Genomic DNA, 72,089 nt, shown 5'->3' on the forward strand with positions numbered 1-72,089 from the left:
CCAGAACATTAGGGGCTGTCAAGACCTCGTGACACCCATTCTCCACCTGCACCAGGATCACAATGATGGCAGGTGATGACTCCTGGGTGAGTAACGGCTTGGTAGCTCCTGAAGAGAGGAGAGAGATGATCCTTGCTAATGAGCACTCTAACAGCATGGGTTAATCTTGGAGAAAGCAGCTATGCTTGGGTCTGTCAATATTTGTCTTCCTTGTTTTTAAATTGCCAGAAGTGATTTATGGAGAGTGCCTGAGACTTTCCCTTGGGAGATATTCTAGTCCTTGGTACTCCCTTCTTAGAACTCCACCCCTGGGTAACCACCTCAGTAGGTAGCCAAGGTTACTCCAGGCCTTGTTTCTTAGAATGGCCTTTCATTTTCTTGGTGTGTGTGTGTGTGTGTGTGTGTGTGTGTGTGTGTGTGTGTGTAATCTTGGGTATCAGTTTCCCCCTTCTTCCATGTTTGAGGCAGAATTCTCTTTGTAGTTCACTTCTGAGTACACCAGGCTACTGGCTTATGAGTTAGTTTCTGGTAATCTCCACCAGCGCCCCCCCCCCCCCCCGCCCCCATTTCTCTGTAGCTTACACACGTGCATACACTATACCTGGCTTTTACAGGATTCTAGCGATCTGAAGTCAGGTCCTCAAGCTTGCAAGACAAGCTCAATTATACCCACTGAGCTACGCCTTTAGTTCAGAGCCCACTTTGTTTATAAAAGAAAATATTGCCTGGTTTTTGGTTTATTTCCTTCTCCTTGTTGAACTGATTTTTATTTCAGACAGGTTTGGGAGGTGGATGTGGGGATGGGGGATGGGTGCAGGTGGGGGTGGGGGATAGAATGAAATCACAAAAGCACTCCAGGGCTGACTCCTTAGTGGCCTAGTGACTCTGGCATGTCTCACCGGTTTCCAGGCAGGTTTGTGCAGCATTTTTTCTTTCCTGAGAAGGGCCATCTTCCCTGCTTCCCAGCCGACCCTGGGGCTCCTCTTCAGAGCTCCTGCTTCCCACAGACATCTCCTCCCATAGACTGGATGGCCCAGATGTCTGTGTACTCAGAGCTTGGTCAGCCTCCGTGGGGCCTCCTTTAAAATGTTTGCATCTCATTAAGTTAATCCCTCAGTGGCTGATTTTACCCTAGTTTGGACAAGTGTACCCTAAAAGGTCCTCAGCTAAAAGCCTGGTGACCAGCTTGAGCAGTGGGAGGTGTGGGGGCCTTGTGGCAGGAAGTTAGATCTTTGGAGGCACACCTTCAAAGGGGACACACCTTGACCCCCACACTTCCTCTCTCCTTTTGTTTCTGTCGCTTAGCGAGCAGCTTCCTCTGCTGCACATTCCTGCCGTGATATATGACCTTGCCACAGGCCTGCAACCAACCACAGGCAGCAATCTCCAAAACACAAAGCAAAATCAACCTTGCTTTTCATTTTCTTTTTCTTTCTTTTTTTCAGGAGGAAAGGTTTTTCTCAGGTATCCCAGCTGGTTTCCTACTTTTCCATCCTCTGGTCTCAGCTTCCCTGGGCTGGGATTACAGATAAGCTTTATCACACACTCAGCTTCCTCTTTTTACATCGATTGATTTATCAGGTATTTATTTCAGTAGCACAAAGCTGAGGAAGACACGTAGTAAAAAGGTACCCGTGGGCAGACTAGAGAAACTAGTATAAGCCTTTCAGATGGTCTGGGAATTAATTCTTATGCACATTTATGTGCACATTAACGTATATGTGGTGTGTATATGGACTAGCTTATGTACATGAGTGTGTGACCATCAGTAAGTCACCGAATTTCCCTGAGCCTTACTTTCTAATCATTTGGAAGTGAATCCGACAGATTCCAACTGATATTTGCTTGGCCATCCATTCAGAGTCTAAGCCAAAGGAGTCAAGATCTGGAAAACCTTGATTTTGAATTTGTTTCTCCATAAATGAAGCCCTCCGTGGCTCTGCACTCAACTGAAGTCCTCTGCATGAAAGGCACAAGCTCCTTTGTCAGGGAGACCCCCCTAGACTTCACCCTGGCAAAGGGATACCCCAAGAAGGATGTTCTCAGAAAGGAGGGGAAGGCGCTGATCACAGGGGCTGCTGTTCCTCGGGTGGCCTCCCTTGACACTTCCTTATTTTTAAATGTTGTTCATTAATTTATTTACTGGTACTAGAGACGAATGATTTCTTCTTCTTCTTCTTCTTCTTCTTCTTCTTCTTCTTCTTCTTCTTCTTCTTCTTCTTCTTCTTCTTCTTCTTTTTCTTCTTCTTCTTCTTCTTCTTCCTCTCCTTCTCCTCCTTCTCCTCCTCCTCCTCCTCCTCCTCCTCCTCCTCCTCCTCCTCCTCCTCCCTCTTTCTTCCCAGCACCCTTTTGTGTTGCTCACGGCCACTTGTAATTATAATGGATCTGATGCTGTCTTCTGGCCTCTCAGGGCACTTGCATACATGTGGTGCACAACCACACACACACATACACACAAATAAAAATGAAAGTAAAAATTTAAGAAGATTAATACATAGGAAATGAACCCCTCCTTGGTAACACATATATGTGGCAAATATTTATTATTTATTTGTAGTTTATTAACCATTACTTCATTAATTATTGAGGATTGGTAATATGCCGGGTCTGGTGCTGGACTAGAGTTGGTCGGACATGGTGGCCCACTTCCTGGGCAGCTTCCAGCTGAGGTGGCGTTTAGAACCACAGCTGTTCTTGAGAAAGGTGGATGAGATCCTCTGGTTCAAAGGCTAAATCCTGAGCATTGTGTGGGTGGGGTGGAGGGGATGGCAGGACCTCAGGGTTTGATTCCAGCCCCCCTCCCCCCGGGGGCGGGGGAGAGGGGCTAGAAAAGAGGGGTGAGTAGCAAGCCGAGTCCTTGAATAAGTAGTCTGGTGTGCTTACAGCCTGTGGGGTGGAGCCTGACAGCTGAGTTAGCCTTGGTGAGAGGCCAGCACTCCAGGATGGGGAACCAGAGCAAGCACATCCTAGAGATGCTTGGTGGAGTCAAGGCTGCCCACAGTTCTCTGACTGGAGAGAAGAGCTCGGGGCAGGGAGGTCAGCAGGAAGTGGAGAGGCAGGCAGGGCAGGAAAGGTCTTTTCCATTATACCATGTTTAGATTTTTTTGGTTCTCTACCATGACATAGGGTCTAATAAACTTTCTGAAAGGAGTCAGGTGGGAAACATGAGAGGCTTTGCAGGGGAGGTGTGTCTCATTCACACCTTCCTTAAGAAATTACTTAAAACCTTTCACACATATAAAAATCAAGGGGGGGGGGCGCGGTGGGAGGAGAGGAGGGAGGGAAAACTGTGGTCGGGATGTAAAATAAATAAAAAAATGAAAATAAAAGCTTAGCTTGCAGGTAGGATTTGGCCCGCTGTTTGCTGGTTACTGAAGTTGGTGGGAGGCTCTGAGGTGCTTTTTTTGTTTTTGGTTTTTCGAGACAGGGTTTCTCCGCGTAGTTTTGGTGCCTCTCCTGGATCCCACTCTATAGACTAGGCTGGCCTCAAACTCACAGAGATCCGCCTGGCTTTGCCTCCCGAGTGCTGGGATTGAAGGTGTGCGCCACCGCAGCCAGGCTCTGAGGGGCTTTTAAGCAGGAAATGCCACCGTTTCTTTCCTGGGGAACTGAGGGCTCTGCACATTTAGGCACACAGCACGTGATATGACACCAGTCTTGGGCCCTCATGGTCAGATCGGCGGTTTGGAAAGTTCACTCTGGTGGCATGTGAGTAAGGTGAGATGGGACATCTAGAAAGCTATATCGATAGTCCAGGGAATATGGTAAGGGTGCCAGGCTTGGGTGAGGGCCAAGACATGGCAGCGAGGCTGAACTCCATTGTGTAGAAATGAGAAACCAGTGAGTAAGAGTTTGTCCATGTGGAGGTATGGCCTCTCCCTCCTCCTTCCCATCAACTCCAGGGGACATTCTTTGCGTCTATTTGGGATGGGGCTACCAAGTGGCAGGAGGATGCTACTCTCCAGGGTCTCTGCCAAGTTTTAACTGCACCCTGGTGAAAAACCCAAGTACCCTGAGCAGAACTCATTCACCCCACAGGCTCAGCCTGCCACCTTCTGCCTCCAGCTGTGGCAGCCTTAGGGACAGGCCCAACATTGTGTTTTACTAGTCTTCACTAACATCTGCTACGTCTCCTTGACTTTGGGACCAGTCTAATTTTCCCTTCAGTAGAAGCGTTTCCACGGAACACATGACTGCAACATCCAGACTCAGGTCTGGGGACTTCTAACTTATTCTAAGGTCTAGGCTGCAAACTGCTAGAGTGTAGGGGTTTTGCTCATTTCTTTGGTTGACGAGCACGCAGAGTTTCCTAGGTTAGGGTGGGGGTAGCTTGGTGGCAAAGCGTTTGCCTAGTGTACGTGAGGTCCTGGCTTCCATCTCTAGTGCTACAAAACACAAAAAAGAACAGGAGACGAGAAGTGTCCTGTTTCAGGTCGGGGAGATGGTGGGGGAGGGGGCTGTGGCAGGTTTTAATTCACTTTCTTATCCTCAGCTTGGGGCTGATTACATCCTTCCTTCTGGTGGGAAAATGCTGCTTTCCTGCAGACAGGGAGCCTATCTTCTCTCTGGATGTTTTGTGTCACTTAGGTTTCTTATGCTATTTACCAACCCGGCTCCCTTTTATCCCAGGCCCATCGCCAGTCCCTTATCTGTGAGTTCTGGTCCTCTGTAACGGCCCCTTTCAACTCCTCAGGGTTATCTCTCTCCCCTGGGGATGTGAACACTTTTTTTTTTTCTTCTTCAAGGTTTGCGTGCAGTTCCCAAGCTAGAATCCATGCTGTTTTCTTTCTAAATTGATTTAAAACTTTGGGTTCCCCCAAATACTTTCATATAACTTCTTGAATTAATTTCTTTTTATTTCATTTTTTAAAATTAGCTTGCAGAGTGACAGATTTCCTTAAGCCATTTCCACACAAATTCAGTTTTGATGACCCTCCCGATCCTTGCCTCTTCCCCATCTCCCTGGCCCCCCATTATACCCTTTCATCTCAGATAGCCCCCCTTATATGTATTCTATTACCCTCACCATCCCTCTCCCTTCACCCCACCCCTCAAAGTGGCTCCTTTCAGATTTTCTGTCTAGACACACACTTACTTCTGTGTGAATACACATATGTAACATTTAGAAGCTAGGCTCTGCATGTGAGAGAAAACATGTGGTATTTGTCTTTTGGAATCTGGCTTACCTCAGCATAATATCTTCTAGTTCTATCTAGTTCCCTGCAAATCTCATTTGTCTTTATGGTTGGCTAAAATTCCAGGGTGTGTACATACTCTGTTCTCGTTATCCACTCATCTGCTGATGGACGTGAAGGCTGCTGTGCTCTCTTTGCCACTGTGAATAAAGCAGCAATAAACATGGAGCCCCTTAGGATACACAGCCCGGCACAGGAGAGCTAGAGCTGGGCATAGCGTAATTCTATTTTCTGTTTTCTGAGGAACCTTCACATTGATTTCCAATGTGGCTGCACTAGTTTACAGTCCATCAACAGTGAATAAGTGTTCTTCTTCCTCCACATCCTTGCCAGAATTTGCACACCTATGTGCATGTAAGCAACATGAATTGGGCTCAGGAATGAGTAATAAAGAAAAAAGGAGAGCGTGAAGTTGGGAGAGCTACTCTCCACAGGAGCCGAGTGGCTGCAGGTGACGTCAGACATTCAGAGCATGTGGTTGGAGTATGTAAAAGAAAGGAAGGGAAATAAATAACGTGATTTTACTAGAGTGACTCAAACTCAGTGTTGAACTGAGGTGCTTGAAGTTTCACCCACCATCTTTCTGAGGCTCTTGGGGCTAATAGTAGTTTGGGGTGAAGTAGACGGAGTCTAGCGTCAGAGTGCTTGGGTTTCATCTCCTCACTTCACAGTAGCTGTGGGACCTGGGGAAGCGGGTGGACATCTCTGGGTTTCAGTTTTCCCATTTGGGCAGTAAGGGTATACATTCTGATTATCCTGTTATTTTGGGTACAAAATGAATTAAGTCAACTACATCTTCTAATGTAGAACACGGTATGCAGTGAGAGCTATATTATCGCTGGTCAAGAAAATGGTTTATTTTCAGAGTTTAGATATAGCTATATTTCCCTGGTATTTATCTGTGAGTTCTTTTCTTTCTACAGCTGGTTGGTTAGCCGTCACATTAAAATGCCAGCCCATGCCTGCTCTATCCCTGTGCCTTCTTCAACACTTCTCCCTTGGAGAACTAGGGTCCAGAGCTGCGGATACGGCGTGTGAACCACTACTACACACTTGGCTCGGACAAGAGCAACTAGAATCAGGCTGAAGCCTTCCCAGAGGCCTCTTTGGGAATGTACCATACTTGTCCATGTATATTGACCACTTGCCCAAATCTTTTTCCTTTATAACATTTAAAATTCTCAGTGCCTTTTATATATTAGAATGTTAACATGACACCCATGGTCCATTATCCTGTCCTGACTCTGAGCTGTAGCCACAACATGGGATTTAAGTTGGAGCAAGCATAAGGATCATTGAACGGAGGAAGCTGATCCTGGAGGGTGACATGTAGGAATCTAGAGGGAACAAAGGTTATGGAACCCAAGAGAATGTTTTCTTAGAATAGCCATGAACCACAAGTGCTCAAAACGACCAGCAACCAGGGATGTCTAAGTGCGCTAAAACCATCACAACCCAGTGAGAATCTGCTCTGTGCCCAGTGCTCCCTGCTGCAGCCATCTGGTAAGCCTCAGTGGCTCATGATTCAGGCTTGGGAGCGACTGGGTTGATCATAGGTCAGCCAGTCCTCTGCATGTAGCAGGGGCAGAAGGAAAAGACCATCAGTATCTTAGAGTTTTGTCTTCTAAAATGGAGGCTACACACATGGCTTTGCCAGCTCAAATCAGAGTCACCTCGAGATGGAAAACATCGAAAGCCTGAGGGCTTGTGACCTCAGCATATTGCAGCTTGATTAAATAAGGAGTAGTGGCTTCCCTGTGTTCACTTGGGATGCTCTGTTAGCTGGAGGCTGGGTGTGGACAGAAGGATGCTACCCTGCAATTCTGTGAGATCTCAGCGAAAGCTTTGTGGTTCTTTAAGATGTTTCATAGAGAACACTGAGGTCCCATTTAATATCCAGGGGTCCCTGCCCTTCCCTTCAACTACTCTCCTTCTTAGTTACTCTCCCAGTTCTTCTTTTCCTTTCCCACTTCCTTTTACTCTCTCCTTCCCCCTCTCTTCCCTTCTCTTTTCGGAAAGATAGTCTTTTTTAGCCCAGGTTGGCCTCAACTTTGCCGTGTCACTAAGGATGACCTTGGGCTTCCCTCCTGACACAGGGAAGTCACTACTCCTTGTCTGAACAAGCTGCAATATGCTGAGGCCACAAGCCCTCAGCCTTTGGATATTTTCCATCTTGAGGCGACTCTGACTTCTTGCTTCCATCTCTAAGTGATGGATTTTTGTTTTTGTTCTTTGGCCTAGTCTCTTTGTGTGGCCTAGGATGGCTTTAAACTCTTGACTTAAGTGATCCTCCTGCTTTAGTCTTATAAGTAGCTGAGACTACATGGATGTCCCATTTCATTGGCTAAAATAACTCTTATCAAAACTAACTTTCCAGCGGAAGAAGGATCTTAGAGACTATCAAATCTAGGTCGATTCTGTAGATGGAAACATAGAGCCCAGAAGGATCAAACTGTAGATCCAAGGTCACTCATTTCACAGTTCCCAGTGCAAGACCAGGACAACCCTAGATAGCCTACCTCCTGACTGCCAACCTCTCCCTCAGAGATATTCCGATACTGATGCCTTGGCTGCTCCTGCTTCCCCGATGACGTATTTCTTCCTCAGGCTCCCTTCACTTCTCACCATGAGTCCATTAGGCCTGTTGCTATGTCTGACTTCAGGCAGCCTGCTCATCTTTAGCTGGTGTGTCTTGCACCAGCTGCCCTGAGCAGCCTTTCTGAGTTTATTAGGCAGCTGGAGCACTAGAACCAGTCTTTCCTAAACAGAGTTTTTTAAGATGAGAAAAAAAACAATGAATAAAAGCTGCGTGCTTCAGGTCTGGTCCTTTAGAGACCTGGCACTCTCAGATGCATCTTAGATGCGCTTCCAGAGGTGATCTGTGGAGATAAGGTATTGCCACCGTTTGAATGTGGGATGTTCCCCACAACCTTGTGTTTTGAACACTTGCTCATCATCTGATGGTGCTGCTTTGGGAGGTTGTGTGTCTTTAGGAGGCAGGGTCCAGCTGGAAGTGGATCTCTGGGGGGGGGGGGGGGGACCTTGAGGGTTGTATCTTGGCCACACTGATTTCTGTTGGCCAAAGTGTGAACTAGGTACATGAGTTTCTGCTGTCGTGGATGGAGCTGCTCCAGTTGCCATGATAGACTCTTTCTCCCGAAACTAGAGCCACAATAGAGTGCAGCCATATGCTGCTTCTGTCAGGTGTTTGGTCCAAGCAACGTAGGGATAATTAATACGGATGTCAATTCTCTTCCTTTTAAAAATAAAAATGTATGTGCAGTGCAAGATGGCTTTGAGACTTTCACAGTCTTTACTGCATGCTCTCTGCATGCCACACCATCTCCAGGGCTGCATGAGAAGCTCAAATGCAGGCTGCCAACTTTGCTTTGACGCTTTCCCCATCACCCGCCTCATCTGCAAGGGTTCCCTCTTTCACAAGATTCTAGAAGCCTGGTGCTGACCTCACCTTCTATTCTGCTTTTGGTGAAACAAACAGAAGGTCTAGGGAATGAGGCTGAGGCAATGATTTGTATGGTCACTGACCGGGGATTGTGCCATCCTAAGCATGCAAGATGATGTGATTCAGTTGAAGTGATGGTATAGAATGCATGAAACTCTGGATTCCATCTTCAGCACCCCATTAACTGGGCATGATGATGTATGTTTATAAGGCCTGAACTCAGTAGATGGAGGCAGGAAGATTAGAATCTCAAGGTCACATTCATCCACATGGCAAGTCTGACGCCAGCCTGGGCTACATGAGAACCTTATTTCAAAAAATAAAATATGATTTGAACAACAAGCTGGGTGATGGTGGTACACTCCTTTAATTCTAGCACTTGGGAGGCAGAGGCAGGCAGAGCTCTGTGAGTTTGAGGCCAGCCTGGCCTACAAAGTGAGCTCCAGGACAGCTAGGGCTACACAGAGAAACCCTATCTCAAAAAACCAAACCAAACAAACCAAACAACAACAAAAGATTGGCAGTTATGTAGACTTACCCCCAAGGGTAAGTCTTTTTTGTCTGGCTTTGGTACTCTAAAACATTTGTGTGTTTAATAATTCCTTTAAAAAGATTTATTTTATTTTAAATGTGTGTGCATGCTCGCATGTGCGTGTGTGTAAATGCTAGCACAGAGCAGGAGCATGCAGTCTCCTGGAGCTGGAGTAACAGGCAGCTGTGGGCAGCAGGATAGTGTGTACTGGGAACCAGCTCCAGACCAGAGCGGTGCAGTGCACTCCTAACTGCGGAACCATGTCTCCCATCCCTGCACCACAGCATTTGATGGGGAACCGACCAGAGACTTGAGCGTGTAGGGGTGGCTCCTGGGATGCAGAGGTGTGTGAGAAACCACCTGAAAGCCTCGTGAATGGATTTCAGGTTATTTCCAGGGACACACAGTCAAGACGCCACTTTTTGCTGAAGAATGAGTAAATATAGCATGTGGGAATGAACAAGGCACTCAGTAGTGAGTGTCCCCATTGGCAGAGAGTCTCAAGGCATGTGTGCCCGGAGCCTTTTAGAAACTCAGGAACAAGGGACGCTTTGTTAGGGATGAGGACCACTCAGATGCTCCTCAAACCACCCCACCGCAGCTCCGCAGCTCTCTCCCGAATGCTTTATTTCCAGGACTTAAAAAAAAATTCTCACATTAACTTGATTTTTATATTAGATTTCAGATTCATGGCCAAAGCACACATCCTGGAGGAATAGTTACCTTCTCTTTACTTAAAATACGGACAACAGTATACCGGCAGAATCTTGTATTTATAAAGTGACATTTCCACATCTGCCTCGTGAATTTCCTTCTTAGTCAAGTGGCCATAAAAAAGAGGAAGATAAAAACAAATGAAAAGAAATGGCTGTAATTTAAGTAAAGAATAACTTCCTTTTTATTGGGTCTAACTTGAAACCAGGTATCATATTTATATAAATACTGTGGAAAAATATTTAACCTATTCATGCAGGTTAAGTAACGAAGCGATAAGCTTTGTAGGTTAAAGTGTATTTAAATGCTCCCATTAAAGTGCCCGGCAGTTTTTCCACTTTGCAAATACATACCATCAGGAGTCTGAAAAGGAAGGCTGAGGAACAGAAAGAATTTTCGGCAAACAAACTGTTCATTGAAGGGATTGTGGCTACTTTATGTTACAGGGGCCAGGAGAGTCAAAGAGTCAAAATAACAAGGCTCAGATGAGAGTCTTGTTTTGTTTTGTTTTTTGATACAGGGTTTCTCTGTGTAGTTCTGGCTGTTTTGGAACTTGCTCAGTAGAACAGACTGGCCTGGATGGAACTCAGAGATCTGCCTGCTTCTGCTTCTTAAGAGCTGGGGTTAACGGTGGGCACCACTACCATCTGGCCAGATGGGAGTCTTAATGATGCAGTTTAGTTTTCTCTAAAGCCAAGGCGCATTTGCTCAGCAGCTGGCTGACCAAATCAGAGGGGCATGGTATGTGAGCGGAGGATCTTCATTAAAAATACTCAGGGGCTGGAGAGATGGCTTAGAGGCTAAGAGCCCTTGTTGTTCTTGCAGAGGACCTGGGTTCGATTCCCAGCACCCACATGGCAGCTCAGAACTGTCTATAGCTCCAGTTCCAGGGAATCTGATGCTCTCTTCTGACCTCCTCAGGCACCAGACATGCCCATGGTGGACATACATACATGTGGGCAAAGCACTCATACACATAAAATAAAAATAGGTAAATCTAAAACCCCCCAAAATATGCAAATTAACCAGAGGAGAAGGTTGGGAGATCGGGGGATGTGTAGATCTTTTTGGAAACCTGTTCAAGGAGAGCCGAGGAAAGGATACATTCATGGATTTCCTCTTCAAATAGAATTAATTCAATTTAGTTTTCAAACCCAGACCTATTCCTCCCAAACAAAAACAAACAAAAAACAAACGAAACAGACGATGTTGACCACTGTGTCGTAAAAAGCCGACTGCAGAACTACTATGCGGCACTGAGAGCTTGTCAGGACCTTAGCTTCCAGCCTTTGAAAGTAGCAACTATATTTAGCACAGCTCACTTCAATTCGCCAACAACTATATAGGCCATCATCTTTGTTTTTATTTCTTTGGGAAGGCAGATAGAGTGTATGTGTATATTTTTAAGGCCTTAGGCTTTAGTTTTTGCAGTAAAGAAAAATACTCATAAAATAGATCAGATAATAAAAATACAGAACTGAAAATGAAAACCACACACAACTTCACCCAGAGGCACCCACTATTGCCTTTGGTACCTGCCCATTACAAAGTGTCTGTTCTTTTTGAGGGGTGAGTAAGCAGGGATTGAAACCCAGGGGCTCACACTACACATTTTCTTCTTATTAAACGAATGACCTCCTGCTACAGAGGCTGTTCAATGTTGCGCATTTAGTTTTTTGGCTTTCGGTTTTGGTTTGAGTGTTTTTATTTTTATTTGTTTCTAAATCAGGCTGGCCTCAGACTCACCGTGTAGCCCGAGGATAATTCCAAATTTCTCTCCTTCTTGCCTCTGCCTCCTGAGTGCTAGGACTCCAGGTGAACTGCTCTGAGGAAGGAAGCCGGGGTTCAGGGCACACTAGGCAAGCACTTTATCCACCCAGCTACAGCCAAAGTCCTGATGTTGAATTTATTGTTGATGTGACCAGCATCTTTCCATTTTTCAAATATGCCATTTTTAGTGGCCATATGCATTCCATTAGCTCAAAGAATAGTATAATTAATTTAATCAATTCCCTATTGACTAAATATAAACCACAGTATATTAAATATAGTAAGATATAAACAAAACTATGTTAAATGGTAGGGAAACATTTTATACTCATTTGATTTTTGTAGATTTTTAAATTAAATATATACATTATGCATCATATATGTGAATATTTATTATATTACATATATGTGTGTATATTGATATTTAAATGTGATTTAAAAATTATTTATTCATTTGTTGTGTACGTGTATTCATGTGTTGTCAGACTTGGTGGCAAGAGATTTCACCCACTGAACCACTTCATAAATGTGGATTGTTTTTGTACAGTTACACATTACTTAACAGTGGAGATGTATTCTGAAAGATGCAGCATCAGGCAATTTAGTTGCAGAAGCAGTACAGGGTGTGCAGATAGCAACTAAGGTTGCTAATATCATCTGGTAATAGAGTGCTATAGGGTCATGATTGTGTATACTGTACACATTAAAACTTTGTTAAGTTGTGTGTGTGTGTGTGTGTGTGTGTGTGTGTGTGTGTGTGGCCATTGTTTTATGTTAACATGACTGGGCTAAGGGGTACCACAAAGAGGGGGAAACTTTGTTTCTGGATTTTTCTGTGAAGATAATTCAGGAAAAACTCAGCATTTGAGTCAACAGACTGAGTAAAGATCTTCCTTTGCTAATGTTGTTGAGGGTCCAAATTCTTTGAAGGTCCAGACAGAACAGCAAGGCAGAGGAAGGCCTGAGTTTGAATCCCATGCAAAGCTGGATACAGTAGCCTACATCTGTAATCCTAGCACTCCTACAGCTAGATAAGAGTCTAGATAAGAGAATCCCCAAAGCCCCTACACCAGCTAGCCTGTAGTATGTAGCAAGCATGTTGTGGTATGCGTATGCTTGCACTCATACACAGATGTGCACACACACACACACACACACACACACACACACACACACACTTTAAAAGACAAAGGAAACAAGAATCTCCTTTCTCTCCTGAAGCTGGTATACATCTTTCTTTGCTATTAAAACATCAAAGCCCCAAGCTGGGCAGTGGTGGTGCACACCTTTAATCCCAGCACTTGGGAGGCAGAGCCAGGCGGATCTCTGTGAGTTCAAGGCCAGCCTGGTCTACAGAGCGAGATCCAGGACAGGCACCAAAACAACACTGAGAAACCCTGTCTTGAAAAACCACACACACAAAAATAATCAAAGCCCCAAGTCCTCTGGTCCCCCTGACTCTGGGACCCACACCACTGCTCCCACCTTTCAGCCCTTTTTCAGGCTTTTGGCTCTAGCCTGGGGGTTACACCATTGGCTTCTGGGACCTCAGACCTTGGCATGTGAGTCCCACCACTGGTGATTCTGGCTCTCCAGCTTGCAGATGGCCTATCATGGGTCTTTCAGCCTCCACAGTCATGTGAGCTGATTGCATAATGCATCCTTTCTTTTCAACTTCTGTGGATTGTATTGTTTCCGATTTTCTTGAATGCCCAGGTGAATACAGGTCATGGTCAACTTTCCCATTAGGAAGGTCTAATAAATTTACCCACCTTCACAGACTGGGAATTCTTGTTTCGTCTCATCAGGGCTAAGACTGCAGAAGAAAATTTTCTTGTCAATGGGAGAGATAAAAATGAACGTATGGATTTAGTATCCATTTCTTTGATTAGTAACATCAAGCATGCTTTAAAAATGCATGGTCATTGGTATTTCTTATACTAGTTGCCTGTACCTGCCCTGTAGGTATCTGATCTTTACATGCCTCAAACAGAAAACTCAAGGGCGGAGAGGTGGCTCACTAGATAAGAGTGCTTGCTGTGCAAGCACGAGGACCTGCGTTCAAATCCCCAGCATCCATGTAACAGTGGGAGCATGGCCCGGATTACCTATAACCCCAGCACTGTGCAGAGCAGAGGCAGTAGGACCACTGGGACTTACTGGTCACCAGCCTAGCTCCACAGCCAGGTTTGGTGAGACAACCTTTCTCAAGGGAATAAGATGGAGAGTGAAGGAGTAGGACACTGGACACCTTCCTGTGGCTTCTGTGAGACTGCACAGGCACCTTCCCATTCCCTGTGACAATAGGTACATAGCACACACACACACACACACACACACACACACACACACACACACACACACACGCATGCACTCAATGCATACTCACACATACAAAACAAACAAACAAACCAAGCAAAAAAGCACGCATTGACGCTGGCTGTGTCGCTCACACACAACCCTATCCATGCATCTGCCCTGCCCTACACCTCTAAGATGTCTTTGACTTTTCTGGTCTTCTGCATCCACTCCGTACATCAATCCTTTTCTTCCATTTCCATAGCTGCCGATCAAGTGCAGGCTTCATTTCAGGAGGCTCCTGACTGCTAGCAAAAGCCCACACACATTTTGTAAGGTCTCAGTTGAGTCTCCCCACATCCCTTACCAAGAGTAACTTACTCATTTTTGTGCTCTCAGCTCCTGATTTATCATCAAACACACACTCTAGGTTCTTGATTAACAAAAGGCGAAGTTTGATTTTCCCATGTCTCAACCTTCTCCTCTCCACTGAATCTTATATCCTCACCATAATTACCACACAATTATACACCGTCATAGTTATTATGTTCTTGATTGTTGCTGGAGCTGTTGTTAAAGCATGGGGTTTTCCACCTGTGCATTGTTGGTGTTTGTTTCTGAGAAATTCGTCATGCAGCAGGCTGTTCTTTGCTCTGCAGGTATTCTGTGACTTCCTTGACTCCTACCCACGGACACCAGAACCACTCTGCTCCCCTTCTCTACACCTTGGTGATGCCTATCAAATATGTAAATCTACAGACACCATTACCTTATTCCATGGAGGGCAACTCACTCCAAGCTGAGGAACGCAGACCTACAGAAAAACATAAAAACCAAGTTATGATGTCTTCCACGATCTTGCCCAGGACACCTTTCCAGCTCTATTTGCTATGTTGGAAAAGAACATGGGATCTTGATTTTGAAAAGGGATAGCATGTTGTAATTAAAACAAGAGAAAACAAAACAAAACCTTATGCCTGTCCTTTTGATTTCCTAGGAAACAGAAGTAATAGCAAGAAAGAGAAAAATATCCGCCCTGTGGAAGTTCCAGCCACTTTTTCCTATGTTGGGATTTTGTACTTTGGAAATGAATTGTCCCTGGCTACCCAGTTGCCAAGGTCAACAGGAATCCAACTGGGCTGTCCCTTTGATGTCTCCTGTGCCTATTAACTAGAATGGGTGAGAATGGTAGGCTTTCTGCAGAAAACATCCAGACGACAGGAGCACCCACCATGGCCTGTAACCAGGTCAGACTCACCTCTTTGAGGCTGAGCAGAATCAGGTTCAGAAACATGAACACAACAGGAACATTTCTGGTCATTTTTTTCCCCTCAAATCCACCAGAGGGTTCCTGGGGAATTTTCTGACAAACTTTGCTGATGTACAGCATCTACGAGACAAGAGAACATTTATGTTACATTTTCTTTTTTCCTTCCCACTAGCTACTCTGACAATCCCGGCCCTCACTTTCTCTGCTCCGATTGACATCTGAGAAGGAGACCGCAAGTGCATACCATTTTATAGGCTAGCCTGATTGAAACCAGCTCTCCCTATAGATCCCATCATGCAAGAGACACACGGTTTTTGTCAGAAGACTGGCTACTAGCAAAAAGGGTTTTGATGCTATTGCTAGTGAGAAATTAGTAACTAGATCCTTGGTCCGTTTTACGCCAACTTTATAATTATACTGTTCCAGTGGTAAACCAGACCTTTGAGCCAAGGGTAATTTAGAAACTTTAGATTTGAATCCCCCCTCCCTTTCCTTTAAAGTTCACTCTGCTGCCTCTCCATCTTCACTCAAACATATAATTTTCCTCCATTCCCTCCTCATCCTGGTTCCTTGTTTCTGTGACCTTCTCTCATAGGAAGAATGCGTCCCCTCATCTTGAGACACGGTGGGCAATAATCAAGGTTGTGTATTCACAGACCTAACTCTAGGCCAGGCTGTCACTGCAAGAGTGTCACCAGTGTGGGCTCACGGCTTGGCCTCAAGGCTGGGGAGACGGAACACATGGCCTTCTATTGTGCCCAGGCCACCTGTGGGTGGGGGGAATTAGTCTCTCTCCTTAGAAGAGGAGCACGTGGGAGATTACTTCTTCAGACATTGGAGTTCTGTGATTCTATAGCCATTTTCAAAAGTCTTCTGTATAGAAATATTTATTAAATATTAAAAATGAAAAACAGGGCTTCCCTAATGAGGACATTCTAGTTTCTAGTCAGCAGGCATGCAATCAAAATACTTGGGAGGCTGAGGCATGATCAGCAAAGACTCAAGGACAGCCTGGGCTACATATATAACAAGAGCCAATTCAACCAGGAGAAAATCTCAAAAGCATAAAGGAAGGAAGAAAGAAGGGAAGGAAGGGAGGGAGGGAGGGAGGGAAGGAGAGAGGGAGGGAGAGAAGGAGAGAGGGAGGGCGGGAGAGAGGGAGGGAGGGAGAGAAGGAGAGAGGGAGGGAGGGAGAGAGGGAGGGAGGGAGAGAAGGAGAGAGGGAGGGAGGGAGAGAGGGAGGGAGGGAGAGAGAGAGGGAGGGAGAAAAGTCTAGTTTTACTTTGCTTTTGCATCCATTCTCCCTGCTTTATTGTCTTCCTTCACCCAGCTTTTTTCTTCTTCTGATGGATTGTTTTTCTTCTCTGTAAGTGCTATAGTTGGAATATGTATGTGTGTGTGTGCACATAAGTACGTATGTGCATGTATTCACTTAAAACAATAAGTACACCTTAGCATCCTAAATTTTCTTTCAGTTGCAAGTCTTCCAAACCATCTGCCTTTGAGGAGAACATTCTCCCAATCAGCCTTGCTCCCTCCCACAGTGTCTTCTTTGTGTTTGACCAAGCTTCCTCAGAAAAAGATAGATTCCTCCAAGAATCTCCGTCACCGAATTCCAGAAAGCCTTTCCTGTAGTGTCTAACTGGGGGGCTGCTTCCTTCTCCTAACCTGATGGCGCATCTCCCCCAGAACTGCTTCTCTGTTTTTGCTCTCCGTGTTATTATTATTATTATTTTGAGACAGGATCTCACTATGCAGGTCCAGGCTGGTCTCTAAGTCATAATCCTCCTGTCTCAGCCTCCCTGGTGCTGGGATTACAGTTGTGTGTTTCTTCTTTTTCACGTCCTCCCTCAGCCTCTGTGGGTCCCCCATGAGTCACTCAGATTGGCCCATGTGCTGCTGTCTGTGCTGCTCTGGCTAATTAACACTAGGTCCTCAGCAGAGGAATCAGGCTGGAGAGCGGCTGCCACATGGCCGCCCACCGTGGTGCAGAGGGCAGCCAAAGTTCCCTTTGGAGACAGCTGGTTTCCATTTCAGGAGTCTCAACACTGTGGCTTTGCTGATTGTCTTTTCACCTCTAGGTGGGTCTTACCCATAGCTAAAACACAACCAACCATTTTCACTAAGCCCTTCAGGGCCACTGCTCCAGAACTCTGAGTTGTGTGCCTTGGCTGTGTGTCTTGCCATGCAGACACTATTGGCGTTATCGGAAGCCACACCCTCACCTCTAGACTAAGGGAGAAATGAAGGCAGTTTTGTTAAGGGCCACTGGTTAGCAAAACTGGCTGGCGGAATTATTACTAAATGGCTTTTCAAATTGTCTCATTACTCTGTGAGAAGCAAGCTTGTTCAGCAGCTTGTCAGAGTGCAGTCCCTTGTCCAGAGATAAAGCCAAATCCACAGGAATCCTGTGAATGGTGAGGTTTGGAGGCTGTACCTTCCATACAAACCACAGGCTGTATGTAGCTCGGCAGGGCTGCCCTCGGTGCAGAAAGCAACCCACCCTTGCCTGTTTTAAGTGAAAACATCCCAGGATGGAAAAGGGATTCTGAGAGTGGAATGCTCTGTAGTCACTAGGCTGTGGATGGGGGTGAGGCACGTTAATAAATGAGAGCGTGCTTAGAGGTCCATACTTTCCTACTTCTCAGCACCCTGTCCTTGGGGAGCTCAAGGATGTAAAGATCATTCAGGTTTTCCCTAAAGTAACTGAGCAAAGGAGAAGCCCACTAGCCATAATAGGCTTGCCAGATAAGTTACATACTTATAAACAGTATGTAGCAGCTATCATTAAGCCTCTTAGAGACATACACACATATTTACAGTGTATGCACATGTATATAGCATAACAAGCATGTATCATATGCATATAAGAAATATCCTTATAGAGCTGGTGACGGCTTAGTAGGTCAGAAAGGCCACTTGCCACCTAACATAAAGACCTACATGGTGGAAGACGAGAAGCAATTCCCAAGAGTTGTTTTCTGACCTCCATACAGGTGCAGTGGCATGTTCATGCCCACACACATACAAATAAGTGTTTAAATTTTTTTTAAAAAGCAACACCTCTGTGTCTTTCTATCTGCCTATATGTGTAACCTGGTTCTCCAAATGCCAGTGTCAACCAGGACATGCTGCTCCCTGTGTCCTTGCTTCTGTCTGTCCGTCAACGAATAGAGGAGCTGGACCAGCTTTGTGTTTGGGAGAAGATGTCTCTGCCTTGCTCGGGACTGCTAGCTTTCATTCTTGTCCTCCAGGGCTCTGTTCTCAGGAAGCAGTTGGCCCTCTGTGAAAGGGTGTGCTTGTGTGTGACTAGAGCCCTATAGTTCTGAAGCTTCTGCCCAGTGCTAATGTTTGCACACAACTGGAATAGGAACAGCCCTGTGACATGAGAAAAACGATCAATTAGTAGATACGCGTGCTCATTCTGAGGCATGTGGCCTTGCACACAGCAACTCTGGCATCATATACAAGACCTACTTGGAGGGATGTTATCTCTCTGTTGGAGACCTTGACTGGTCTGCTAGGCTAAAGGCAAGACCCAGGGCTGATCTAGCTTTGCTTTTTAAAGACCTTTGCCTCAGGTTTGGTCAACATACTTCTCCAGAAACCTTAGTCAAGGCCCTTTTGTGTCTTGTTGAGGTCTCTTAGGTCTTGCACACAGCTGTGGGCTACTCTCTTAAAAAAACCAGAAGTGGCTGGCTATAACCTTTTTGATAATTCCAAGGTCCTCAGCTGGCCATCACATTTCTATGGGTCCTTGCCACCTTTCACTTTCAACTTTATTTCTAGGAGTCTCCCACAGGCCCACCCCTCCAGGGAGGATGATTTTCTACCGACTTTTCCCACCCAGGGGTACCCTGCCTGTCCCTGCCTCTATTCTTGTCTCAACCCTGCTGTGTGGCATGCCTGTGGTACCTTCCGATGCATCTCCATCTCGCAGCTCCCAACCCCAACCTACTCTGGCCTTAGATCAAGACTGGCCTCTGCCTTCTAAGCTTGGAAGAGATTCCTCTTTCCTCTGATTCTGGAGTCACTGCCATCTGCACCACTGTGTTTTACCCTGTTTTAGGAGACACGACATGGAGCACACAGGAAGAAGTTGGGAGTATCTGAGGAGCTTGAGAGAGGGTCTGAAGGCTGGCAGCACCCAGCACATCTAGGAAAGTTCAGAAGATGTCTAGATACTGCATTTGAAGGAGAACAAGTAGAAGGTATTTTTGAAGGATTTTAAGCATGCAAGCAGGGATGGAGCTTGCATGCTCACAGATGATGAGACAATAGAAATGGTTTACTGGGGGGAGGGGCTGTAAAAGTCCTCTTCCTGGGCACCATTTCCATGGTTGTTTTGACTTCACTTGGTGAAGATTTAGGACAGACCCTGATCAAAAACAGATACTTGAAGACATGGGGTTGGCTTGGTGGTTAAGAGCACTTACTGCTCTTCCAGTGGACCTAGATTTGGCTTGTGGAACCCACATGGTGTCTAACAACCTTCTGTAACTCTAGTTCTAGACGATCCAATACCCTCTTCTGGCCTCCATGGGTACCAGACACATACACACTGTGGTACACACACATATATACAGGCAAAACCCTAAAAGGTGTAAAATAAAAATTATTGTTTTAAAAGAGAAAAAAAAAGAAAACACTTACCTCCACATGATCCATAATTCAAGGATGTAATGCCTTTAAAGATATTCAGATACATACATACATACAGACACATATACTTCCACATGTATATATGCGCACACACACACACACACACACACACACACACACATACACACACAATGTGTTCATTTGGGTTCTAGCAGAGGCCAGAAGAGGTTGCTGGATCCCTTGGAGTTGGAGTTATAGGATGGTTGTGAGCCACCCAGTGTGGGTGTTATGATCTGAACTCTGGTCTTCACAATTGAGCAGCAAGCACTTTTTTTTCTAATATTAAAAAATATTGTGATTGTAATATAATTACAGCATTTCCCCCTTCCCTCCAAACCTTCCCATGTACTGTCCTCTTGCTCTCTTTCACACTCATTATTTAATTGGTGTGTGTGTGTGTGTGTGTGTGTGTGTGTGTGTGTGTGTGTGTGTGTATTTATGCAAATATATAAATACAACCTGCTCAGTCTGTATAATGTTACTTGTATGTACACGGTCAAGGTTGACCATTTGGTATTGGATAAGCAAATGGTGTCCTCTTCCCTGGGAAAGACTGTTCCTCCTGCACTCAGCATTCCTCAATTGCCTGTAGTTCATTGTTTAGGGCTGAGGCCTCTTGAACTTACCCCTATACATGTCTGTCTACTGGTGTAGTCCTTGTTCAGGTCATGTTTGGGTATCCATGTTGGTGAGATTTCCTGGGTGCACTTCCTCACATTTCTAGAGACACAACGTCACAGCAAACTCCCCATTTCTTTGGTTCTTTTCTTACAATCTTTCTGTCCCCTCTTCCACAATGTTCCCGAGTCTTAGCTGCTGGAGTTGTGTTGAAGATGCATCATTTGGGACTGGGCTTCACTACTCTGTGTTTTGATAAGCTGTGGGTTTCTGTCCGAGTCTTCAAAGGGAAGTTTCCTTGCTAAAGGTGAGAATTACACTTACCTCTGGCTATAAGGATGACCACTTAGAATGTAGTCAGGGGTTACGCTGGTAGTAAAGTGGCAGGTATAGGTTCTTGTCCAAGATCTGTGTCATCACTAGTCCTGGGAAGTTGCCTAGGTTTCCAGTATCAGGCATGACTTCCCTTTTGTTGAACAGATCTTAGGTCCAATTGGAGAGCTGTAGGTTATCAGGGAGATTTCTGCAGTTATTCCAGGTTGTGTACTCATATCTGAAGATTTGGAGTTAGGAACCTCAGATAGGAGAGAGCATGCAGTGTTTGTCTTTCTGGGTCTGGGATACCTCATCCAATATGACCATTTCTAGTTCCATCCATGTATCTGTAAGTTCATGATTTCATTTTTTTTTATAGCTGAATAGTATTTCATTTGAATGTGTACCACATTTCACTACCCATTTATCAGTTGAAGGACGTTTAGGTTGTTTCCATTCCCTCCCTATTGTGAATAGAAAGACTATTAGTCTATTATTATTACTATTAGCTGAGTAAGTTATCTGTGGAGTAGGATACCAAGTCCTTCGGGCATACGCCAAGGAGTTGTATAGCCGGATCGTCTATAGATTTATTTTTGCTTTTTTCAGATTCTTCACACAGGTTTGCAGAGTGGCTGGACCAGTTTGCAGTCCCACCAGCAGTGAATGAGGATCTCCTCCCCATTCCCTCCAGCATTGGTTGTTGGTTGTTCTGTTGATCTTTACCGTTCTGACTGTGGTAAAATGAAATCTCAAAGTTGTTCTGATTTGCATGTTCCTAATTGCCAGGGATGATGAACATTTTTTGGGAGATATTTCTTAGCTCCCCGCTCCCTTTTTTTTCTTTCTTATTTGGAGAACACTCTGTTTGGATTCCAGACCCATTTCTTCAAAGGGTCATTTTTTTTTTTTTTTTTGACTCTCTGTTTCTAAAGTTCTTTATATACTCTGGGTATTAATCCTCTGTCAGACGTATAGCTGGCAGCAGACACTCTTGCTGAGCCTTCTCTCCAGCCCATTAGACCCCTCCTTTTTTTAAAGGCACATTTTTTGGGGGATGGAGGTGCTGGGTTTTTATGACATCAAGCCTTCCTAACCACAGGGCAAGTTTGGCCCAAAGTTCTTAACCTTTGCCCTCCCTTTGTTTGTCTTAAGTCAAGAATTATCAGAGTAAATCTCCCATCTCTGCCAGGGGGCCTCTTAACTCATCTTTTACTGGATTCTGGGGAAGGCTCGTCTATATCACAGTTACTTTCCTTCTTTTTTATAGGAAGCTCTACTCGGAGATCAAAGGCAACCGGCAGCAATTTATGAGAAAGGAAGGAAGTGGGAGAGGCATCCCTGGCTCTCAGGAGGTGTGTTCTAGAATTGCGAATCTATCAGGAATAGCTGACATCCACTGTGTTCATGAGAGCTGGGGCAAGGTATTCCTGAGTGTGGGGAGTGGGATGTGTGAACTCCCTGTTGGGAACACTGGACTTCAACCACAGCTGAGTCAGCAGATCCCGATGTTAAGTGAACCTCAGGCTCCCCTGGGTCCCTTTGGTTATATATTTCTATATGTTACATTTGCATCATAGGAGACAGAGTCCTGGGTCTCCTACCAAGCAAGTGCTGTCCCACTGAGCAGCCCTGGGCCTGGCTTCCTTTTGAACAATGCAGATGCTCTGGTCTTGCTTTACGATTTAACTGGCCCCGGTAACTTTTAAACCTTTATATCTCAAAGACCTTACTGGTGTCCTGGGGTTCAAAGGGTATCCAAATAATCTATGTCCTGATGTTAGCATTTCCTTAATTTGACCCTTCCCCTCTCTATGAATATAACTGTACTTTTCAAAGGGCCTCACAACAAAAATTCGGTTGCTCTTAACTCTAGTCAATGGTGATGAACAAAGAGAAAATTTACAAAAATGGGAATGCTTCAGAAGTAAGAGGACTGAAGCTAAAATTATTTGGGAGACAATTTTTGCTTCTGAAGGGCCTTTGGACAACACACTCCCAGAGATTCAAGATGAGTAAACAAGAAAGAGAGAGCTCACTTTTATTGCTTGACAGTTTAAGGGAAGCATTTTAAAGAAATATTTTGAGACCTTCTTTTTCCCTTTTAAAACCGTGTGAGGTTATTTTTAGGAGGGTGGGCGGCTGGTTTAGGGGAGTATGAGGAACATGACATCACCATGCTATTTGGGGAAGTCAGAGGGTGATGCCAGGTTGGGTAGGTTTAGGTTTTGATGCTGTGTATTTAGGAGCTGAATCGAGTCCTTTTTTTTGCAGCTCTTCACTGGAGACGGGAAGGATAATATTTATCCAAAGCTAATTTGTAAACTTCATCGTTGTTTGAAGGTCTGGAGTCTAAACTGCTCCTCTGCGCTTGAAGGCGGCAATGCACAGGCCAGTTTCTCTAGGAGCCAACCTTAGCAGGCGGCTTCCCAGAGGCCTGTAGGCTCCCCCAGGCCCCTGCCGGCCTTATCTTTGGTCAACTGGCCCTGGCTGAGCAATTCCACAGCAAATCCTGAACCTGCACATTTTTGCTGCTGATAAGGGCACTTTGGACAGGGAGGTGGACACGGTGGTGCTTGGCTCCTGTCTTTAGACTCCACAGTGGATGCTCTCTCTGCAAGACGTTATCACCAACCCTCCTACTTCCACCCCCCTCCCCTAGAGGTTTTGCAGTGGTCCCCCCCCTGAATGTGAATATGCGTATAGCATGTCTCTAAAGTAGTGTTTCACTTCCAGGGAACAGTGTGTCTTTTAAACGCCCCACCTCCCCCTTGGCGACAAATGAATACTTTTGTGTGTGTATTGCAAAGGACTCCAGTGATGTTTGCCATGCTCCTTTCTAACTGTGTACTGTGGAAAGGAGCGTTTTACTCTCTGTGTGTAACCTATTTATGGGTCTCTGATAGATGACTGGTTTTCGGCAGGCTTGAGATAAGCCTGGGTCAAGAAAACAGCTTGCTCTCGTCTGCTCAAGTCCAGCTCCTCCTGCCTATCGGTTATTTCCTCTCTGTTATCTTCAAACACTCCCAAGCAGAGCTCGCCAGGAGGAGGAAGGTTGGCAGGGATCTGGCCCAGTTCTAAAACAGGCGCTCCCGCGCGCCGCCCCCCCCCCCCGCCCCCAACCCCCCTCAACCTTTCTTCTTTATTGCCACACTGGGTCTCTCCTAAAGCTGGTGGGGGTCGGGGGACATCAAGGAGTCTGTTCCCTCTTTAAAGAAGGGTCTCTGAGAGGTTTCTAATCAGCTCACTGTCAGCCTGCTTCCTCTGATCAGCTTAAGCAGGTCCACTTGAAGTTCAAGACTGCCAAGCCCAGTGTTGAGGTTGAAAGCGGAGGAGCACTCGGGAAGCCCTGAGCTTCCAGAGGCTTATCCAGCTCGGCAATCTCAGCCTGCAGAACCAGCCCGTTCTTTCTGAGTAAATTAGTGCTTCCACTACCTGGAGAAATTTCTGTTCTACACGCTGCCCCCCTCTCCCACAACCCCTCCGCGCCCTTCCCAAGTTCCCCCTCTCACTTAGATGGACTTCTTTCTCCTTCAGGCAGGCTGGCCTCTGAGGCTGAACTTCTCTGTGTGCTGTTCCAACATCTCAGTCCACATAAATCTTTGAAGCGCTCATGGATAGTTTTCTAACTGTATCTTTAAAAAACAAAACAAAACGAAAAAGCAAGATAGGCTATCTCTGGCCAGTGCAGACTGTAGGGACAGGAAGTCTCTGTGTGGTGACTCTGGGGGTCCTTTTGTAACAGTTGTTTTCCTGTTCTGTCTTCAAAAAGGAAGGCTTTTGTTAACCATTAGCCACGGACAAGAGTGTGTCCATTTCAGCAAAATTAATAAGAGATAGCGTTTTTTCTTCCTTCTAAATGGCCCCGTCGGTAATTAACATCGCTTCTCATTATTCAACTTGAAAGGCTTTCCAGGCTCCTCGTGACCTTGCCTGGCTTTGTTAAACTGTGGCCTCCAGCCTGGGAGAGAGACCTAAATGCAGGAAGAGCACTCCAGACGCCAACTCCCCAGATGCCTCAGAAATCAGCCGACAAATATTTATTGAGTGCCTACTGTGTGGGGCTACCTCGTTGAAACAGACAGTAGGCCCTGATGGAAGGGGCTTTGGAAGAGAAGATAAAAAGGGATTTGTTTAAAAGAGCCCTCAAGATAACAGAGCTATGGTGACCACAGGATAAGAGCCAGGCTAAGAGTGAGCCTAGGCTGAACTGAGGAAATATTACAGAGGGGAGCTTTTTTGGAGAAGCACTCAGATGTTAGCATTCAGAACACAGAGAAGATGTAGACATTCAGCTAAGTTCTCCTCACTCTAAGAAAGGGGAAGAACACGTTCAAGGACAGTTGAGGCTCAGAAGAATTTTTCCTCCCTTAATGGGTGGCTTACATGCATACCTGGCCCAATGAGGTCTTAGCCGTGGACAGTTTTCAAATGTAATAGATTCTAGTTTACCCAACTCCTCCCAAAAGTACAGGAAATATTTTCCTGTCAATCCCATCCCGCACCCCAAATCAGGTTAGTGCCCAGAAGGCTATTTGGTCACAGACGTAGAAATGTCACTTGGGGGCCGGATAAGTCAGACTCCATATTTTCCACGTCATTAACCCCAGACATCGCGTTTGGAATAGCTGCCGACAGAATCCCACACACCCAGGACAGAGAGAGCATGCGAGGGCCCAGAAAGAGTTTTCACGGCTTGTACAAAAACAAGGGCCTCCTTTTCATAGCCCCCTTTAGCTTCTCCCCCTCCTTTTCCTTCCTCCATCTCTCCTCACCCTCATCCCCTTTCTGCACCCTCTTTCTCTCTCCCCTCTGTCCTCTTTCTCCCCGAAGGAGTATACCCCATAAGCAATAGAAGCAAGGGCTTTGCCTCTGAGCTGCATTCCTGGCCCCCACTTTTTGCATATGAGTGTATGTATGTATGTATGTATGTATGTATGTATGTGTGACCATGGTATGCGCCCTTCCACCATGTGAATTCTGGGATCCAACTCAGGTCCTCAGGGTTGGTGACAAGTACCTTTATCCACTGAGTCATCTCACTGGCCTCACCTTTTCTTCTTTCTTTCTTTCTTTCTCTCTTTCTTTCTCCCTTCCTTCCTTCCTTCCTTCCTTCCTTCCTTCCTTCCTTCCTTCCTTTCTCCTTCTCCTTCTCCTCCTCCTCTTCTTCTCTACTTCTTCCGTAATCTCACAATGTGAAAATATAAAGGCCTTCACAAAAGAACAGTCAATCTCTTGATTTTTATCCATCTACTTTCTCTTTACGAGAATATTTTGCTTATTTCACCACTGTTGATCAAAACGGCTCAAATTGTAATGCAGTAGTCTGAAAGTGGCAACCAAGAAAGTGACACCTGCCCTCACTCCAGTCCTGCCCCAGATCATTGACAACGCTTGGTGGCTGGATGGAGAGGGAGACAAGGATTCAGAGAAAAATACGAAATTTAGAGCCTAGCTGTTGGAGTTAAAAATAGGCTCCCAAACTCTTCAGGCGCTCTGTGTGATGCACTCTTTATAGTGTGAGCAGCAGCTACCTCCAAGGCCACCCCTCCCCCGACCTGGAAGCCATTCTTTTTCGGATGTCTGAGTCACTTAAAATTGTGGGGCAGAAACATAAACAGAATGAGAAAAGTTGCTCGCCACCAGCACGCAACTTTTTAACTCCTTTGGGCGCTGAGAGAGGCCTTCCTTCCTCTTTTTGTCAATACGCACACGTGGGAGAGTTTAAATTCACGAAAATGTTTCTATTTTCATCATGGAAAGGGGTCCACGGCTGGCCAGGAACCTGGGTATCTGCTGACCAGCAAAAAACGACTTGGGAGAAAGTGGGGCGGGGGAGGCATCAGGGAGGGGGCAGACCTGCTGCTGGATCCTATCCTTGGGAGTGTTACGGATTTGAATATGTAAATATGTTCTCTTACTTTCTTGTGCTGTACGGATTTGTTTGTTGAGACAGGGATAGGAATTCTAGCCACGCCCTATGATCACACATGCCCTGGCAAGACAGTCATTTCCACCTAGTCATTTCCGGGTCAGATGCCCTATGTAATCCATGTGCTGGGTGACCGCATGATCTATGCATGCTCATGGATTAACCACATGGGCCCACGTGCGCATGCTCGGGGTAGCCCTTAATAGGCAAATCCCATGTACCCTCCCCCTGCTCCTCACGTGTCTTTCAGCAAGCCTGATCACATCCTGTCCTTTCCTTCTCCTAATAAAACTCTTGATAGTGGGTTTTTGTTATGTTTCCTGATTTTTCCTCACAGGGTAAGAGTGCCGAATAAAACCAACAGACAGGATCTCACTATGTAGCCCAGGCTGGCTTCAAACTCGAGACAGTCCTGCTTCGTGAAGCCTCCTGAGTCCTGGAATTTCAGGCATGAACCACCATGACTGGCAAGAAATTTGAAACATCAAGTAAAAACTAAAGCAGCAGGAAGAAAGCACAGCAGTGTGAGTGGTGGATTAAGGCAATCTCTCTCTCTCTCTCTCTCTCTCTCTCTCTCTCTCTCTCTCTCTCTCTCCTTTGACAAAGTCTCCCTGTGTACTACAATCTGAGATTGAACCCCTACTCCTCCTGCCTTGGCCTCCGAGTGCTGGGATTCCAGGAGTGTGCCGCTATGCCCAGCCCACGTTTCTGTTCTCTGTGAGGAAAATCACATGACTACTAAGAACTAGAAGGTCTCCTTCCCTGACACTTGACAGCAAAGGATTCTTCCACATGGCTATGGAGGACATTAGGAGTGTTCCTGAAGGCTTGTTGCTGGATATGATTTACAGGAACCCATTGGTTTGGATAGAGCACCTAAACTAGGCACAATAGACCGGATCAAAGCAGTGTCACTCACGCCAAGAAACCCTGCTGCCGAGCCGGGCGGTGGTGGCGCACGCCTTTAATCCCAGCACTCGGGAGGCAGAGCCAGGCGGATCTCTGTGAGTTCGAGGCCAGCCTGGGCTACCAAGTGAGTCCCAGGAAAGGCACAAAACTACACAGAGAAACCCTGTCTCGAAAAACCGGAAAAAAAAAAAAAAAAAAAAAAAAAAGAAACCCTGCTGCCAACAAGAAACTGATGTTTGTTTCACTTTCTAGGAAAGGAGACAGAGGGAGCATGAGGGTGAGCGTGAGCTGAGAGTGTGAGATTTCCCTTGTCTAGAACAACGAGGAAGTCCTGTTTTCCTTGGCTTTCTTTACTGGCTTTGTGTTACTGTAACAGAATAATTGAGATGATCAATTTGAAACAGAGCGGTTTACTGAGTTCGTACTCTTAGAGGTTTCCATCCCTGGTTGGTTGATTCACTGCTTTTGGGTCTGTGGTGGGTAGCATATCACGTTTGGAGTTCATAGCAGAGGAAACTGCTTCCTTCATGGAAGCTTGGAAGCAAAGAGAGAGGAGCGGCTAGAGTCTGAAATTCCACGTGAAAATGAGAGTGTTGATTTCTGAAGACCTGAGCCTCCCTTTCAACTTTTACACACCTCAGAAAAAGGCCCACCTCAGAAACAATCCTTAGGAAAACTGGGGACTCACTGAGATTAACAGAGAAATGCTGTAGGTACTATGTAGAACCTTCTAGGTGAACAACGTTGCCATTTAAAAGTGAGTTTAGTGAGTCCAAGACCAGCTTGGACTGCAGAGAAACCTGTGTCAAAACCGGAACAAACATGAAAACAAAAACGAAGTTGAAACAGTATATTCAAGCCAGTGGGGGGGGGGGGGAGCGCTCCGTCACAGTCCCAACTGCTGAGAAGGATAAGGCAACAGGATTGTTGAAGCCCAGGAGTTCGGGGCCATCCTGGGCTTAATGAAACTCCATCTCAAGGAAAACAGAAAGGCATTTTTATTTTTTTATTTTTTGAGACAGGGTTTCTCTGTGTAGTTTTGGTGCCTGTCCTGGATCTCACTCTGTAGACCAGGCTGGCCTCGAACTCATAGAGATCCACCTGGCTCTGCTTCCCGAGTGCTGGGATTAAAGGTATGTGCCATGGCCGTCCAGCCAGAAGGGCATTTTTAAAAGGAGGTATGAATTAGGTCTTTCTAGGAACATGTGCTAGGGTGTAGAGGCTGATGGAAAGATTTCAGACCTTTTATATCCCTTTTTATTAATTTTGAGGTGGGGTCTCTTTGTTGTAGCATAAGAAGCTTAGAAATTGTGCTCCTCCTGTCTTAGTCCTCCAGAGCCGTGATTACAGTTCTGCTGGGTAGGGTTTTAAAGACTGCATAGGAAATAGCCTTGTGTTAGTCTTTTTTAAAACAGCCCTGAATGCTGGTTAACACAGAGACTCACAACTGGTCAAAGTGTAGAGAATGTGTCTGTAGAGTAGCTCACCTATATCTGTATCACACCCCTTCCCCCAAGAGCCAAAAGTGGAGGAAGACGGGAGCAAAATGACAACGACACCACAGACAATCGTCTAGAGCCTTTGTGTGATGCTCATAAGTAGCAGAAGGAGCAGGGAAGGGGAGGCCTGCACCACCCACCATTTACAACAGGCCTTTCAGTCAGCTTTCCATCCTCCCGAGGCTCTGCTCTGCAGTGCTCCTTAGGGTGACGTAATTGCATTGACAGGTCAGGCAGGAAAAGGGTTTGTGTAACTCACACGAGGACAGTCAGCTCCTATATGATTGAAAGCCGGCCTGCTGGATTTCATTCTTCCCCGAAGGTAATGAGCAATGTCTTTAAAGACAGAAAGTTGCGTTTGGTGGTCCAATCCGTAAATCAGTATCTGACAGCCCTCTCTCCCCAGCATGTGTAATGCTCACAAAATGAGACACATTTGTAGGCCTCTTGGGGATCTTTGTTTGAATGACCTTTCTTTCCCTCTGCTGACCTGTAGTCTCCACACTGTATATCAAAACCCAGAGGCCTTTCTTCCCCTCTCTCTACCTTTCAGGAGACTCATTTACACTTCACAGATTTCATGGAACTCTGGCTTCTGAGTCCTAAGTGGAAGAAAGGGTTTAGTGTCTAAAAAATGGCTCCCGAGAAAGCGAGCGCCTAAATGAACTCCCATCTCTTCCATTTCTTACACAATTTATATTTGTGGAATTATAATTTGGAAGGTCATTCCAAATCAAAGAATTAGCTGATCTGATCTGATACCTTTGATTTACTTTCCTGTGAAAATGTTCCTCGATACCCCTTCAACTCAATTTTTAAATTAGCATTTCTGCTAGAGTTGTCGTGTTTGTGTGTGTGTGCGCACACATGTGTAGTAGGGAAATTTCCTTTAAATATGTGTTAGATGCCTGTTAGAGCTTTAGGGATCTCTGTGTTGTGATATGATACCCATTGCATACCACAGAGAAAGTCATTGTCATTGCATGATAGTAAAAACCCATGCAGCACATACGTTTTACTACCCTGTTAGTCTGAGATTATCGAATTCCGTATGCTTCTGGTGGGTTAGCCAATTGAGAGCTTGCAACTAAGCCCACTCCTGTCTAAGAGTGGGTGTGAGACCCAGGCAGGCCAGACAAACTCTTTTTCAGAGACTGATGTAAATGTTGAGATAGAGTGGTCTCCCCCAAAGAGATAAAATCCCAGAGCTAGGGGGCATTTTTTTTTTTCTTACAATGTAGTAGAAACTACCAGAGAATAGTATCAGCATAAAGGATGAAGTGTGATGTAAGGTTGGATGGATGGATGGATGGATAGATGGATGGAGGGATTGGTGAGTGGATAGATGGATGAATATGTAGATAGAGCATAGATCAATGGGTATATGCATGCATAGATAGATGGAAGGAGAGGTGGGTGTGAATATACCCCTCCCCCATGGTTGGATATTGGATGGCTTCAGAGACAGACAGATGGATGGACACGTCAAAAGACAAAAAACTGGTGCAACTTGAGCTTGGAGCCAATTGGACTTGAAGATCCACTTCTCTAAATTCCCTATTTAAAAAAACACGCCTCCCTTTTTATTTCTAAGTTAGTTTGCCACAAATTTCTGATGATACCAACTTAAAAATCACAGAATACTACTTTGAATGTTTACTGTGTGTTCTGTGATTGAAAGGTGTGCTGATTATTATTATTATTATTATTATTATTATTATTATTATTTGTTGTTGTTTGTTTTTTGTCCATTTGATATAAGCCAGGGTCATCCGGGAAGAGGGGAACTCAGATGAGAAAATATTCCCATCAGGTTGGCCTGTAGGGAAGTGTAGGAGGCTTTTTATTGAGTCAGAGTTGATGTGGGAGGGCCCCGCCTACTGTGGGTGGTGCCACACCTGGATAGGTGGTCCTGAGTAGTTTAAAATACAAGCTGAGGAAGCTATGCAGGGTGAGCTGATAAGCAGCATTTCTCCATGGCTTCTGTCTCCATTCTGGCGTCCAGGTTCCTGGCTTTCCTTCAGTGATGGGCTATAAACTGTAAGAGGAAGTAAACCCTTTCCTTCCCAGGTTGCTTTTGGTCACAATGTTTATCACAGCAACAGAAAACAGACTAGCACAGGACTGCAGTCTTTCTCAAAGCCAGTTCCCACAGAAACGGAGATTCTCCAGCCAAGGGATGCCATCACCTCGTGCCTCTGTCTCCATTCCAGCAGACAGATGAATTCCAAGAAAGAGAAACCCACAGAACGAAAACAGCAAAAAGGCTTTATTGGTAAGTTGTACAAGGATGATTCAGAACCTCATTCTAGAAAGCATGGCTAGACCCTCTGGGGTATGGAACTGATAATGGACAGTCAGGATCCAGACTGCCTTGAAAGTCCCTTAAGATTTTATCTCAGAAGCAACTTCCTTTGTCTAGTGGCTGTGGCCAAAAATCCTCTTGTAGGATTTTTTTATTGGACTACAGAATCTTTTTTTTTTTTTTTTTTAAATGAAAATAGATTTCAGACTGGAGATACGGCTCAGCAGCTAAGAGCACAAGCTCCTCTTGCAGAGGACTGGTACTAAGTTCCCAGCACTCACACGGTAGCTCACAAACTTTCTGTAACTTCAGCTTCAGGAGATCGTGACCCTCTCCTGGCCCCCTTCACATTCGGCATGCACACGGTACACATACATACACACAGGCAAAACACTCATATTCATAAAACTAAAAATGTAAACATAAAACTAAATCTCTCTCTCTCTCTCTCTCTCTCTCTCTCTCTCTCTCTCTCTCTCTCTCTCTCTCTCGACAGAGATGTTGAAACATCATTGTGGAGCCCTGGCTGGCCTGGAATTTGATTTGTAGACCAGGCTGATGTTAAATTCATAGAGATGTTTTTGTTTGCTTCCTGAGTGCTGGCATTAAAGGTATGGGTTACCAGGCCCAGCTTAATCTTAAAAAAGAAAGAAGAAAAAGAGGAAGAAGAAGAAGAAGAAGAAGAAGAAGAAGAAGAAAAAGAAGAAGAAGAAGAAGAAAAGAGAAACAGATTCCACTTCTCAGAGAAGGTGCCTTGGAGAAGTGTGGTTACAATTAGGCGCTAGCCCTGTTTCCCAGATACAAAGGATTAAATCACCTGGCAAAGGCTCTGTCCAATAGAATGGCTCCCTATAAGACAGGACAATTCCCCCCTTCTGGTCTTTTGGACCAGGAAAATCAAAGAGTGTGTGTTTAGGTTTACGTTGTACTTGGAAGATCCCAAGACCGGCACTACTTCAGCTCTTCCTTAGGCCTGACCCACAGTGTATATGTGGAGGGACCATGCCTGGGCTCTCATGCTGCTGCGTCACCCCCAAATAAAGGTGACCCGTGTATCCCATGACTGCACCGTCAAAGAGGTGGCTCTGTTTTATAAGCTCAGGAAATTTTCAGATATTACAAGGTATGGATTAGAAAGAGAGCAGAGGGTGGAGGTGGAGCTTGGTGGTAGAGTGCTTTCTTAGCATGTACACAGCCCTGGGTTCAAGACCCGGTATTACAACACCAACACCAACAATATACAAGCCACCAGAGATGAACAATCAAGGAAACAGGAACACAGGTAGTAATTTGAGTCTGGATGGCTATTGATACCTCATAAGTGAGCAGTTTTGCTGTCTGGAAGAAGGAAAATCCTCTGAGTTGTTCAGTGAGAAGGTGTGGTCACGTTGAAAGAGCCCTGCAATGGGATCCCAGAGGACCCAAGCTTTCGTGCTAATGAGCTGTGTGACCTCTCGATTGGCCCCAGTTTCAATTCAATTCTAAATTTATGGAGTCTTTCCTCTGTGAACATGCCTCTGTTTGTCAGGCTCTAGAGGATACAAAATGGTTCAGGCCAGCAAGCTGGAGAGGTTGACATTTTGCAGACAAGTTCGTAGCTTCCCTTCTCTCGGCAGAACCTGACTGTGATGCATGCAAAGGTAGAAATTAAATGCTATTGAATATCCGTCACCATAACTGAATGTTGAGAGTCTCCACGGCTGCAAGGAAATTTACCGATTTTGGCTTCGCTTGGCTTGGAGCAGGGTTCTTTCCATAGGCCTCCCTGCACTGTGGAGGTAGGAGACTGATCAGGTGGAGGGAGCATGAAATGCAGGTTCTGGGGCTGGGTCTCTGTGAGACCGGAATGTCTTCTTTCACACTGGTGGACAGAGTTGGTGGAAGGTGCATGGCAAATTCCACTGGAGAGGATGCGGGGTAGCATTGTTAGCTGGCACTGACTGGTCTTAATCAGCAAAGAGACCCCAGCTGCAGTAAGGCAGCCCTCCCTCTGCTTAATGTATTAAAATGTTTTACAGCCTTCCCTTGCCCTCTCCTGCTGGTCCCTTCTCCCAGCCACCTCCTTATCTGTTCTCTGCAGAACTTAATAAGTGAGACAAACAAACCTCAAAGGTGTGGGCTTTCCTTCTCTTCCTCCTCCTCACCAGCGAACACATTTGCTCTTCTGCCTCTAGCTCTCTCTGCCTCCCTCCTTCCTCCATCTTTGTGTCTTTATTTCTCCCCCCAAGTCTTCGTTTCTGTCTTCATATCTGTATTCCTCCCCATTCTGCCAAAAGTTTGTTACATTGAAACACAAAATGTAAAACCAAACACTTTATTTCTAAAATTTGCAGCTAGGATGCTCATTTGACACACAAAGAGCAGGGAGATGTTTCCATGTCGTTTTAATTGTTCCCTACTCATCTGCATCTTTCCAAGTATATGTCTTTCCAGCCAGGAAAACGGTTCATTCTAAGTGCTTTTCACTTTCAACTGCAGTCAGCAAAACCAGTATCCTTTTCCAGTGATGATTGATAGCTTTATCCAATTTTCAAGGTGCCTAGTTGCTCTAGGGGCTTTCTTTGGAGTCACCATAGCTTCTAAGGGTGAGTGAGGATGCTTCTTTAATGGAATATTGACAGGATTGACTTGAGTACCTTGGCCCACCCTTTCTAGATTTTTTTGAGAATGAAAAAAAAAAAAAGAAAGAAGAAAGAAAGAAAGATAGTTTGGAGATGAAATGTCTCCTGAAGTGTTCAGATGTCAAAGGCTTGTCCCAGTGGCTGGTGATGTGGATAGCTGATGGATCCCGAGGGCACTAAGTCCGTCAGTGGAAGGTTAGGAAGTGTGGCCTGGTTAGAGGAAATATCTTTGGAGGGAATATTTTGCATTTGGCAAAGCAGAGACAGTTGGATGGCAGCCACTGCTCTGAGCTTAGACCTGTTTCTCAAGGGTTTCTGGTTTCCCCCCAAGTCATCCTTCACCCAATGTTTATAAGAAACCCTACCTTCGCCACCCCAGGGTTTTGTTGCTTGTGCCCCTGGCAAAGCAGCCTTTGTCATCCCTCCAATTGGCCCTTCCCCGACCCTGGATTTTACCGCCCCCCCCCCCATTCTGGGTTGACCAAGATGAGTGGACCTCTTACCAGGTGCCAACATGCTACTAGCTGTGTCCAATGCTGCATCCAAAGGCCGCATCTGTGTTCCACCTCATGTTTCCACAGAGTTTGTTTCTGTTGTAAGTTAAAAAAGAATATTTTTATTTTATTTTTGATTGTGTCCCTGTGTGGGTCTGTGCACGTGATTGCAGTTGCCCTATGAACGCCAGAAGTGGGTGTTGGATCCCCTGGAGTTGTACTTACAGAACGTTGTGGGCTGCCTGATATGGGTGCTGGGACTCAGTCTCAAGTCTTCAGAAACAGCAGTCCGAGTTCTTAACTGTTGATCCGATTTCCAGCTCTTGTTCCAAGATTGGTTATTTTGTTTTCCAGCTGAGTGGGAAGACTGAAAACAGACACTTGGAGAAAAACACTACAGTGGGCACATGAGTAGTCTGGCATGGGCTTCCTCTTAAGGTCGGACTGACACCATTGTAGAGATTATGGGTTGGGCTAGGCATGGGGACACACACTTGGAATCCCAGCACGCAGGAGGTAAGTTTAAAGCCATTTTGAGCTGTGATACTTGCTCACATAGTGAGGTCTGTCTCAACAGACAAAATCACACAAACAAAAAAGATTATGGCATGAAAAAAAGCCTACATCATTTGTTGACGCATTAAATAAATTTTTTTATATTTTAATGTTTGATTTTTATTTGTTGGTTGATTGGCCTATTTTTTTTGAGCCAGTGCTTTACATTATAGCCTGAGCTGTTCTTGAATTCACCACTCTCTTATATCATGTTGCATTGCTTTAATTTTGTTTATTTTGTTTTGTTTCTTTTCTTTTTTTCTTCTTTTTTTTTTTTTTTGGTTTTGTTTTTCGAGGCAGGGTTTCTCTGTGTAGCTTTGTGCCTTTCTTGGGACTCACTTGGGAGCCCAGGCTGGCCTTGAACTCATAGAGATCCACCTGCCTCTGCCTCCTGAGTGCTGGGATTAAAGGTGTGCGCCACCACTGCCCGGCTTGTTTTGTTTCTTTGGAGACAGGGTCTCAGTGTGTAGCCCTGATGGACCTGGAACTTGCTATGTAGACCAGGATGGCCTCCAGCTCACAGAGCTCTGCCTGCCTCAGTCTCCAGGGTGCTGGAATTAAAGGTGTCACCGTATTTGGCCCTCTGCTTTGTTTTAATATGGAGAATGAGAATGGAATTCTGGTAATGTTTTGGCTAAGATCTGAGAGGTACATGTGGTGTGTAGAAGTTTATTTTGGGTTTCAAGTTGACCAATGGTTAGACTACACTGGAGTAACTTAACCTTAGAGGTTCTTAAGTAGTGGAGAGACCTTGAAAAGAATCACAGGGAGTCATGATTGGGGAAAGCTATAATAAAAGAACATGACCTTTCACCCTTCAAAGTTGTCTTCAAGCTGTAAGCAATGTGTACCCAGGAAATGGTTTTGAATTCATTCTATTTAAAACACTTTTTTATTTGTGAGTGCGATACTAAAGATGGAACTCAGGACCTTTGCATGCCCGTTCAAATGCCCTGTCACTAAACTCCATCCCCAGCTCCTTGAGTGCTGTCTTTTATTTGACTGGTTCAATATGCTGCTACCCTCGCTGATTAAACAAATACATGACATCAAAAAAAAAAAAAAAAAAAACAAAAAAAAAAACAAAAGACAAAAAACAAAAAAACTCCCCATCAGCCTTATGTCTCTGTATCCAGTACTTAGGAGAAAAGGCTTATTTTGCTTGATGGTTTCCACCTATGACTGACCCTGTTGCTTTTGGACTTGTGGTTGGCAGTGGATCATGATGGGAAGTGTGGTGGGACAAAACTCCTTACTTTGTGGCCAGGAATCAAAAGGGAAAGGCAAGATTGGGGAGACGGTGAAAGTACTTTCTGTGAAAGCAAGAGGACCTCAGTTCAAACCCCTAGAAGCTCATGGAAAAGTTGACCAATGTCTCACATAGCTGTAGCCCCGGCACTGAGAGGCAGTGACTAGCAGATCCTGGTAGCTCACTGGCCAGCCAGTCTATCTAAATGGACCTGCTTCTAGTTCAGTGAGAGACTCCGCCTCAAAAAAATTAAGTGAAAATAGAGTCTTCTGACAGATGTCCTCCTCTGGCCCATGCACGTGTGAGCACAGGTGTAGGCATGTCTCTTAAAGCTGCCATGCCTTCCCATACAAGCACCAAGCTGTTGGTTGTGGCTCTCATGTAGCCCAGGCTAGCCTGGAACCTTTACTAAAGCTGAGGATGACCTTGAACTTCAGATCTTACTGATTCTACCTCCAAAGTGCTAGGATTACAAACATAAGCCATATGCTTGGCCAGCTAGTCTTTGAAATACTGTTCTTTGGAAGTCATTTAAGATGGATATTATAACACTAAACTTAAGGGTAAAAATAACCTATTAGAGAGCTTGAGCCTATTAGCAATGGGTTCTGTTAAACAGGAAGCTAAGGATCTTAATGTGTATAGAATATGCACAAGGCTAAAATGCGCTACTTCAAGGGAGAAGTTGATAATTTTTAAAACGTAGACTTCTTATAACTGAGAGCCCCATTAAAATCATTAATAAACAGGATTTGAAGAGTGTTTGTGCCGAGTGAGAATATACTTACATGTGCACACATGAGAGTGCGTGTATGTGGGAACCACCTTGTCATGGGAAACTGCACACTTTTTAAAAGTTAAAATAATTAATAGAGCCAAGTCATGGTGGCATGCACCTTTAATCCCAGTACTTGAGAGGCAGAGGCAAGTGGACCTCTGTGAGTTTGAAGTCAGCCTGGTCTACAGAGCTAATTCCAGGATAGCCAGAGCTACACAGAGAAATCCTGTCTAGACAGACCCCCAAAAATAGATTAATAGTTAATAGATTAATTCAAGAATTGATTACTTAATAAGTCATAAAGCAAGGTTAGGAAATGTAAATTCTTCAGCTATAAGTAATCCAGAAATTAAAGACAAAAATGAAGTTAAAGTAAGCTTCATGCATTTAGAAATAACAATCAAAAAGAGGACCCACAGTTCAAAGAAATCATAGAAATTAAAAAAGTTAAAACTATTAAGATGTGTCTAACACAGCTAAGAGGCAGCCTAGTGTGCACTGTGTGGCCTTTGGCGATGACCCCAGAGGTAAGAGAAGGGATAAATGCGAGAAGATGCTGATGTGAGCAGGATGAGTCAAGTTCATGGTGCTGCAGCCGCAGAGACTACATTTTAAGGGCATATTATGATTAACTTGATCTTCCTTAAAGACTAAGTTGAGATGGAAAAATTCCTAGAAAAGTATAGATTTAAAAACTAAGTTAAAAAGTAATAAACGCCCAGAGGAGCCGATAATTTTTAAAGAATTTAAGGCAGTAGTTAAAAAATTTCCCACAAAATAAACACCAGTCCCAGATATTTTTATAAATAGCTTTTACTGTGTATTTAGGGAACAAGTAATTTCAAGCTTGCAGAGTCTTTCAAAGAACAGAAACTTCCCACTTGTACAGTAGACAAATACAATATTAGTTTAAAGTCAGCATTTTACATGTGTTTGCTCGTGTGTGTGTGTGTATGTGTGTGTATGTGTGTATGTGTGTGAGCACTCGTGTGTGCCACAGCATATGTATAGAGGTCAGTGTGTGTGTGTGTGTGTGTGTGTGTGTGTGTGTGTGTGTGTGTGACTTGTGCCACAGCATATGTATGGAGGTCAGTGTGTGTGTGTGTGTGTGTGTGTGTGTGTGTGTGTGTGACTTGTGCCACAGCATATGTATGGAGGTCAGTGTGTGTGTGTGTGTGTGTGTGTGTGTGTGTGTGACTTGTGCCACAGCATATGTATGGAGGTCAGAAGGAGAGACTTGCAGGAGTCACTTCTCTTTCTACAGTGTGGGTCCTGGGGATCAAATTGAGGTTGTGGGCTTAAGGTTAAGTGCTCTTATCCATAGAGGCATCTCTCAGCCTGACTGTGAAAAGCTGGAAGGCGTTTTTTCAGGAAGGAGACTCACACAGCAATCTTCTCCATACACCTGCAGGCAAGAATCCCCAAAGCACTAGCACCATCAGTACCAGTACCATCAATACTGTGTATCTCTGGAGTGACTGATCTAACATGAAATGACTATATCACACCCTATTAATAGCACTAAGGAGAAACACACACACACACACACACACACACACACACACACACACACACATGCATGCATGCACGCACAGGGTACTGTGGGAGCCAAAGATAGGATGCCCAACACATGTCTGACAAATGCCACGGTAGCCCTTCATGTAGAAGATGATGACATATTCAATTATATTCGAAAGAGAACTATATGAAAAACAAATAAAAATGCCAATTCTCCTCCAAGTGATAATTAGCTCAATGCAGTTTCAATAAAGAAATACCAGCAGGGTTTATTTTTCTTGCAGAATTTAATAGTTTCTCAAATTTAAATGGAAGAGCGAATTAATGAGAACAATCGAGCCAGTCTTAAGGAGAACCAGGTCACAGAGGTTTATAAAATGTCAGGCCAGCAGCGTCTGTTAGCCAAGGAAGACAAAAGGGAGGGAGCAAGGAGACGTGCAGATGTTAGAAAGCCCAGAGCTGATGGAGCTGGTGATGGCAGGCTACCCAACAAACTACTCGGACAGTCAGTATGTACAGCTAGGAAAATCACAAACACTGCCAGGTGATAACATTGATGCCAGAGGGCAAGGTGGACTAAAATCCAAAATGTGACCAGCAAAACTTTCACGTTCTTAGAAGAAAATACAAGAGAATCTTTTTGAAAAATTTAAAGTGTGTGTGTGTGTGTGTGTGTGTGTGTGTGTGTGTGTGTGTGTGTACGCTGTGCGCATGTTATGGTGTGTAGAGGTCAGAGGGCAACTTTGAGGAGTCAAATTCTCTCTCCCAACTATGTGGGTCCTGAGGATTGAACTCAGATCATCAGGATTGGCAACAAGCACCTTCCGAGTTGGACTGTCTCACCAGTCCAGAAGAATGTGTTTATGATGCTGAAACAGAATAGGATTTCTTTAATAAGCACGAAGAACACAGGAATGATTAACAAACTTAATCAGGATGAAGACAGAGACAGTCTATCCTTCCAATGACATCACTGTGACAGGGAGACCCATCCTCACACAGCTGGCAAAGGGTTAGTATTTTTAATAAGTCTATCAGTGTTTGCAGATTAGTAAGGAAACTGTGAACAATAAGAGGAAGTATAAACAAGACAGAGAAAAGGATGTGGTCATCATTCTTGGTAGCAAGTGCCTCTACCAGTTAAGCTGCCATTTTACTGGCCCCTATATTGTATTATTCTTTGTATGATTTACTCTTTGTCTTCTTTACTCTCAATATTCTTAAATAGTTATTTCCCCAGTGGCCTGCTGGTTTGAAACCCTCTAAAAGAAATGGTTATATGTTAATACTCACTTAAAAGTGCCCACTTTAAGTTGTTTGCCTGAAAATGATCTGTCTGGCCCAAGAGTGCTTATGCTTGATGAAGCTGTCATTTCATGCCACAGAGGAGTGACAGAGAGTGGCCACAGCCTAGGTGTTGGCATCTAGATTTCTAGAGGGTTAGTTAGAAATGCCCAGGACTGAGCCTGTCAAGTGTCCTAGGGCTGTGAGTCTCAGCTAGCAATTGAGTACTGCCCAGCATTGTTCAAGAAACCTTAAAGGTAAAAACTTTCTTAGGACTGGTAAGAAGACTCAAGGGGACAATGTTTGCCACCAATTCCCAAGGGCTTGAGTTTGATCCCCGGAGCCCACATGGTAGAAGGAGAAAACTGACTCCCACAAGTTGTCTTTTGACCTCCACATGTGAGCCATGACCCATGTGAATGTGTGCACACACAGACACACATATTTATTTTAAACAAACAGGCATTCTAAAAAAAAAACATTTCTCCAATTTCCTAATGTGAATATCATCATAACAACTCAGCTGTACATCTTTTCTGATCTTATTTCTATTGATGTAGCTAGGGATATTTTAAGGAATACTTATGGCAAGATCTGGAAAAATGCTTTATTCTTGTTGAAAGTCAACCAGTTAGAAAACGTGGCATGGTAGCACATGCCTGTAATGCCAACACTTGACAAGCAGGGACAGGAGGAGCATCCCAAGTTGAGGACAGCTATGCAGTGAGTTCCAGGCCAGTTAAAGCTTGGGGACATTCTGTCTCGACAAAAGAGAAACAGAAAGTAACAGATAATAAAACTCAGAGGATCCAGGAAATCCAGCCAACCATTCTGACGTCAAGGTCAGTCTTCTCCTTACAAAGGCCTGTGCACACCTTTGGGTGCTGTCTCCCTTATGGAATTTTTGTGGGTTTGACTCAGGACCAAGTATTTCTACACCACCCACAGGTTTCGTGCTCATTAGTTCCATTATAGTTTGAGTCTTCCAGCAAGTTATTAGGAAGAGAAGAAGGAAGAAGACAAAGGTTTTGTGATACTCAAGATTATAGTTTGTCTTGAGTGATGGGAATGTAAGAAGCCAACAGGGCATCATTGTCATGACTGTTGCATGGTTAGCTATAAACTGTGCCAGAGCCTGGAGAACTATCAGCAGCTCCTGTCCTGCAAGAGCTGCACTGGGATTACAGAGATCTCAGACAACGTGGCTGTCCTTTGACATGTCCAGTATGTCCTCTGTTTGTGTGTGTGTGTGTGTGTGTGTGTGTGTGTGTGTGTGCATTTGAGAGAGGGAATGGGGGGAGGGAAGGAGAGAGACGGAGGGAGGGAGGGAGGGAGAGAGAGAGAGGGGGAGAGAGAGAGAGAGAAGAGAAAGAGACACACAGAGAGAAAGAGAACATCAGGTATCTTCCTTATTTCTTTGAGGCAGTGTCTCTCTCTGAACCAGGAACTCACATTCTTTTGGCTGAGTTAGCAGCCAGAAGGTCTCAGTGATCCTCCTGTCTCTGCTGCCAACTTTGTTGGAATCAAGGGACTACCTTATTCTGTCTCATCATTGGCCAATCAGCTTTATTTATCAACCAATCAGAGCAACACATTCACAGTGTACAGAAAGACATCTCATAGCACTTCCCCCTTTCTGTCTAATCAAAAAGGAAGGTTTCAACTTTAACATAGTAAAATTACATATAACAGAACAGTTATCAAGCAAAAATTACAGTTATAATATCTAGTCTATTTGTATTTAGAAAATATTCTATCATCTATCCTATATTTGTGAGTCTAAAGTTTCATATCTATCTTTTATCATAACCAAGGAATATTATAACTATCCACTCTGCAACTACATTAAAGACCCCAGAAGGATATAATATTACCTAAGTAAACAGGAAATGCATTGTAAGCAACTTTTATAATTCTAGAAATGACAGAGACATCTGGCTACCTGGACAATCATCCAAAATTCCTCTGTAACATTGGGGCATCTATCTTCAGCCTACAGGCCTAGAGTCTCTGGCAGACTTTTTAGTGAGGGAGGAAATTTGAAAAATTGTCTTCCTATTGGCAAAGTTCATCAGTTGTTTCTCCCTGTGTCCTGCAGAATGTCTGGCAGTCTCCTCTGTGAAGCAGGAACCTTAAGGACCATCTCTCCCTGTTTTGGCAAAGCTCAGTGGTCATTTTCCCATGGGTCCTGTATGTCTAGTTTATACAACATACTGTCAAGCAGTCCAGGCAAGAGCAGTTTCTTGCCCCGTGGCTAACTTTTGCCATAAAGAAAGCAAACTCCATAATGAATTTCTTTGATGCCCATCATCTTCTCTGAAGTAGATTGGCTGCCAGGAGCAGACATGTCTCAATGTCCAGAAAAGTCAGGTTTTTTTTTTTTTTTTTTGGTTTTTCGAGACAAGGTTTCTCTGTGTAGTTTTGGTGCCTGTTCTGGATCTCGCTCTGTAGACCAGGCTGGCCTTGAACTCACAGAGATCCACCTGGCTCTGCCTCCCAAGTGCTGGGATTAAAGGTGTGTGCCACGACCACCAGGCCAAAGTTCTTAAAACATTTTAAATGCCATATTCTGTAGGTCTTTGAAGTGTTTGATTATCTACCTAATTGAAGTATATCTAGAAAACTTAACTAACATGACTATAAGTTTGATTATCATAGATGACTAATTATTAATCTGTACTTCTTAATTATACATTGTAATTTTAAATGAGTTGCACAAATATAATACCTTAAACAAGAACAGAAATATGTATACAGTATAAAAAATTAACTTTAAATTTGTATCAATAAACTAAAATCCATAGCAGTGTAAAACATTGCAAACAAGTTGTTGCTCTTTAAAAGTAGATTCAATAGCCGGGCGGTGGTGGCGCACGCCTTTAATCCCAGCACTCGGGAGGCAGAGGCAGGCGGATCTCTGTGAGTTTGAGGCCAGCCTGGGCTACCAAGCGAGTTCCAGGAAAGGCGCAAAGCTACACAGAGAAACCCTGTCTCGAAAAACCAAAAAAAAAAAAAAAAAAAAAAAAAAAAAAAAAAAAAAGTAGATTCAATAATCCACCCTTTTATCCTATCATGTCTATATTCCCCCTTTCTTCTATAGAAAGAGATTGCATTTATAATCAACCTCCTTTAAATAAAAATAAACATTTATAAACAATATTTTGGGAATTTGGGCATAGCTTCTCATACTACTTCCTGCTGGTTGGGGGCACTGGTAATCTTGTGGGAATCCTGAGAAAATTAAAAAGTATAGTTAAATCTTGGCTGTAGTAGTCTGTGAGGCTGTGTCAACCTTTCAGGGGGTCTTGGTTGATCAAACCATATTAGACAGGAAGCAATCCACAGGTTCTCATCTTCTGTGGAAATACAAGCAGAATCTCTTTTCCAAAGCAACATATCCTTAGACACAAATTTTGAAGTCAAGATATATATATATATATATAAAATTTAACTGAGTAGCCTTTACAATCAAATGTCTTTCTGCAGTTAAAAATCCCAAAGAAAATACAATCCAGACTCTGTAATTTCCATCTTTATGCATCTTATTTTTTTATAAGTCCTTTTTAAGGACTTAATTTTATTATTTTAAAACTATGTATTTTTTTTTTTAATGATTGTCTATACCTTCTGACCATTGTTTTAAACGACAGCGTGGCTAGGACTAAAGCGGCAGCCTTAGCTGCTGACTCTGACCACTTTAGCTTCCCAACATGGCGGAGGTACGCCTACCACCAACTCCGGGAAGCAGTGGGTCTATACCTCCAACAAGCAGTTTGTAGCCTAGCAACTTTTTTTTTTTTTTTTTTTTTTGGTCCATACTAGCAAAAGCTAAATCCACCATGTAGCATGCTGTGTGGCTTGGAGATACCTCTGTGTACTGCGACAGGAATCCGTCATGCTGTAGGTCAAGCCCATACACCTCGGTGTCTCTGTATCATGGCTTGCCTGAGAGACACAACTAGGAAGCTGTTTTTAGCTCTGTTTTAGAATCTTTTTTAAAGCTTTCTCAGATTTTGGGTGGAAATTTTTGCTACCATGTCTGGGTGTCAAAATGTAACCATAAGTTTCTCCAGTCCTACCTGGCCCCATGATCTCATGTTTCTTTGGTCCCACTCAGCCCCGTGGTCCCACAGCTATTTATAAAATAATCAGAGGCTTAATATTAATTGCAAATTATATGGCCTATGTCTCAGGCTTCTTACTAGCTAGCTCCTATAACTTAACTCAATCCATAACTATTAATCTATGTATTGCCACGTTTCCGTGGTTTTACCTGCATCCCTTTACATGTTGCTCCTTGGAAGTTGGTTTGGCGTCTCCCCTTAATCTCCTTTCTTCTCCTGTCTCTTCAGTTCAAATGTCCCGCCTAACCTTATTCTGCCTTGCCATTGGCCAAACAGCTTCATTTATCAACCAATCAGAGCAACACATATTCACTGCGTACAGAAAGACATTCCACAGCAGAGTACAGGGCCTGTGGTCTGAACTCCATTCCTCACGGCTGTACAATGCGTGCTAGTAACCACTGAGAAGTCTCTCCAGCCCACCTGCCTCAATTTTCAAAGAAATCCCTGGCCTGGAATCCAGACTGAAGAGAAATCCTGAGTCCACGGATACATTTTGATGGGGCCAACCATGATCTTTGGAAGATCTACAGGATTTCTACTATTTACTTTGGCACAAGATTATTTTGGACATTGAGGAAAGAGAACTGCCTGGGGTAAAACACATTCGGCTTAAAGGAAATACTAAAGCCATTATCCCAAACCCAATCCCAACATCAGAGACAATAACTTCAACAACGCAACAATGTGGTTGGGTGGTCATCAGGAGGGTGAACTTAAGAGTCTCTGAGAGACTAGGGATCCACACCAATCTTCCAAGACGAATGCAGTGTGGGTGTGGGGGAGGGCAGAGCTTGTTATTGGGTTTCCTTTAAAGAACCTGACATTTAACAGATGATCTGAGCCTAACTCAAACATGCTGCTGTACAGCTCCCACAGCATGGCAGTGTATCTTTGTGGGTCTGTTAGGCATGTAATTAAAGCCAGTTCGTTAGACTACTGTGGAGGCTTGCTGGAAAACATCTGATGAGGAAGCAGGGGAAATGAGAGGCTGGACAGTGTGCAAATTGTGCTCGATTATCCTCAGACACAAAGAAGCACTGCTTCTCAAGGCTGCTACCCAGCTCTGCTTGCAGGGGCTGGGTGCAGCAAGCAGCCATGAATCCAGGACTTCACTTTCCTTTTCTGAATCTGGCCGTGTCTTGCTCCCAGGCGTTGCCAGTGGCCCATGTAGAAGGTAGGCACACAGGTCTTGCCTGTGGCCACATCTGGCTTCTGTTTTTGTGTTGTTCACTGCAACTCCCACCCCCTTTCCCTGCGACATTTGTTTTCTTTTTATTAAATTTCCCGTCTGGATCCTTGCATCTGCATTTCTAATGTCAACAACTGCTTTTATCACAGATAATAACTTCCTTTTACAAAAAGGCTGTATCATCCTACATGCATTTCAAATTACATTTTATGAACAAACACCGAAATACAGTATTTGGCGGTCTGCACAGTTGAGCATATTTATAGTCAACTGCATCTAAGTCGTGAGAACCACTGCAAGTTGGTTGCAGTTTCCTTAATAATCTAGCTCTTCAGAGTGTTGTTCCTTCCCACCAGAACTTAATGAAGTTCACATTGGGTTGTTTATGAAGTAAATTATGCGGTAGGCCTAAACATGCTATAAAAACAATTATCAAAACACCAGCAATTCTTTAAAGCCCCAGAGTTTTCACAACCAAGATCATTAAAGGTTACAAAATTGGTTGTTTGTCAACAGACAGGGCAGAATAAAATGATGAAGAATGGCTGAGAAGTGGAAGAAAAATTGAAAGCTTGAAATCTTCGAGGCACAAGATTCAGCAAAGGCCAGAGTGTCTTGTTTTGATGGATTCATTGTTTTTTATTGGTAGACAGGTCAGAATACAGGTGTTCTGCTGCGGGCTTATAGTGTTATGCAATTCTGTCTGATTCTATTTGGCCACTTGAATAGGAATAAGGGACAGTAAGAACATCATTCGCTAAAGTCGAGGAGTTCATTACATGGTATGTTTAGTATAGTGGAAAACCCTTTAAAGCAGACTGCTATGTGTATTCCACACTGAAAGACTGAACTGACCAAACACTGTTAAGACTGAACACATATACATTTTCCGTGTTTCTGCTTTTAAGACATGGCCCAACAAGGTGGTGCTCACACAGTGGAAGTTCCTAAGTCACCTCAGTGTGGAGGCACAATTGGCAGAACTACTCCCACATCAATGGTTAAGGTGGAGACCTTTAACATTTACTGCTCACATATCGGTGGCTAAGTTTTAATTCCCTGTTCACATATCAATGTTTAAGGTGTAGATTAATTACTAACTGCCCAGACATCGGGTGGTTAAGGAGTAGACTAATGACTTATTGCTCACAAGTCAATGGTTAAAGTGTGGACTTTGACTTCCCTGTTCACACATCAGTGGTAAAGTGTAGACTTAAGACACCCTGCTCACTATCAATGGTCAGCATGCAGACTTATGACATCACTGACTTCTTGATGCACAGCATAGAAGAATTAACTAGGTCCGTATTCATGGACTGACCCAGCCTCACACATCAGTCATATTTAAGATGAGATGCAGCTTCAAGGAATTGCTTCCTGTAAGTGAGAGTACATCTCAGTGGTTCTCAAGTTAGTGCTCTAACCTGGCTAAGAGGCATGATTGTCTGATTTTGAAGTCTCGGAACTAAAACTTCTATTTTTTTGAGGGCACAATTTTAGCTGCCTACTATGCATCTTGAAAGCACCTCGAACATAATAGCCAGCACCTTAATTTCTTTTATTGATTGTTCTAGCTAAGTCTTGGCTTGTGCAGCCTGGCTAGCCCCAGGCAGTTGTGTGCGTACTTTGTTTCCGTTCTCCTAAAGGCTCAGAATGACAATAGAATATGGGCAGCTGCTTATGCAGGCAGAGCTCATGTTGTAAGGAGGAAAGAGCTTTGTTCTGTCCTTCATCAGAACGTATGTAAGGCACATTGTTATCTCTGGTTAGTCTTTCATAGTCCAAAAAATAACACAGCTAATGAATAAACAGCCTTTACCATCTACTGATCTCCAATAGAGCTCTAAGTTGGCTGTTTTGAAGAAATACAAAAGAAATTAGCAACTCACTCCTGATTCTGTACTCTGAGTTGGGAAGAGACAGACCAAACACACACAAGAAAGTATACAGTGACATGTAACAATAGTTAAAGTGGGCGTGAGAGGGTAGGGGTGGGGAGACCCTTGCACATGCTCAGTAATATGTGTAAGTGCCACTGGGTCCTGGGTTGGAAAATGCAAAGTTAATCAAGTGGACCATTGCTGTGGGATGGTCTGTATGTCAAATGTGTTGCTGATTGGTCAATAAATAAAACACTGATTGGCCAGTAGTCAGACAGGAAGTATAGGCGGGACTAACAGAGAGAAGAATTGAGAGAAAGGAAGGCAGAGGGAGACACTGCCAGCTTCTGCCATGACAAGCAGCATGTAAAGACATGGGTGAGCCATGTGGCAAGGTATAGATTTATAGAAATGAATTAAATTAAGATGTAAGAACTAGATAGCTAGAAGCCTGAGCCATTAGGCCAAACAGTTTAAATAATATAAGCGTCTGTGTGTTTATTTTATAAGTGGGCTGTCGGAATGCCGGGGTTTGGTGGGACTCAGAGAGAAAACTCTCCAGCTACAAATGGCGCCCAACGTGTTGGCAAGAGTTTCCACCTAAAACCTGAGAAAAAAAGATTCTAAAACAGAGCTAAAAACAGTTCCTAGTTGTTTCTCTCAAGTTAGCGGCAGCCTGCTTGTTTGAGCTACTATGGCAGGTTTCCGGTGTGCATGCTCGACCTGCAGTATAGCGGGAATGAGGCCTCTGCAAGTGGCACATTAAGCTGTGTGGTGGATTTAGTCTTTGTTAGTACAAAACAAAAAAAAAAAAAAAGAGGTTTCTGGGCTACACGCTGCTTTGATAGAAGCATAGACCCACTATTTCTGAGAGTTGATGGCTCCCAGAGCTGGCAGAAAACGTACCACCGCCATGTTGGGAAGCTGAAGTGGGTGGAGCCAGCAGCCACAGCACTGTTTCAGTCTTAAAATGCTGCAGTTTAAAGCAGTAGGTTCAAGGTAATATAAAAAATAAGCCACGTAAAGATGGCTACCACACAGAGAATCTGGATTATGTTCTCTTTGATATTCGTAACTGAAGAAAAACATTTGATTGCAAAAAGCTGTTGAGTTATGCCAAAATGTATATTTTAAAGGTACCTTGACTTCAAAATTTGGATGTAAGGATATGTTGCTTTGGAAAGGAGGCTCTGCTTTTGTTTCCACAGAAAGCCAGAGGCTATGGATTTGTTCCAGATTAAGATACATCAGGTTTGACCAGCCAAGACCCCCTGAAATGTCTCTGATGACACCAAGGCCCAGATGATCCAACATCCAGAACCATTTCAAGGCAACTGGCTCAGACGATACATCCTCATGGACTACTTCATAATCCTAAAATTTTCTTTGTGTCCCCATAAGATACAGCAACCCCCTCCAGCAGGAAGTAGTAAGAGAAGCTATGCCCAAATTCCCAAATATACCAAGCTGGCTTTGGAGATGTGTAAAAGTTAAAACCTTCCTTTTTGAAAAAAAAAAGGGGGAAGTGCTGTGGGATGGTCTGTATGTCAAATATGTTGCTGATTGGTCAATAAATAAAACACTGATTGGCCAGTAGCCAGACAGGAAGTATAGGCGGGACTAACAGAGAGGAGAATTGAGAGAAAAGGAAGGCGGAGGGAGACACTGCCAGCTGTCGCCATGACGAGGAGCATGTGAAGATGCCGGTAAGCCACGAGCCACGTGGCAAGGTATAGATTTATAGAAATGGATTAATTTGAGATGTAAGAACTAGATAGCTAGAAGCCTGAGCCATTAGGCCAAACAGTTCAAATAATATAAGTGTCTGTGTGTTTATTTTATAAGTGGGCTGTCAGACTGCCGGGGTTTGGTGGGAGCTGGAGAGAAAACTCTCCAGCTACAGACCATGCTGGAAATTTAATTGTGGAAAATATGCATAGCATGCAGGCTGAGATAAAATAGTATAATCACCATAGTGATTGAAACTTAGATGTTCAGGTATTGACCCTAGTGACTCAGTTGTTTAATGAAAGTCTCACTCTGGTCATTGGAGTTACCTATTGAACTTCAGTTGGGGTGCCAGAAACTCCAAGGCCAGTAGGGAAAGAAACAGGCATTTTCTTGCTGCCAGGCACCTTGTTGCTGAGATGAGACATGAGCTGGAACTTCTTTACCTGGTACCGGGAACCACAGGGAATTAGAACTTTGAGACTTGGGTTGGGTTTGAGGTGACATAGGACTTCTCCAAAGAAGCCAGACTGTTGAACCTTTTCAGTAGTCCTGGCTAGTGTCCTCCTCTAGGCTTAGAAGCCAATGCCTTGGATATCCAAAGTGGGGAAGAAGAGGCCTTGGCTTGTTTTTCTCGGCATCACTTGACAGTCTTCATAGATGATGAATTAGGTTTTGTGCCGCAATCATTACCAAATGCTGACTTCTGAGCTCTGCACTGGGAAGGAATTCATGCAGGGTGGAGGTCAACACAAGTGTATGTTTTATAAACCTAAGATCTCCAGCCTCCAAAGAAATTATAATACATATGGGTAAAGAAATCTCACCAATGTGAAAATGGATTTTGAGGTTCCAGAGTGGCTCTGGGACCCGATCTGGAGCAGACTGGTACAGACCCTGTGCATGCTGCTTCAGTCTCTGTGAGTCTATATGTGTTTTGGTCCTGTTGTATTTAAAAGGTCTTGTTTCCTTGGTGTCCTCCATCCCTTCTGGCTTGTACACTCTTTCTGCTTCCTCTTCCACAGGTTTCCCTGAGCTCTGAGGGGAGGGATTTGATGGAGACATCCTGTTTAAGGCTAAGTGTTTTGAGGTCTCTCACTCTGCACATTGTCTGACTATGGGTCTCTGTATTTATTCCCATCTGCTGCAAGAGGAAGATTTTCTGATGGTGGCTGAGCAAGGAACTGATCTGAGTATAGCAGAATGTCATTAGGAGTCATTTTATTGCTATGTTCCTTTAGAAGAACAGTGATATTTGTTTTTTTCCCTTGGATCTTTGGGCTATTTAGTTTGAGGATCTTGGTCACTGTCTTGGGATTTTTATTGCTGTGAAGAGAGACACCATGACCACGGCAACTCTTACAAAGAAAATATTTAATTGAGGTTGGCTCACTTGTGGTTTCAGAGGTTCAGTCCATTATGATCATGAAGGGGAGCATGGCAGCATGCAGGCTGATGTGGTGCTGGAGCTGAGAGTCCTACATCTTGACTCAGAGGCAACAGGAAGTCAACTGACTGTCACACTGAGTAAAGCTTGAGAAAAGAGACCTCAAAGCCCGCCCTATTGTGCGATGTCTTTCTCTATGTTATGAATATGTTTTATCACCATTGGTTAATAAAGAAGCTGTTTTGGCCTATAGCAAGGCAGGATACAGCCAGGTGGGAAATCCAAGAAGAGATACAGGGAGAAGTGGATGGAGTCTGGGAGAAACCAGCAAGCTGCCCAAGAAGCAAGATATGAAAGTACAGGTAAGTCACCAGACACATGGTGATACATAGATGAATAGAAATGGGTTAATTTAAGATGCAAGAACTAGCCAGTAATAAGCCTGAGCCATAGGCCAAATGTTTATAATTAATATTAGGCCTCCGAGTGATTATTTTATAAGTTGCTGCAGGACCAAGTGGGACAGAGAAAAGGCTCTGGCTACATTGCCTCCACAGTGACACACTTCCTCCAACAAGGCCACACTTCCTAATAGTGCCACTCCCTTTGGGGGCCATTTTCTTTCAGACCCCCACAGTCACCAAGCAGCAGTCAGTATGGGTCCCATCTCACGGAATGGGCCTTAAGTCAAATCATATACTGGTTGATTATTCCTACAAGCTTTGTGCTACTGTTGTACTAGCATAACTTGCAGGGAAAACACTATTGTAGATCCTTTGACTTTGTAGCTGGGTTGGTATGTATAATTCTCCTTTGGTAGTATGCAGAGTATTTTCCAGTACTAAGAACTCTAGCCTATAACAGGGAAGATTCTAGTTAAGCATCATCTCAATTTCTCCATATTCAATGATTTGTGTAGATGTTGTCTTTAACAACAGAGTCTTGTCATCCATTTGTGAAAACAACCTATAGCAGTTCTTTTATTATTCAGGACTGTTTTAGCTATCCTGTTTTTTTTTTTTTTTTTTGTGTGTGTGTGTGTGTGTGTGTGTGTGTGTGTGTGTGTTTGTTTCCATATGAAGCTGAAAATTGGCCTTTCAAGTTCTGTGAAGAATTGTGCGGAGTGCATTGAATTTGTAGATTGCTTTTGGTAGGATGGCCGTTTTTTACTATGTTATTCCTAATGATCCATGAGAGATCTTTCCATTTTCTGATGTTTTCTCCAGCTTCTTTCTTCAGTGTCTTAAAATATTTATCATACAAGTCTTTCACTTTCTTGGTTAGAGTTACCCCAAGATATTTTGTATTTTTGAGGCTGTTGTGAAAGGTGTTGTTTCCCTGATTTCTTTCTCAATGCATTTTCATTTGTATGTAGGAAGACTACTGATTTTTGTGAGTTAATTTTGTATCCTGCTGCTTTATTAAAATTTATCAGCAGAAGGACTCCCCTGATGGAAATTTTAAGGTCACTATGTATACTATCACATCATCTGCAAAGAAAGACACTTTGATTTTTGCCTTTCCAATTTGTATTCCCTTAGTCTCCCTCAGTTGTCTTATTGCTCTAGTTAAAACTTCAAGTATCTATTGCATAGGTATAGAGAGAGTGGACAACCTTGTCTTGTTCCTGATTTTCATTTGAGTTTCTCTCCATTTAAGTTGGTATTGGCTATAAACTTGCTCTAAACTGCTCTTATTATGTTTAGGTATGTCCCTTGTATCTCTAATATCTCCCAGACTTTTATCATGAAGGGGTGTTGGATTTTGTTAAAGGCTTTTTCTGTATATAATATGATGATCATGTGGGGTATTTTTGTTTATTTGTTTATATGACGGACCATGTTTGTTGATTTATATCTGTTGACCCATCCCTGCATCTCTGGGATGAAGTCTTTGATTATGCTGCATGATCAGATGATCATTTTGATGTATTCTTGGATTCACTTTGCAAGTTTTTTTTTTTTTTTTTTTTAGATTTTTGTTGGGATTTCAGGGTAACTGTAGTCTTGTAAAATGAATTGGGCAATGTTTCTTCTGTTTATGAAATAATTTGAGGAGTATTGGCATTAACTTTGAAAGTCTGGTAGAATTCTGGAGTAAAACCATTTGGCCCTGGGCCTTTTTTGGTTGGGAGACTTTAATTACTACTTCTATTTCACTAGGGGTTATATATTTATTTAAATTGCTTATCTAATCTTGATTCATCTATGGTAAGTTATATGAATCAAGAAAAGTGCTCATTTCTTTCAGATTTTCAAACTTGGTAGAGTCCAGGTTTTTAAAGTATGTCCTTATGATTATCTGGATTTCCTTGATGCCTGCTGTTATATCCCCCTTTTCATTTCTAATTTTGTTGACTCAGATTTTTATCTTTCTGCCTTTTAGTTAATTTGGCTAGTTTGGTTTGTCAATCTTACTGATGTTCTCAAGTAACCAACTCTTTGCTTCATTGATTTTTTTTTTTGTTTCAATTTTATCAATTTTAGCCATGAGTTTCATTATTTCTTGTCATTTCCTCCTTTTGGGTGTGATTTCTTTTTTTTTTGTTTTAGAACTTTCAGGTGTGTTTTTAAGTTACTAGCATAAAATATCTCCAGTTTTTTTTTTTTTTTATGAAGCACTTAGTGCTATGTAGCTGGAAGGTTTCTCTGGTCCCACCCTACCCTGCAGTCCTGCCCACTCTGCAGTCCCACAGCAGCTTATAAAATAATCACTCAGAGGTTTAATATTATTTACAAACTGTATGGCCTATGGCAGGCTTCTTGCTAGCTAGCTCTTTCATCTTAAATTAACCCATTTCTATTAATCTATGTTTTGCCATGTGGCTGTGGTGTTACTGGTCTGCTGGCATCTTGCTTCTCCTTTGGCAATGACTGGCATCCCTCTCACTCTGCCTTTCTCGTTCCTGTCTCTCTCCTTGGATTTTGTGCCTACCTCTAAGCTGACTTGCCATAGGCCAAAGCAGCTTATTTATTAACCAATGGAAACAACATATATTCACAGCATACAGAAAGATATCCTGCAGCAGTGCTATGAACCTGCCTCTTAGAACTGCCTTCATTGTATTCCATTAAGTTTGGGTACATTGTGTATTCTTTTTCTGTTTGGGAATATTATTTTAAGGTGTGCTAGTTTTGTTTATGTTGCATTTGTTTAACTCTATGAAGCTGTGTTACTGTGCCTAAAGCACCTGATGGTCTAATAAAGAACTGAACAGCCAATAGCAAGGCAGGAGAAAGGATAGGTGGGGCTGGCAGGCAGAGAAAATAAATAGAAGGAGAAATCTGGGAGGAAAAAGAGGAAGGAGCAAGAAAACAAGGAGAGGAGGATGCTAGGGGCCAGCCAGCCAGCAAACCATGGAGTAAAAGTAAGATTTACAGAAGTGAGAGAATGGGAAAAGCCCAGAGGCAAAAGGTAGACAGGATAATCTAAGTTAAGGAAAGCTGGCAAGAAATAAGCCAAGCTAAGGTCTGGCATTTATAATTGAGACGTCTCTTGGGCTAGAGAGATGGCTTAGTGGTTAAGAGCACTCATATATTCCAAAGGTCTTGAGTTCAATTCCCAGAACCCACATGGCAGCTCACCACTGTCTGACGTCCTCTTCTGGTGTGCAGATGTACATGCAAAGTATCCATATACATAAAATAAAATACATAAGTAAATAAATCTTTTAAAAAAATAAGTCTCTGTGTGTGATTTATTTGGGAGCTGGGTGGTGGGCCTCCCAAAAGAGTGAAAACAACCAACATTTTTCATTCAATTCTAGAAAGTCTTTAATTTTGGTCTTGACTCATTTTTCATTCAGCAGTGAGTTGTTCAGTTTCCATGAGTTTGTAAACTTTTTGTTGTTATTGATATCAAGATTTAATCCATGGTGGTCAGATAGGATGCATGCTGTTATTTCAATTTTCTTTTATCTGTTGAGGCTTGCTTTATATCCAAGTATGTGGTCAATTTTGGAGAAAGTTCCTCCAGGTGCTGAGAAAAAGGTACATTCTTTTGGGGTGAAATGTTCTATAAACATTTGTTATGTCTATTTGGTTTATGACATCAGTTAGTGCCAACATTTCTCTGTTTAGATGACCTGTCTATTGGTGATAGTGGGGTACTGAAGTCACCCACCATCAGTATGTTAGAGTCAATGTGTGAGTTAAGCTGTAGTAGTGTTTCTTTTATGAACTTGGGTACCATTGTATTTGGTGTATAGATGCTAAGAACTTCAATGTCCTTTTGGTGGATTTTTCCTTTGATGAGTGTAGAGTATCCTTCCCTATCTCTTCTGATTAGTTTGGTTTGAACTCGGTTTTGTCAGACATTAAAATGGCTATATTAGCTTGCTTCTTAGATCCATTTTCTTAGAATAACTTTTCCCATCCTTTCACCCTGAGGTGGTGTATAGATGTTTTTTTCTGTCCCTCCTGCCTGCTCCCAAATCACGACACAGTGACTTATCATTAATTATAAAAGCTTGGTTGATAGCTTATTCTTTTTTATAACTAATTCTTATAACTTAAATTAACCCATATCTTTTCATCTACGTTCTTTTACATGGCATGATTACCTTTACTTTGTAAAGCCCATGCTGCTTGCTCTGAGTCCCTGGCATCTCCTTGAAACTTTGCCTTTCTTCTTCCCTGAGTTCTCTCTGTCCTGAAAATCCTGCCTAGCTATTGGCCGTTCAGCTTTTTATTAAACCAATTAGAGTGACACATATTCACAGTGTACAAAAAGATTTTTCCACAACAGTGGTGTCTGTCCTTGAAGTTAAGGAATGTTTCACGGATGCAGCTGAAGGATGGCTCCTGTGTTCACATCAGTTCTGTTAGTCTGTACCTTTTTATTGGGCAGTTGAGACCATTGACATTAAGAGATATCAATGAGCAGTACTTTTTGATTCCTGTTATTTTGTTGTTGTTGTTGTATATGTGTGTTTGGTGTTTTCCTCTCTTTTGATTGTTGGTCTAGAATTCTTTATTCCTTGTGTTTTCTTGAATATTGTTAACCTCTTCAGGTTGAAATTTTCCTGCTAGCACCCTCTGTCAGGCTGGATTTGAAGATAGAGACTAATTAATTTTGGTTTTCTCATGGGATTTCTCTCAATCATAACACCATTTATTGTGGTTGAAAGTGTTGGGTATAGCAGTCTGGCCTGGCATCTGTGGTCTCTTAGGATTTGTAGAGCATCTGTCCAGGCCCTTCTAGCTGTTGGGGTCTCCACTGAGAAGTCAGGTCATCGTAGAGCATCTGTCCAGGCCCTTCTAGCTGTTAGGGTCTCCACTGAGAAGTCAGGTCATTGTAGAGCATCTGTCCAGGCCCTTCTAGCTGTTAGAGTCTCCACTGAGAAGTCAGGTCATTGTCGTTGTCATCGTCATCTTCTTCTACTACTACTTCTTTGTCTTCCTTTTGGGTTTTTGAGACAGGGTGTCTTTGTGTAGCCCTGGTTGTCCTGGAACTCACCCTGTGGACCAGGCTGGACTCAAACTCAGAGATCTGCCTGCCTTTGCCTCTCAAGTGCTAACACATACACTGCCACACTCACCTGAGCAGTCAGGTGTTATTCTACTGGGTCTGTCTTTATATCTTACTTAGTCTTTTTCCCTTGCTGCAATATTCTTTCTTTGTTCTTTGCATTAAGTGTTTTGATTATTATGTGCTAAGGGGAATTTCTCTTCTGGTGCAGTCTAGTTTGTGCTCTGCATGCTTCTCGTACCTTAGGTGACCACTCCTTCTATTGTATTGGGTTAAGTGTCTGACTCCATGTTTACTTCCTGAAAGAAATTGATAAAGTTCAGGGCATCCATCTTCTTTTTCCATCAGATGCAGCCTAGCATTTAAGTCAAACACAACATCTGTTGGTCAGGGGCTACACACAGCTGGAAGGGATGTTACTTCTTAAACTAGAAAATCTGACACAAGATTTGGGTGGCAAGCATGCGTCTGTATTTGGGTTGTCAGATGCACACCACCCACTGTTGACATACCAATGGATTAATAAAGTAACACCATAGTACTTGGGTACAGTGCATGGGTACTTTGGTAGACCATTCAAGAGGCTTTATTAATGTAGAAAATATAGGATAAACTCTGGGTTTGTTGATTCCCTTCATGTTTATAGTCACACAGTGAGCTTCCTTGGAAGCATCTCCTATGGTGGAGTTAAAGGCTGACCATGAGTAGGCATTTAGCTTTGTGTTCTAGAGGCTGTGCTGTTAGAATATGGGGTGACGGTTAGTTCTGTTGGAATGAGCAGAAAGGACTGGCACAAAAGCCTCTATCTTGTGTGGCTGTAATTAAAAAGCTGAAAAATCTAGCGTATGGGAGATAAGGTAGGAAAATCATGAGTTCAAGACCAGCCTGGGCTACCCAGGGACAGAAACCCTGTCTTGGAAGAACAAACCCAAGCTGCTTCTTGTGCCTGGTCATAGGGGAGGCGGCCGCTGTTGCAGACAGCAGTGATAATGACAATCTGTTTTTGGAGTTATTTATTGTTCCACAGCTCCGCTGTTGGGCCAGGATGCAGGTTAAATTTGCTATCTTATACTAATGAAAAAATGCAAAAAGGAGGCCAAGAACTGGAGATCTAGACTGAAGTCACGTGTCCTCTGCTTTCCCAGAGCTGCTGTCGACACATCGGTCATCTGATTTAGTGCTGGAGGCAGAAGTAGAGCCACTGCTGAAATAATCGGAGCTGGGCAAAGACACAGCCTCCTGGAAGCCTGCCTGCCTCTGGGAGAAGAGAAGTGTGGAAGACTTAGTGAGAATGTGTATCCCTTTGTAAACCACATCTACCGAATCAGAAGCTTGTCTATCAGGGTCTGCACTTGCCCTCGATAGTTTACTCCCCTCTCTTGAGCCTTACAATCCAGGGCCTCATACATGCAAGGCAAGCATGCTACTGGTAAACTGCCCCAGCCCTCCACAGACGTTTTTAATCATGTTCATCTTGTTAAAAGAAGAGCTGGTTCCCTGTGCTCTCCCATCAAAGCATCCCAAGGATGTCTGTGCTTGGAAGGACGGATGCTGCCCTTCACATGGTGGAATGCAGTGCGGCCATGGGCTGCTGCGTGACTGCTCTTGCAGACCTGGGATCGGACTTGAAGTTTAAAAGAGAGAAGCCCAATGATGAGCGGGCCCAGTCATTTCTCCTAAGAGTCAGGATTCAACTTGATCTTGCTTGTGTCCTTCCACCACAGTGCACAACTCTCTGAGCCCTTGTTCTGTGCTGTGCGCCCTGTCAACTGGTCTCAAAGAGAGCTTCAGCCCCGTGGGGTGGAGGGACAGGCAGGAAGGACATAGGGCAGCCCACCACCACATCCAAGTTTATTTTTAGAAATGTGTTCCTATCCCTCAAATGTCAGTATTTTCTCATCTTTCTTTCATATTATGTGTGATGCATGCAGGCAGATTTCCCCAACAGAGGACTTGAGAAATATTATTTTCTTTCTTTTTTAAATTAACTTTTTCAGGTTATCACGTGAAGTAGTTGGTTTCATTTCATACATACATATCATCCCCCCTTGTTTGTTTCCTTGGCTTACTCCCCAACCCCCACCTGTGCCCCCTGACCTTCCTCTGGCTGGTTTGTTTCTTCAGAAGTACCTTTTTTTGATAGATTTAAAAGTATGTCCTTACCAGTCCACCAAGGGATTATTTATTATTTGCTTAATATGAATTCGGCAGAGCTCACTAGGATAGAATGGGGAGCCGTTCCCAGCTTTCCTATCCACTTTACTGCCTCGGTGACTGAATAGTCTGCCAGTGCTTGGAAGCTCCAGGTTAGCTAGCTGGCTGTGGGGAGCTGCTTGACTCCTGATGTTTCGGGGAAGTCCAATGTGTGTGTGTGTGTGTGTGTGTGTGTGTGTGTATGAGTGAGAGTGTGAATGTGTGTGTGAATGTATGTGTGAGCATGTGCATGAGTGTGAGTGTGAATGTGTGTGTGAATGTATGTGTGAGCATGTGCAAGAGTGAGAGTGTGAGTGTGTGTGTGTGTGTGTATGAGTGAGAGTGTGAATGTGTGTGTGAATGTATGTGTGAGCATGTGCATGAGTGAGAGTGTGAATGTGTGTGTGTGTGTGTGTGTGTGTGTGTGTGTGTGTGTGTGTATGTATAGGTAAGAGGTTGGTCAGCTTCCAGTATCTTTCAATATTACTGTCCACCTTAGTAATTGAGATGATGTCTCTCACTGGACTGCTTCGGCTCTCCTGACTGGCCAGTAAGCTGCCAGGATCTCCTACCTCCATCCCCTTCTCTGCCTCCCCAGTGCTGGGATTACAGGCGTGCACACCCACACCCAGCTTTTACATGGGTACTGGGGATCCAAACTCAGCTCTTTGTGTTTGCCTAGCAAGCACTTTACCCCCATCCTGGTGCATGCTTCTGAGTGCTAGGAAGCCTGAAGAGTTGAGCACCAAGCACTGACCCTGTGCCCTTGTTTATGTACCTTCTCTGACTTTGTTTTGCTTGGATTTCTGAGGTCAGCCAAAGCAAATATATGTATAGTTTTGAGATGACTGTGTATAAGCTAAAACTTTTTTTTTTTTTGTCAAAACTGCTAATGCATTTATTCCTTTAGACAAAGCCTCGAGGAATACTAGCTACTGCTACAAATAGAAGGGATTTCTTGAAAGTTTAAGATGAAATTTTAAGGGAGGTCTCCCCATCTAAACACAAATGCAAAGTACATTGACAAAAGCCTGCTATTATGAAAAAAAACTCTGTGCTTTGTCTAATATAAACATTAACATTTTTGTCCATTAGAAAGTTGACGTGGTATAATGAAGTAGACATATTTGATTTCAAATAAATTTTATGCACTAAATTTTCAATATATGTATAAAAATAATTATTAGATAAAGCTATATAAAACATTAGGCAAACATTTGGAGGATGATACTATATTTAATTTATATTTTATATTACATTTTTTAAATAAAAACCCCTATTATTTACTTAACTGTGTGTTAGAGGACAGATTAGAGGACTCTGTTCTTTCCTTCCACCATGTAGACCACCATGAGGGATCAAACTCAGGTTGTTATGCTTGGTGGCAAGCACTGAGCCATCTCACTGGCCCTTAAACAAAAATTTTAAAATCACGCTGATACTTTTTTTCCCATTAAAAATCTTTTGGCTTGGGAAAAGATTGTTCAGATTTTATGATATGGAGGACAAAATTGATCTTCATTAAATGGAAGGTAAACCATCAGCTATTCTATTATTGGTAATGGCTGGTTTTAGTCTTTGAAATACTTTTTTTCACTTCATTTTAATTTTGAGACAGGATCTTGTTATATAGCCCAGGAAAATTTCAAGCTTGTTATCTTCCTGCCTCAGCCTTCCAAATGCTAGGATTACAGGCATGTACCCACATGTCCAGCAAAAGTAAGATTCTTTATGTTATTTTTTTAACTAAAATTTTAAAATTATTTTTGAGAATTTTATACATGAGTACTGTATGATCCTACAGCCTTTTTGATCCTGTCCCCTTCCTTTTAATTATATATATATATATAATCTACTGACTCCATTAGTGTTGCTCATATGTGCCTGTGTTCAGAGCTGGCCGTTGGGGCTGGATAACCTACCAGAAGTCTGAGCACAAGCAGAGGGACGTGAGAAACCATCCAAGCAGATGGTCCAGCTTTTTCTCTCAACTATGGACTTTTCTCAATTCCCTCATAAAATTGTGAAAAGTCGGACCTAAAATAGCTACTTTTACATGTCAAGCTTAAAGCACTCAGATATTAAGACAAATGCTTGGTAGAATTTGGTAAATGTTGGCAAGGTCCGGATATTGCTGGGAAGGGAATTTTTTAAGATATGATTTATTTAAGTAGCCTTTCAATAAAGCAGTTTGTCCTCTGTAACAGAAGAGGACCTTGTCCAATCAGCTGAAAGCCTTAAGAGGAAAAAGAGAGGTGCCCAGAGGTAGAGAGGACTTTGCCTCTAGGTTGCCTTTAGTTTTGACCTATGGTGCCCACTCTCCCTTGGAGTGCCAGCCTGCCTGGCAAATATGCCAGTCTCCACCATGGCCTAAGGCAGTTCTTCAGAATAACACTTCGTCTTTCTCCCTCTTTATTTTGCGTGTATGGATGTTTCGACTGTTGCCTGCATGTGTATCTGCGCACCATGTGCATGCAGTGCCCACAGAGGCCAGAAGGGGGCATTGGGCCCCCCTGGAACCGGAGTCACAGACAGTTGTGAGTGGCTGCGTGGATGCTGGGAATAGAACCCTGGTCCTCTGCATGAGCAGCCAGTGCTCTTATCTGCTGAGCCATCTCTGCAGCCTTTCTCACTCTTTCTTCTATGTGTAATATATAATGCATATGCACAATGTATTTGTAAACACGCACATTTTTATCTTCTGATAAATTCCAGCTACAAACAATAGAATTCTGTTGTGTGTATATAGGTGTACACACACACACACACACACACACACACACACACACACACACACACGTTCTTTGTTGGAGAACCCTAGCTAAGACCAAGCCCATCTTACCCACTAAGGAAAGAGGGAAGGTCTTAGAGGGGCTGACGCATGTGGGCAGAAACTGAGGAAGGAGAGATGGTTTCCCCCGTGGGTGGAGCTTCAAGCAGCATATTTATGCGTCAGTTCGTGTGGAGTCAGTGTCCTGAGAGGAGAGTGTGTGTGCGAGCTCATAAGCAGAGGTCTGGAAAGAAAAGAGAGTTGGAGATAAGGAAATCTGAGAGGAAGGGCATATAAGTGGCATAGGGACATGGCAAAGGCTGGTAAGCTTTGGACTAAGTATTAACCACCATTGTCACGGCAGGGGCATACAAAAACCAACTAGGCAGAATAACAAAACCAAGTGACATTAGCCATAGATGTCATTGGCCACTCTAGCTCTGACACGACAAGCATATGGGTAAGGTAGCCATGATGGCGGAAATGAAAGGGTGCACAGGCCAATATCATAAGCTACTTCCCAAAACTGATACACTTAATGCTGTCCTTTCCAGTGGCAGAGGCCCAGAACATTCCTTGAAAAGACCAGCAGTTCTCTGTGACAGGCAGACTCTATAAGCCTCTCTCTTTCTTTCCTGGAAGTGACCATCATTCACTGTCATGGCGAGTATAAGAGTACTTGCCTTTCCTGTCCACACAGCCTCAGTTAGCACAGCTGTCCGGTGGCTGAGGGCTAGTCTGCAGGCATGAAGTTCCACATGGCATGGTGGAACCTGTCATAGCAAAGGAAGCCTAGGCTGGGCCTGGGATAAATGAGACAGTGTCTGCCTTCCTTGCTGCACCATCCTGAAACTGCTGCCCGACACCTGCTGGAGCTCAGCAGCTGCTGAGTCTGGGGACTGCTCTTTGCACGGAATACTGCTCTTTGCACGGAATACCCGAACCACCGGAGTGCTCCTGAGGCTGTGTCTGTCTAACACGGATTCCTTCAGCCATCAGTCTGTGCTCTCAAGCATCCCAACAGGATAGTGTGATCCTTATCAGGTTCACCATAATCCAAGGCACTCTCTTTTTAACTTTTTCTTACCCGTCTTAGCTTGTTTCTGCAGCTACAAGAGAATACCTGAGACTGAGTAGTTTAAAAAGAAAAGAAATCAGAGCCAGTAAGATGACTCAGTGGATAAACCACTTGCGATGGAAGCCTGAAGACTTTGATCTGACTTTGATCCCCAGAACCCATATAAAAATGGAAAAGAGAAAACCACAACATTGTCCTCTGACTTCCACATGTGTACTGTAGCACACGTCTACCCCCAACAATGAAGAGAATAAAAATCTTTAAAAGAGGTCAGGTGGTGGTGCATACGCCTTTAATCCCAGCACTCAGGAGGCAGAGGCAGGCGGATCTCTGTGAGTTCGAGGCCAGCCTGGTCTACAGAGTGAGTTCCAGGATAGCAAGGGCTATACAGAGAAACCCTGTCTTGAAAAAATAAACAATTTTTTTTTAAAAAAGAAAAGTTATTTCTGACCATTCAGGAGGCTGAGGAGCCCAAGGTCAAGGGATTACACGTAGTGAGGGTCTTCTTGCTTGTGGGAACTCTCTACAGAGTCTTAAGACTCTTAGGGTAACAAACGACAAGCCAGAGAGAGTATGCCTGCCTCCATACCACATTAGTCCCTGACTCTATGAATAGATTAAATCACTCAAAAAGGCAGATCTCTTCACTCTGTACTGATCTCTTCCCCTACCATCAACAATATGACTTTGAAGATTAAGTTCCTAGCACATCAGATATGGGGACACTTTCACTCCATAACTCCACCCCTTTCCCTTGGTAAGTGTATCTGCATAGTGGTCTTCATGCAGGTCTCCTCTCTCCTTGAGTGTTGTTCACAGACGTTACCCTCTGATGGGACAGCCTTCTAGGCCAGCCTCACAGCTGGCCTTCAAAGAACCCAGGCAACATTGGCCTCCTGTCAGCTGGTTGGAGTGTGCTTAGACACACACACACACACACACACACACACACACACACACACACACACACAAAGGCAGTCGGGTGCAGTCAGCGGCTAGCAGAGTAGGAGGACACATGGAAATGTTTTACGCCCATTGAAAATGTTGATTTGCAAAGTAGTACCAGACTTTCTTATTACTTAAAGAAAATGTAATTCTGGGGCTTTTACTGTTAAAATATTCTGGAAGTTGAACAGGAAAACTAAATTGAAGATAAATCTAAGTTAATTACAGATGCAAAACTTTTAAGCGTAAGTATTCCCCTCTGCTGTTTCCTTTACTCAAGGTTCATGTTCTGCGGATGGCACAGAGAATTTCTTGCTCATTATAGATTTTTATTTTTATATTTCAGCTAAATTCAAGGGCAGAAAAGCCAAACTGGTCTCGCATTTAGAGGAAGCACCCTTCCTGGCTGAGCCTTTTGAATTAAATTTCCTTTTGAATTAAAGATAGCGGCGGGTGTGCTTCTTACCTTCCATTTCAACCCCCCCCCCCCGCCCCCCGTCTGATTTCCTAGTGCTGTGTGCACGCTGTGGCCTTCCGTGTTTGGTACTGTGTCATTCGTCAACTTGATGGGACTGAGAAGCACCTAGATGAGGGCACACCTCTGGGTGTGTCTGTGAAGGTGTTTCCAGAGAGGATTAGCCAAGGGGATGGGGGAGACCTACCCTGAATGTGTGCAGAGTTTTCTCATAGGCTGGGGCCTCAGATATGGGAATAAAATGGGGGAAAGTCAGGGATCCTGCTAGTACAGACATTCTCTCTCTGTGTCCTGCTGCCATGAGGTGAGCCCAGCAGCAGCATACCCTCTAGACCTGGGTGGGCTGAAACCTCTGGAACAGTGAGCCACAGCACACCTTCCTTCCTGCAAGTTGTCTCTGTCAAGCATTTTGTCACAGCGATGGAAAGGCTGCCCCCAAACAGCTGGATCCGGAAGACATCCTCAGCCTGGCTGCCACCCCACCATCCCTCCCTGACAACAGCCCAGTTGTACTAACTCCCAGAAGTCACCTGGCTCCTCACAAGGCTGGAGAGGAGGATGGAGGTAAAAGCTCTTATTTCTGTTTCTTCAGAACAATAGGCAATAAATAGGCGAAGCTGTGTATAAAAACATTTGGACCAAGGACCTTGTTCTCTACCTAAGACCTTCTCATTCTCCCTTTAAAGTCCTAAGCCACTCTCTTTGAGGCAGGCATCTCTATCCACCAGTCCCCTTCTTCAGTCACGAGCCTCCTCAGCCTCACGCTCTAGCTAACATCTTACCTGCCATGCCTCCCTGCCCTGTGTTTCCTCTTCTCTCTCTCTTCCTCCCTTCCCACCTTCCTCCTTCTTTTCAGTACTGGGAATAGAAACAGTGGCTTTCCTCATGCCAGGCAAGCTCTCCATACCCAGGCTTCTTTTTCTTCTCTGGACATTAAACATCACCAGACTAGTCTGCAATCTTCCTTGTTTTTTCAATATCTCTTTCACTCTCCAGACTCCTTCTTTTAAAAAAAAATCACACACGCAGACACACACACACACACACACACACACACACACACACACACACAGCATGAGCTACAGTGAGACAGTTCTCTCCTTTCACCACATGGACTCCAGAGATCAAGCTCAGGTTGTCAGGCTCGGAGGGAAAGCCATTATCCACATCCACCTCGACGGTCCCTCCAGGTGCTTTCTTAAGAGCCGTTTCTTCCTAAAGATTTATTTGAATTACCTCCATGCATTTTTCTTCTTTTTTCTTTATTTTTAGTGATTACCTTAATACTTCCTTGGTCTTGGGCTTGTTCATGCAGGTGAAATGATATGTGTTTGGTGGGTAAATTGCTTGTGCTTGCAAGAAGCAACCTGCAACCTCCAAGGTCCCTTCTGTTTCATAGAGCTGTGATCAAGCCACTCCACCTTAGTCACAATCTCAGTGCGGTCAGTAAACGGGGACACTAGAAGTCCCCATTTTATACACACAGCTTGAGGGGATAATTGAATCCATTGCTATTGTCATGCAATTGTTTGCATGAAAACCAAAGGCTTGAGTGAGTGAACAAATGTATATATGACAAGAATTTCAGAGGCAGAGACGTGCTGATTCCTTTCCAGCGCAGAGACATTAAGGGCTGTTTCTGCATTGATTAGAATACACACCAGGACACACACAGGAAACTTCTTGGGTGTAATTTATACCAAGCTGTTTATATCTGACCGTTACGTACCGTCCCTTCCTTGAGAAGCAGAGCATCTGGCAATGCTTCCTCACCTTTTTGTTCCGAGGTTCTGATACTGTGAAAATTTGATAAATGTTTATTTCTAGATATTAAGTTTTGGTCTGCTGGTGTTATATTTAGGAAGTGATCTCCTGTGCTAATGCATTCAAGAGTACTTCCTCCTTTCTCTTCTATTAAGTTTAGTGTAACTGGATTTATGTTGAGGTCTTTGATCCACTTGGACTTGAGTTTTGTGCATGGTGACAGATATGGATCTATTTGTAATCTTTTACATATTGACATACAGTTATGCCAGCACCATTTGTTTTTTCCATTGTATAGTTTTGGCTTCTTTGTCAAAAATGAAGTGTTCATAGGTGTTTCGATTAATGTCAGGGTCTTTGATTCGATTCCATTGGTCTGTATGTCGGTTTTTATGCCAGTACCAAGCTGTTTTTATTACTATAGCTCTATAGTAGAGCTTGAGATCAGGGATGGTGATACCTCCAGAGGTTGCTTTATTATACAGGATTCTTTTAGCTGTCCTGGGTCTTTTGTTTTTCCATATGACACTGAGTATTTTTCTTTTCAAGTCTGTGAAGAATTGTCTTGGAATGGCTGTGATCAAAAACACTAATGACAGTCTATGTTGGAGAGGATGCGGAGCAAAGGGAACACTCTTCCACTGTTGGTGGGAATGCAAACTTGTACAACCACTGTGGAAATCAGTATGGTGGTTTCTCAGAACATTGGGAATCAATCTCCCTCAAGACCCAGTCATACCACTCTTGGGCATATACCCAAGGAATGCTCAATCATACCACAAAGATACATGCTCAACTATGTTCATAGCAGCACTATTCATAATAGCCAGAACCTGGAAACAACCTAGATGCCCATCAACTGAAGAATCGATTAAGAAAATGTGGTGCATATACACAGTGGAGTACTACTCAGCAGAGAAAAACAATGACAGCATGACATTTGCAGCAAATGGATGGAACTAGAAAATATCATCCTGAGTGAGGTAACCCAAACCCAGAAGGACAAACATGGTATGTACTCACTCATAAGTGGATACTAGATATAAAGCAAAGAACAATCAGACTGCAACCCACAGAACCAGGGAGGCTATATAGCAGGGGGGACCCTTGGATGACTGTGGCTTATAATAAGTTTTGGTTTTACTCAATTACTGGGCAAGCCTCAATGAAACATTTCACTATTAGGATAAGAATTTATACTGTATCAAGCTGATAATAGAAAAATAAATAAATAAACAAATAAATTAATTAATTTAAAAAAAGTTTTGGTCTGTGACGTATGTAACTCTCATTCTTCATACCAGAACCATAGGGAAGTCAAGTGTGGGGTTAACAGCAGCAAAAGAAATGTAAACTATAATACATGATAAGTCCAACATCTGCACTTCAGGACCCAGTAGGCAAAACTTTCAGTGTTCTGACAACTGTAATTGGGTAAAATGATTAGCCGTTCATCATCAGATAGATGCACAGCAAGGCCTCTGCACATGAGACTGTGTGTCTGCAATGGACACTGCCACAGGAATGGGCTGTGTCTTAGTGGCCCTTAGAAGGCCCTGGGTTTGACTCTTCTTGCCTTTAAAAGGCAGAAAAGCTCACAATCAGATGTGTGTTGATCTATTGCTGTTCTCTTTTGGCCTCTTTGTGAGTGTCTGTGTGATGTGATGTGTGTGTGCACATGTGCTTTGTGCCTCTGAGTGTGTAAATGTGGGTGTTCACATGCCACTCGTGGAGCTTAGAGGACGATCTTGGGGTCCTAGTCCTTGCCTACTGTCTAATTTGCTGTTGCATATACTGGACAAGTTGCCCACTCCTCATTGGCTTCAGAGGGGTTCTCCTATCCCTATCCCTCATCTTGTCGGGGCTCCAGGGTGACCCATAAGCAATGGTACCAGATTTACACAGTTTCTGGGGGATCCAGACTCAGTGCTTGCATGCCATGTACTTTACCCACCAAGGTACCTCCCCAGCCCTTTCTCTTGTAACAGTCATTCATTGCATTGGGCTAGAATTCAAGTGAACGTGTGCCTTTTTGATGCATTTCATAGGGCTAGAGGAAATGTTTTGTTTTTGTGAGTATATAAAAGCTATTCCGGTAGGCTGCTGTAGCATACACTTGTACTCCCAGCATTTGGGTATCCAAAGCAGGAGGATTTAAAAATAGGGCCAATTTACGCTACATAGCAAATTCAGGGCCAGCCTGGGAGACAGAAGGACACCCTGTCTCAGCACTGCCCCACAAACCAAACACCCCAAATGGAATCAAATATAAAGCTACCCAAATCCTATTGTGCTTCACTAGTAAATTTCTAAGATCCGCTTTGAATGTATATGTTTTTCAATTTTATTTTCTCAGGTAAGAGTAGTTTTTCAAGTTTCTTAAAATCTGCGTTTTTAATTTTTTCCTCTACAACTATTTATTGAGGCAGCTGTAAAGTTTTCCTGGTTCTGCCTGGCTCCTGCGGCCCTGGGGTCCCACAGTCACTTAGACCCAAATAAACACACAGAGGCTTATATTAATTACGAACTGTATGGCCTAATGGCTCAGACTTCCCCCTAGCTAGCTCTTACATCTTAAATTATCCCATTTCTATAAATCCACCTCACCATTGGTCAAACAGCTTTATTTATCAACCAATCAGAGCAACACATATTCGCAGCATACAGAACGACATCACCCATCAGGCAGCTGTGACTCTATCATTTAAGGAAATGCCTTTGGCCAGAATTATTTTAAGGGCAACCTCCCCTTCTTTCTCTAGACAGCTATGTGTGCAGGGACTCAGCTGGTAATTTTCCATTTGCCTTTCCCTACCCAGGACTATTGTCTTTTTCTGCATCTCTCTGTACCCAGGAGGTTGGCTGCTGAGGACAGCAGTGAAGTCATTCTTGTCCCCTGGTTTTCTCCTGGGTTTGACTAATAATGTACTTGTAGGAGTATTTATCAGTCTTCCTTGCTGCCTCCTGCCTTCTGGGTACCACCAGCAGCAGCCAAGTTCCTCTTGGGCACAGCTCTCCACTCCCATGAGAGTTCTACCATCACTCTTTTCGTGGGCTTAGAAATGTCTATTCTTTTTGTTTCTTCAAGACTGGGCATAGGGCCTGGGGATATAGCTCAGTGGTAACGAATCCTTAGGTTCAATCCCCAACACACACACACACCACCACCACCACCACCACCACTACCACCACCACCACCATCCTTTGTTGCTCTTCCTGTGTCTGCCATCTTTAAGTCATTCCTGTACTAAACACACTGACTCTGTTCTGTGAGCATGCCAGCTGTTCTCAGCTCAAACCTCGATGATGCAGAGAGATCTGAGGTAAAGAAGAAACAGTCCCTTCTGCTCTGGAGGTGATGTGGTGTTGTAGGTGAGGGAAGCCAACTGTTATGGACACAGCTGGAAGGTGGAAGGAGAATCCTAGAGGCTGAAGTGCCTGGAAGAAACCAGTCTTGGAAACATGCTATTATGGGACCATCAGCAATACAAGCCCACACCTTGTCTGTACTGTCTTTGAGCTACAACCTTGTGTTCTGTGAACTATAAAGTGAGTCTGAAGAATGGAATTACGAAGCAATGTCAGGGGAAATCTGATGTAAAGTGAACAGAGATGTATTATTTTAAAATTTTATTTATCTTTGAGAATGTAAAGAGATGAGCAGATAGGAAAGCAATTCAAAAAGAAAAGAAGGATTTTAAAAAAGCCCCTAAATGTAAAAACTGACATAAATGAAGACTAGATGGTTGTTTTTCTCTGTTTTGTTAACAGTGGTGTATACACAGTCCTTTTCAATGGCTTGTTTCTAAGAAGCTTTTGGTGTAGGGACTAGCAAAAATGCTCACTGCTGCGTGCCAATGTAACAGGATGGTACCAAAATCATTTTAGTTGTTTGTTTGTTTTTTTGAGTCAGGGTTTCTCTGTGTAACAGCTCTGGCTATCCTGAAACTCACTTTGTAGACCAAGCTGGCCTCAAACTCACAGAGATCCACCTGCCTCTGTCTACCAAGTGCTGGGATTAAAGCCATGCACCACTACCACCTGGCCTGAAATCATTTTAGAGTGCAGTCCAGTCAGTGAAGGATTAGGTTCCTATCCAGTTCCCTGGGTGGTCCACAAGCATATCCCAGGGTTTCCTCTATCTGGTTCTCAGACCCCAGCCCTACCGCCTTGTACTAAGTCCCACTCTGGTCTGTGCCACACCCTGCTCTGGGATGCTTTGGCCTAGCTGTGGTCCCAGTTTCCTTTCTGCCCTGGCCCGGTAGGCTGGTGAGCTCCTCCCTTTCTGATACATGATCCTTGCCTGGGGCTCTGTCTCCTTCTTTAACCATCTATTTGGTATTGCTCCCCTGGGGTTCTGCACAACATCCAACGAAAGTCCATTGTAGGTATTTCAATCTTGTCAAGCCCCTTCAAAACACATCCTGTGTAATTAATTATATTAATGGAACTTAGGGCTTCATTACACATTAGGTAGGTCGTCTATCACTGAGCTGTACTGCCTGCTCCAATCCTAATGAAAAACAATGCATTTGACTTCTTTTAAGATGGACTCAGAATCTATGACATGAGGAAGGATGGGGTTGGCTCTTTGTGGTTGTAGATGCTGTGGCTGCTGAAGGAACGGAAGACTCTGTGGACTTGCCCTATTCTCTCCATCTCTACCCGTACCTTCTGCTCCTGTCACCTGTCTGAATCCTTTCTTCTCCACCTGGGCTCCTTCTACCTTTTCCTTAGTGGTGCTCAGAGAGGAGTGAGAAGGAGAAACAAGAAAATGAAGGGAGGAAGAGGGGCCAGTATGGTTATTTCTCTGTGAAACTAAGAGAGAACTGAGATAGAAGAAAAGGTTAGTTTTTTAGTTAAGTATAACGTAGTTATTTTTCTGTTGCTATGATAAAATGCTATGACCAATGCAATTTACAGAAGGTAGGGTTTATTTGGGCTTATGGTTCCAGGGCGCCAATGTAAAAGCCAAAGTTAACCTGTAAGCCCCACTTGCCCAAGGACAGATAACTTCCTGGAATACTGGGATCTGTGGTCCTTGTGAGATAACACACCACATATTTTTACTCCCCCCAAGTAGTTTGTTTGACCCAGCTGCATGGGATGTGCTTGACTGGATGTAGGCAGGAGGTTCATGGGCAGGAAAGGATGTCAGGATACGTGCTTGCCCCGATTGGACCTGGTGGGAAATGCATAGTCTTATGGGTTTGCCTTTATAAGTCTCTGCAAATGTGACTCATCACCATTTCCTGGGAACCCCAGAATGGTCCTGACCAGAGCCCATCATCCTGGCCAGTATTTACAACTTGTTTCAAATTTGGCTCAAAAATTGTGGGATTGGTCTTTCTCTTGGGAATCTCGGGTTTACACCAAGAGTTCATCGAGGCAGGGAACTGTGGCAGCAGATGGCAGACACAGCAGCAGGAGCAGCTGAGAGCTCACATCTAGAACTGCAAACAGGAAGCAGGGCGAAGGAATTAGAAGTGGATCTTGAAACCTTCCCTAGGGACATAGTTCTTCTAGAAAGGCCATACCACCTAAGCTTTCACAAATAGCATCACCAACGGGGACCAAGTATTTAAACGCCTGAGAATATGGAGAACATCTCATTCAACCCACTGCAAGGTCTTTGGGGACTTTGTGTGTAGTCTTCTCAGTGTCAAGAGTGAAGGGAGGAGGGAAGAGCTACATGTATGTGATACTAGAATTGAAGGCCATCAGTGAAAATCGTAGAATGCTCTTGTCTTACCCAATCCAGTCAGGGTAAACAATCAGTTTATCCCTTGAAAATAAATTCTTTCCATTGCAGGACAGCGGAAGGCTGAGGAGGACACTGGATGAACGCTCTGTTGGTGTGGGCACTGGCCAGGAGCCACCAGGGTCTGAGGTCTTTCCAAGAGACTTCTAAGTGGGAACACATGTTCTAAGAACCCACACAGTCACATGATTTCCCTGCAGGGAAGACGCTGAAGGCGGTGGCTCATGACGCAGGACTTTGCTTCTAGGGCTGTGAGGGACAAGAGGAGAGATAGCCCCCAGGCATGCAGTTAGGAAGATCACTGACTGCTTCGGGCATTACTATCCCCCCCCCATTGGAGTTAGGGGATATGTTTGGCTTCTCTGAGTGTCATTACAACCCAACTTCTTGAGCTGTAGGTCATCACCTCATAACTGAATGTGGTGAAGTAGTGAAAAATTTGGCAGCATTGAAGTGTTTGGTAATGCACAAGAGCCAAAAATTAATTTAAAAATCAAAGGTGTAATGAAGCAGGGATCTTTCTGGCAACGCTTGCCTGTGTTGCGTCACCCAACTTCACTGCAGCCTTGGAGCTGAAGACACAATGTGCACTTTGTACCACGAGTTGTATCACACCAACACAGCGCCAACGAGGATTGCCTGCAACACCTCAGATTTGACACCGTGGTGTGTTATGAACTGCAGTGTCTTTGTTGCATACACATAGCTTTGTGTTCTTGTAGAAACATAATGGTTTAATTATAGACGACAAAGTCTCATAACATTTTCTTTCCATTCTTGCTCAGCACGCAATATCAAATCAATGTACCTTTGAACTGTATTGTGTTAGAATGTCTGATTTTTAAAAACACTGTTTGAATTGTTCATTTGAGTTTCATTTTTAAAAAAAATTTGTTCAGGGGCTGTTGAAGTGGTTTGGTGGGTCAAGGCACTTGCTTCGAAGCCTGACCATCTGAGGTCACATCCCACAACTTATATGGTGGAAGGGGAAAACTGATTCTTACAAGTTGTCCTCTGACCTCCACATGTGTGCTATGGTGCACGTATTCCCCTCAAAATAAGTAAATGCATATATATATATATATGCATAAATATATATTTAAATAAATATTGGCTTGGGATTAGGATACAATTTCTAATAATTTCAGAACTGGCCCTAAATATACTTCTGCCATCTTGTACTTATGTGATGTGCCAGTATCAACTCTGATGATTACAAAATCAAAATATCAATCACCTTTGAAAAACATTGAAGATGTTCTTCACCCTGTCATATCAACTACTCAGCCAAGACTTAATTCTTCCATCTCATTAGTATCCAAATTTGTTTTACTCTTTAATA

At 43.7% G+C, this 72,089-nt stretch overlaps 1 long non-coding RNA gene across 1 annotated transcript; it reads left to right on the plus strand.

The window, feature by feature from the left end:
• The first annotated feature begins 19,323 nt into the window (after positions 1-19,323).
• Positions 19,324-23,369, plus strand: LOC131910562 (uncharacterized). The gene is made up of 3 exons (XR_009379160.1): positions 19,324-19,453; positions 22,108-22,192; positions 23,112-23,369. It is a non-coding gene; the product is annotated as an uncharacterized LOC131910562 (long non-coding RNA).
• Positions 23,370-72,089: the final 48,720 nt, after the last annotated feature.

This window comes from Peromyscus eremicus, chromosome 5, assembly GCF_949786415.1.
Source record: "Peromyscus eremicus chromosome 5, PerEre_H2_v1, whole genome shotgun sequence".
NCBI lineage: Eukaryota > Metazoa > Chordata > Mammalia > Rodentia > Cricetidae > Peromyscus > Peromyscus eremicus.